We start from the raw sequence: 72089 nt of genomic DNA on the forward strand, positions 1-72089 counted from the left end.
AAAGAAGCTCACTTAGCTTCCTGGCACTGCAGAGAGTTTCCTGGTCCTCCCTCACAGCTTTTCATTGAGGTGGTTTGTTCTGATTGATCTCAACTGCATCATCCTCTCCTCTTGATGCATCTGCTTTACCTTAGTTGAGCTCCTTGGTAACTGAGTTCCCTGTAAGGTAGCCACTGATATATTGATGATCATCTTGTTTTTGGAACATTATGCTGGCACCTGCTATTCATGACTACACTATTGCCTCCAGTTATGAGGTCCCTGTACTTTGTCATCCTCATCTAAATCTAGCAGCCAATCCAGCATCCCGTTTAGCAAGCTATCCCCTTTGGTTACCTGGTGGCTTTTGGATGCTTTCTCAGAAACCATCTGGAGAGTTCAGGATCCAATGTGAATGCCCCTAGTCTAGTCATCTTCTTAGCCATTGCTACTTATCTGGTAACATATTAGATATAGGACCTATAGGACCATGATGAGCAGAATAATTCTCTTAATGCTTTCTGACATTCATGCTACACAGGAATCAGGGCACCAGCCACAAGATTCTTTGATTCTCTGAGATTTGTCTGGATTTTTCTGCTCTACTTACCTCTCTCAGCAAAGTTTTGACTCAAAAAAGGAGCAAGGATACATAGATGGAATCTCCCATTTTCTCCCTTTTTCTATTTTCAGCCCCGAAAAATAATGTATAGCATATGCCAGTTTTCTAAATAGTGTTTTCTCTACTTTCGCAGAGGCAGTAAACCTCCGCCTCATGGCTTACCCTTAATGACGAAAGTCTACTGGGGTAGGATGGTGAAGAAATAACAAGAAGGGAAAAACTGGCCGGCAGATATTTTTTCAATACCGCCACTTCATCGGGGCTTCTTTGTTAATTCCTCTCTCTTCTTGCTTCTCTATGTCTTGTTCACTCTTTTTCCTACATGCTTCTAATACATTATTTTATACTAAAAGTGGATAAGAGTGAAGTCCTCAAGTCAAACAACCTCAGTTCAAAATCTGATCTTGATACTCAGAACTGAATGAAGTTTTTTAGCTCTCTCTGCTTCCATTTCTGCACCTATAAAATAGGTGCAGCCCTTTGGCCCTGGCCGGTTGGCTCAGTGGTAGAGCGTCGGCCTGGCGTGCATAAGTCCCGGGTTCGATTCCCGGCCAGGGCACACAGGAGAGACGCCCATCTGCTTCTCCACCCCCCCTCCTTCCTCTCTGTCTCTCTCTTCCCCTCCCGCAGCCGAGGCTCCATTGGAGCAAAAAGATGGCCCGGGCGCTGGGAATGGCTCCTTGGCCTCTGCCCCAGGCGCTAGAGTGGCTCTGGTCGCGACAGAGCGATGCCCCAGATGGGCAGAGCATCGCCCCCTGGTGGGTGTGCCGGGTGGATCCCGGTCGAGTGCATGGGGGAGTCTGTCTGACTGCCTCCCCGTTTCCAGCTTCAGAAAAATACAAAAAAATAAATAAATAAAAAATAAATAAACATGGAAAAAAAAATAGGTGCAGCCCTGACTCATCATATGTAGTACTTTGAACAGTGCCTGGAATATAATTAAGTTCTCAGTCAACATTAGCTATTAATATTTATACATTATCACTTCTCAGCTAAACTAGTAACATAAATTTCTAATTGAATTCATTACCCATATTTGAATCCCCAGGCTTCTTGTTTTATACTATTATTTAGAGGATCTGAGAATTGGATGGAAAAAAATTACATCTTTATTTTAGCTCATATTTAATTGACATTAAGCATTTCTTTCCATTATGAATATAAGTTTGAAAGCACAAAAGTATTCATAATATCTGTGACTGTCACCAACAGAAATCATAAGCAGTTTATATCAAATTTTGTCTGTTGCAGGTATCTCATTTATGATCATCACTACTTTTACACTATGATAGTTATTGAGCTCACTTCTACATACTGTTATTTGTCAATATTTCAAAACTTTTTGTACTATCAGATTTATTATATCACATATTTAAAATGTTTTTATGATTATAAATTAATGTAATTGGTTTTCTTTGTATTTAAACCATTATTCTGAGAAGGAATATATAGACTTCATCAGACTTCAGAAGGAACTTGACACAAAAATGTTTAGAGAAAATCCTGAGATTCCAAGATGGAGATGGAGTAGGCAGGTGTTCCAACTGCCACCTCCCAGGACCAAATTGGATTACAACTTAAATTAAGAAAAATCATCTTAAAAAAACACCTTTGAACTAAACAGAGGAGTCTATAACCAAGGATCACAGAAAAAGCCAAAATGAGACTGGTAGGCAGGGCAGAAATGTGGAAAGGGCTGCCTGCTTCCAGGAGCAAGCGGGAGTGGAGGGTTGGAGGAACTCTCACTGTGGGGAGGAAGTTCACCCTGAGAGGTGAGGGTCCTAAGCCCCAGGCCGGGTGCCCCAGCCTAGAGCCCCAGAGCCTAGAAGAGGCACCTACACAGCATTTGGCAGTGAAAAGAGCTGAGGTGTTTGTCTGTGAGAGAGACAGGAGCTCTCAGAGACTCAGGCTCCATTATAAAGGGCCAGAGTAGAAAGTCTCATTCAAAGATCTTAGATCAATCATGGATGTTCTCAATGAGAACTTAATGGGGTTCTGGTGGAAGGAGGGCTTAGAAGACTAAAACTGTGTGAGGAGAATGTGAAGTTGGAGGCCCAGGGAGAGACACCGTAGGGGACAGCCACTGGAAGCCCTCTGCTGAGTCATTTTCCAGTACCACAGTTGCCATCTTTCTTGGGTGGAATAGTCCCCTCTGAGCGGCATTAGCCTGGGGAAAAGCAACTTCCCTGCCCTCAGAGTCTCTCTTTCCAAGCTAAGAAGCAGGGAGCACATCAGTGACTCAGTTTTCTGGCATAGAGGCTACAGCGTTCCCCCTGCACTCTCTCTAATCTATGACTGGTGCTTCCGCCTCACAGGAGATTCAACAGAAACTGTCTATACTACGGGCAGACCACACCTCTGGGTCTCAGAGGCCACACTCACTGGAATCCTGGGGCCACCCCCTACTGAAATCTGTGATAAAAGTCTGGACAGACTGACACCTGGGGCCAATCCACAGCCACCACTCTTCCTAATCCCTGAATTGCTGCAGGCTCTAGACCAGCGGTTCGCTGCAACCTGTGGGTTGCGACCCCGGCAGGGGGTCGAACGACCAAAACACAGAAGTCGCCTAAAGCTATCAGAAAATACAAAACACAGGGGTCGCCTAAAGCCATCGTTCGACCCCCCGCCGGGATCGCGACCCACAGGTTGAGAACCGCTGCTCTAGACTCTACCAGAGGTTTTTTCAGTGGCTGAGTTCAACAAGCAGCCAACAGACAGAGGCTGCAGAAGGTGGGTCTCGGGGAACCTTGGCCATTTGTGGACCTTCCCCCGGGCCCAGTGTGGGTAAAAACCAGCCTACGCGTGTGCTTGGTATTTCCATGTGCACCTGGGCCCAGCAGAGGCAGCCACAAACTCTGGATGGCTTTTAGCTCCAAAAAGGTTTCTGAGGGCCAGTCATAGGCAGTTTCCCCACTGGTTTGCACCAGGTTTCCTCCAGGGAGGCCCAGGACCAGCACATCCAGTGGCCAGCTATAGAGAGCATTGGTTCAGAACCTAATGGTGTGTCTTAAGGAAGTGTTCCTCAGACTTGGCTCAGTTGAGGTGAGTTCTGCTTTCTGTAATCAGCACCAGCACAGTAGCTCATGTACATTGGACCAGGTGGAACTTCAGAGACAGCCAGCCCAGGTGCTGGATATCTGGCCCTGCTAGGTTCCACAGGGGGAAGGTAAAGAGAGGCTTGAGCATGCACATTTAAAGTGTAGGTCTCCATGAGCCTATTGTTGAGTCTGGTTGAAGGGCTTAACCACTTCCTGGAGGGGGACACTCAACCCCAGGAGAGGACTCTCTCAGTCTTCCTCCCTGAGACCAGGTTCTCATCAGCTAGAAGGACTTCTGCAGACGAGGCTGTCGGCCACACTCAATCTGAACCTGCACTCACCTGGCTGGGAAAAAATAAAATTTGAGTAGTTGGCAGTGGCTGAGAGATTAGGCTCTGGAGTAGGGGCCACTTTTCCCATACTAAGTTCCTGGAGAACTTAGACCCCTTCAAGAGATCCCTGAAGTAGGGGGTTCCACTAACATTGTATTCCCAACCTCAGCTGCCCTAACCCACTAAGCTTGCAACCTGTAAAGGGGTTGGTTGGGTGAGGCCAGTTTGAGCGCTCAATACAGTCTTTCTACAGAAAATTCTGTGGGAAGACCAGGCAGATGCAGGAGGAGGTGGAGCAGCTGAAAAGTGGAGGCAAGTCTTATGGAGCTTGGGACTTTTACAGAGCTGCTGTCATCTCTAAGCAGGAAGAAGCTGATCCTTATACATAGGTTGACCCCTCCATACTACCCAGGCACAGGAAATGCAGACACAAATAGCAAACAGAGTAGTAGCTCCAGACAGGTAACCCATGGCAGGTTACAAACTATGGCTGACACCATCCCAAGAGGACCTAGAACCAACACAACCAGTAGTAGGTGGCACCAACCCCAGACTGAGCTAACTACACTAGATGCACACCCAAAGGAGGAGTCCAGCAGGCACCAGACACTGTGGACAATAAATACACCTAACAGGAAAGAAACTGCATAGTGTTGAATACACATCATCAAGGTTGACCCTTAGAGCCAGCCAGCCTGAAGGGATAACCACAAGCATGCATGAAAGGACCAACTGCATTTAATATTCACATACAAAAGGAGGGAAATACTACCCTCAAGAAGCATTCCTAGAACAAGGAACTCAGGTGGCTTGGAGGTCAGTACCACCAAGCCCATCTTTCTCATAAAGACACCACAAGAAATTTCAAAGTCAAATAGTGCTACCTAATACATAGACAAAATGGGCAAAGAAATACATCACAAATGAATCAACAAGAGATATCCCCAGAAAAAGAACCAAGTGAAATGGAAGTAACCAAACTAGCAGACACAGAGTTTTAAAAAAATGATTTTTAGGAAGCTGAATGTATGTTCACAATGAGAACTTAAAGAAATAGCAAGCATCATAAAGGACACTGAAAACATAGAAAAAAACCAGTCAGAAATGACAAATACAATATCAGAAATGAAGACTGCACTAGAAGACATCAACAGCATGCTGGATGAAGCAGAGGATCAAATCAGCAATTTAGTTGACAAAATAAATGAAAGCACAGAAGTAGAGCAGCAAAAGAAAAGAAGCTCAAAAAGACTGAGGGGACTGTGACAACATGAAGAGAAACAACAACCCCCATCATAGGGGTTCCTGAAGAAGAAGAGAATGAACAAAGTATAGAGAACTTATTTGAAAAAAATCAGTGGAAAATTTTCCTAAATTGATGAAGAAAAAAGTCACAGAAGTTCAAGAAGCACAACATCCCATTAAAGAGGAACCCAAGGAAGCCTACACCAAGACACATCATAATTAAAATGCCAAAGTTAAGAGACAAAGAAAAAATACAAATAGCTACAAGAGAAAAGCAATTAGTTACCTCAGAGGAACCCTCATAAAGATAACATCTGACTTCTTCATAGGAACACTTGAGGCCAGAAGAGAATGGCAAGAAATATTCAAAATCATGCAAAACAAAAATCTACAAACAACCAAGACTACTTTATCCAGTAAGGCTAACATTTTAAATTGAAAGAGAAATAAAAAGCTTCCCAGACAAAAAGGAAAATACTCAAGGCATTTATTACAACCAAACCAGTACTGTAAGAAATGTTGCATGACCAGGCAGTAGCACAGTAGGTAGAGCATTTGAGATGCAGAGGACCCAGGTTTGAAACCCCAAGGTCGCCAGCTTGAGCATGGGCTCATCGGCTTGAGCACGGGATTGCTGGCTTGAATGTGAGCTCATACACATGACCCCATGGTTGCTGGTTTGAGCCCATAGGTCACTGGCTTGAAGCCCAACATTGTTGGCTTCAGAAAAGGGTCACTCACTCTACTGTAGCTCCCTGGTCAAGGCATATATAAGAAAGTAATCAATGAACAACTAAGGTGCCACACTAAAAATTTGATGCTTCTCATCTCTCTCCCTTCCTGTCTGTCCCTATCTGTCCCTCTCTCTGTCTCTATCTCTGTCACACACACACACACACACACACACACACACACAAAAAAAAAAAACCCACAAAATGTTAAGGGGCCTGCTATAAAAAGAGCAACAACAAAAAAGATATTGAGAGAAAGAGGATTGTAAATTTAAAGAATAAAATGGCAATAAATAAGTACATATCAATACTAACTTTAAATGTAAATGGATTAAATGCTCCAATCAAAAGACATAGGGTAACTGCATGAATAAGAAAACAGGGGCTGCCTGATCAGGAGGTGGCACAGTGGATAGAGCATCAGACTGTGATGCGGAGGACCCAGGTTTGAGACCCCAAGGTCGCCAGCTTGAGCACGGGCTCATCTGGTTTGAGCTAAGCTCACCAGCTTGAACCCAAGGTCACTGGTTTGAGCAAGGGGTTACTTGGTCTGCTGTAGCCCATCGGTCAAGGCACATATGAGAAAGAAATCAATGAACAACTAAGGTGTCACAACAAAAAACTAACGATTGATGCTTCTCATCTCTCCATTCCTGTCTGTCTGTCCCTATCTATCTCTCTCTCTCTGACTCTCTGTCTCTGTAAAAAAAAAGAAAAGGAAAAAAAGAAAACAGGGCCTGTACATATGCTGTTTACAAGAGACCCACCTCAGTATAAAAAATACACATAGACTGAAAGTGAAGGGATGAAAAAAATTATTTTATGCAAATGAAAATGAAAAAAAAACTGGAGTAGTAGCAATATTTATATATGACCAAATAGCTTTTAAAGCAAAAGCAATAGTAAGGGATAAAGCTATAGAAAGGGATAAATGATAAAAGGAGCAACCCAACAGGAGGATATAACCATTGTAAATATTTATGCACCTAATATAGGAGCACCTAAATATATAGAGCAGATTTTGATGACATAAAGGGTGAGATCAATAGCAATACTATAATAGTAGGGGATTATAATACCCTACTAACATTCATGGATAGATCCTCCAGACAGAAAATTAACAAAGAAAATGCAGGCTTAAATGACACAATAGATCATCTGGATTTAATTTATATATCTTCAGAACCTTTCACCCCAAAGCAGCAGAATATACATTCTTTTCAAGTGCTCATGGTACATTCTCTAGGATAGACAACATGTTAGGACACAACATGAATTTTAGTGAATTTAAGAAAATTGAAATCATATCAAGCATCTTCTCTGATCACAATGGCATGAAACTAGAAATCAACTACAATAGAAGAACTGAAAAACATTCAAACACTTGGAGGCTAAATAGCATGTTATTAAATAATGAATGGGTTAACAATGAGATCAAGGAAAAAATAAAAAAAATTTCTTGAAACAAATGAAAGTGAACATATAACCCAAAATCTATAGGATACAGTGGAAGCAGTCCTGAGAAGGAAGTTCATAGCATTACAGGCATGCCTTAAGGCAGTGGTCCCCAACCTTTTTTCGGCCACGGACTGGTTTAATGTCAGAAAATATTTTCATGGACCAGCCTTTAGGGCGGGATGGATAAATGTATCACATGACCAAGATAAGCATCAAGAGTGAGTCTTAGATGGGTGTAACAGAGGGAATCTGGTCATTTTTAAAAAAATAAAACATCGTTCAGACTTAAGTATAAATAAAATGGAAATAATGTAAGTTATTAATTCTTTCTCTGTGGACCGGTACCAAATGGTGCACAAACTGGTACTGGTCCACGGCCCAGGGGTTGGGGACCACTGCCTTAAGGAGCAAGAAAAAACTCAAATAAACAACCTAACCCTGTCCCTAAAAAAACTAGGAAACTAACAACAAATAAAGCCCAGATGAAGTAGAAGGAAGGAATAATAAAGATCAGAGTGGAAATAAATGACATAGAGGCTAAAAAAGCAATACAAAAGATCAATAAAACCAAGAGCTGGTTCTTTGAAAAGGTAAACAAGATTGATGTACCTTTAACCAGACTCATCAGGAAAAAAGAGAGAACCCAAATAAATAAAATTAGAAATGAAAGTGGAGAAGTAACAGCTGACACCATAGAAATACAAAGGAGTGCAAGAAAATACTATGGAGGTCTACATGCCAATAAATTAGACTACCTAGGTGAAATGGATAAATTCCTAGAAACATAGTCTTCCAAAACTCTATCTGGAAGAATCAGAACACCTAAACATACTAATTACAGCAAATGAAATTGAAACAGTTATCAAAAACTCCCACCATTCAAAAGTCCTGGACCAGATGTCTTCACAGGCAAATTTTACCAAACATTCAAAGAACTAACACTTATCCTTCTCAAGCTGTTTCAAAAAATTTAAGAGAAGGGAAGGCTTCCAGGCTCATTTTATGAGGCAAGCATTATCCTCATCCAAAAACCAGGTAAAGACACTACAATGAAAGAAAACTATAGTCCAATATCCCTGATAAATTTAGATGCTAAAATCCTCAACAAAATATTAGCAAACTGGATCCAGCAATATATTTAAAAAATCATAAACCATGATCAAGTGGAATTTATTCTGGGGAGACAAAACTGGTACAATATTCACAAATCAATAAATGTGATTAAAAAGTGAAAAATAAAAACCACATGATTATAGCAATAGATACAAAAAAAACATTTGATAAAATCCAGCTCCCATCTATTATCAAAACTAAGCAAAGTGGGAATACAAGAAACATACCTCAACATAATAAGGGCCATATATGACAAATCAACAGCCAACATCATACTCAATGGGAAAAAATTAAAAGTAATCCTCTTAAGATCAGGAACAAGGCAGGGGTGCCCCCTTTCACCACTCTTATTCAACATAGTTCTAGAAGTCCTAGCCACAGCAATCAGACAAGAAGAAGAAATAAAAGGCATCCAAATAGGAAAAAAAGAAGTAAAATTGTCATTAATTGCTGATGACATGATACTGTACATAGAAAACCTTAAAGTCTCAGTCAAAAAAACTACTAGACATGATAAATAAATTTTTCAAGGTGGCATGATATAAAATAATATTTAGAAATTAGTGGCATTTTTATACACTAGTGGTAGTCAACCTGGTCCTTACCGCCCACTAGTGGGTGTTCCAGCTTTCATGGTGGGTGGTAGCGGAGCAACCAAAGTATAAATAAAAAGATAGATTTAACTATAGTATGTTGTTTTATAAAAATTTATCCTGTCAAACTTGACAAAAATCTGACATTAAGTACTTGCTAAGTAATTATTATTATATGCTTTAACTTGCTGTAACTCTCCTTTACAAATTTTATAAAGTTACTTCCCTACTTTATAAATCACTATTACTGTGAAACCAGTGGGTGGTTAGAAAATTTTACTACTAACAGAGATACAAAAGTGGGCGGTAGGTATAAAAAGGTTGACTACCCCTGTTATACACCAACAATAAACTATCAGAAAGGGAAATTAAGAAAACAATTTTCTTCACTCTTGCAAAAAAAAATAGAGTACCTAATTATATTTTTAACCAAGGAGTTAAAGACTTATACTTGGTAAATTATAAGACATTGAAAAAGGAAATCAAGGAACATACAAACAAGTGCAAGCATATATTGTGTTCATGGATAGGAAGAATAAACATCATTAAAATGTCTATACCACCCAAAGCAATCTATAAATTTAATACAATTACTATTAAAATACTAATGGCATGCTTCAAACACATTGAACAAATATTCTTAATCTTTATATGGAGCAGAAAAAAGAATCTGAATAGCCTCAGCAATCTTGAAAATTATTAATAAAGTAGGTGGTATCACACTTCCTGATATCAAGTTATACTACAGGGCCATTGTAATCAAAACAGCATGGTACTGGCATAAGAACAGGCATACAGATCAATGGAACAGAACAGAGAACCCAGAAAAAACCCACACCTTTATGATCAAATTGATATTTGACAAAGGAGGTAAGAGTATACAATGGAGTAAAGACAGTCTCTTAAATAAATGGTGATGAAAAAATTGGACAGCTACCTGCAAAAAAATGAAACTAGATCAGTAACTTATACCATTCACAAAAATATACTGAAAATGGATAAAAGACTTAAATGTAAGTTGCAAAACCATAAACATCTTGGAAGAAAACATAGGCAGTAAACCCTCCAATATTTCTCATAGCAGTATTTTTGTCAATATAGCTCCACAGGCAAGTGAAGTAAAAGATAAAATAAATAAATGGGGCTATATAAAACTAAAAAGCTTTTGCACAGCAAAGGACACCATTAACAAAATAAAAATACAACCCAAACAATGGGAGAACACATTTGCCAATACGTCCGATAAGGGGTTAATAACCAACAATTTTAAAGAACTTCTAAACCTCAACACCAGGAAAGTAAACAATCTAATTAAAAAATTAGCAAAGGGGCCCTAGCCAGTTGTCTCTGTGGTAGAGTGTCAGCCCAGCATGTGGAAGTCCTGGGTTTGATTCCTGGACAGGGCACACAAGGGAAGCACCCAACTGGTTCTCCACCCTTGTTTCTCTTCTTTCTATCTCTCTCTTCCCTTCCCACAGGCAAGACTCCACTAAAGCAAAGTTGGCCCAGGCACTGAAGATGGCTCCATAGCCTCTGTCTCAAGCACTAGAATGATTCCAGTTGCAACAGAGCAATGCCCCAGATGGGCAGAGCATCGCCCCTGGTAGATATGCCAGGTGGATCTCAGTCGGGCGTATGCAGGAGTCTGTCTCTCTGCCTCCCTGCTTCTCACTTAAGAAAAAAAAAAAATATATATATATATATACACAATATATATATATGAAAAAGAACTGAATAGACAGCTCTCCAACGAGGACATACATATGGCCAATAGGCATATGAAAAAGTGTTCAATGTCACTAATCATCAGAGAAATGCAAATTAAAACCACAATGTGATACCACCTCATACCTGTCAAAATGGCACTCATTAACAAATCAATACACAACAAGTACTGGCAATGGTGCAGAGAAAAGCAACCCTCCTGCACTGCTGATGGGAATGCAGACTTGTGCAGCCACTGTGAAAAACAGTATGGAGATTCCTCAAAAAATTAAAAATGAAACAGCCTTTTGACCCAGCTACCCCACTTTTAGGAACATATCTGAAGAATCCCAAAACACTGATTCAAAAGAAGATACGTACCCCCATGTTTACTGTTGCATTGTTTACAATAGCCAAAATCTGAAAACAGTCCAAGTGCCCATCAGTGAATGAGTGGATAAAAAAGTTGTGGTATATATACACAATGGAATACTATGCATCCATGAAAAAGCAGGAAATCTTAACTTTTGCGATTGCATGGATGGACCTGGAGATCATTATACTAAGTGAAATAAGCCAGGCAGTGAAAAAAAAATATCATATATTTTTTGGGCCACAAAACTTATATATGGAACATAATGAACAAGGTGAACTGAGGAACAAAATAGAGGCAGAGTCAGGGTCGCAGGGAGCAGAGCAACAGCTGTCAGAGGGAAGGGGGATGAGGGGATAAGACCAGAGAAGATACAGATAGGGTCAATAATTTTTCTAAATGTAAATAGACTGAACTCACCAATAAAGAAGGACAGAGTAGCAGATTGGATCAAAAGCAAAACCCAACCGTATGCTCCCTTCAAGAGACACATCTAAGTTGCAAGGACAAAAGTAGATTCAAAGTGAAAGTTTAGAAAACGAATTTCCAAGCAAATAATATCCAAAGAAAAGTAGGTGTAGCCATATTTATATCTGACAATGCTGACTTCAAGACAACAAGGTAACCAGAGACAAAGATGGTATATCATAATGATAAAGGGGGACATTGTATCAGTAAGACTTTTTTATATATATGCACCAAACCAGGAAGCGCCAAAATATATAAGATACCTACTAACTGATCTAAAAATAGAAGCATACAAAAACATAATCATACTTGGAGATTTCAACACACCATTGACAACTTTAGATAGATTATCCAAACAGGAAATCAATAAAGGAATATCAGCCTTAAATGACACTCTGGACCTAATGGACATAATAGAAATTTATAGGACATTTCATCCCAAAAAATCAGATTATACATTCTTCTCCAGTGTGCATGGAACATTCTCAAGGATAGACCATATGTTGGGCCACAAAACTAACAACAATACATTCAGAAAAATTAAAATTATACCAAGCATATTTTCTGACCATATGGCTTGAAATTAGAATTCACCTGTAAAAAGGAAGTAAAGAAACCCATAAAAATGTGGAAATTAAACAACATACTTCTAAAAAATGACTGAGTCAAAGAAGAAATAAAAGCAGAGATCAAAAGATATATACAGACAAATGAAAATGACAACACAACATATCAAAATTTCTGGGATGCAGCTAAAGCAGTAATAAGAGGGAAGTTTATATCACTTCAGGCTTATATCAAGACATAAGAGAGATACCAAGCAAACAGCCTAAGATCACATCTTGAACTAGAAAAAGAAGAACAAAGGCAACCCAAAGTCAGCAGAAGAGAAGAGTAAAGGTTAGAGCAGAACTAAATGAAATAGAGAACAAAAACAACTATAGAAAACATGAATACAACAAAGAGCTGGTTCTTTGAAAAGATCATTAAAATCAATAGATCACTGGCTATACTCACTAAGGAAAATAAGGAAAGATTCATATACACAAAATTCATAATGAAAGAGAGAAATTACTACAAACATTGTAGATATACAAAGAATCATAGTAGAATATTATAAAAAATTATATGCCACCACATTCAACAACCTAGAGAAGATGGATAAATTCCTAGAACTATACAATCTTTCTAGACTGAGTCACAAAAAAGGAGAAAACCTAAATAGACCTATAAGCAGGTAGGAAAAAGAACAACTATCAAAAAGCTCCCAAAAAACAGAAGTTCAGGACCAGATGGCTACACTAGTGAATTCTACCAAACATTCAAAGATTTGCTACCTATCCTTCTCAAAGTCTTTCAAAAAATAGAAGAAGCAATACTCCCTAACACATTTTATGAGGCCAACATAACCCTCATTCAAAAACCTGACAAGGACAACACAAAAAAGAAAACTATAGACCAATATCTCTAATGAGTACAGATGCAAAAATCCTAAACAAAATACTAGCACATTAAATACAATACATCAAAAAAAAAAAATACATCACAATCAAGTGAGATTCATTCCAAGAGCACAAGGGTGGTTCAACATACAAAAATCAATCAATATAATATATCACATCAACAAAACAAAGAACAAAAATCATATGGTCTTATTAATAGATGCAGAAAAAGCATTTGATAAGATATAGAATCACTTTATGTTTAAAACAATAAAGTTAGAATAGAAGGAATTTACCTCAACACAATACAGGCCATTTATAACAAACAAGCAGCAAATATCATGCTAAATGGTGACAAAATGAAGGCTTTTCCTCTAAAATCAGGAACAAGTCAAGACTGCCCACTCTCTCCACTCTTATTCAACATAGGCTTGGAAATTTTAGCCAGAGTGATCAGACAAGAGAAAGAAATAGCCTGACCAGGCAGTGGCACAGTGGATAGAGCATCAGACTGGGACATGGAGGAGCCAGGTTCAAAACTCCGAGGTCACTGGATTGAACACAGACGGCCATTTCATAATGGCTAAGGGGACACTGAATCAAGAAGACATAACAATTCTTAATATATATGCACCAAACCAAGGAGCACCAAAATATATAAGACAGCTACTTATTGACCTTAAAACAAAAACTGACAAAAATACAATCATACTTGGGGACCTCAATACACTGCTGATGGCTCTAGATCGGTCATCCAAACAGAGAATCAACAAAGATATAGTGTCCTTAAACAAAACACTAGAGCACCTGGATATGATAGACATCTACAGGACATTACATCCCAAAGTGACTGAGTATACCTTTTTCTCCAGTGTACATGGATCATTCTCAAGAATTGACCATATGTTGGGCCACAAAAACAACATCAGCAAATTCAGAAAAATAGAAGTTGTACCAAACATATTTTCTGATCATAAAGCCTTGAAACTAGAATTCAACGGCAAAAAAGAGGAAAAAAATCCCACAAAAATGTGGAAACTAAACAATATACTTTTAAAAAATGAATGGGTCAAAGAAGAAATAAGTGCAGAGATCAAAAGATACATACAGACAAATGAAAATGACAATACGACATATCAGAATCTATGGGATGCAGCAAAAGCAGTGATAAGAGGGAAGTTCATATCACTTCAGGCATTTATGAACAAACAAGAGAGAGCCCAAGTGAACCACTTAACTTCACACCTTAAGGAACTAGAAAAAGAAGAACAAAGACAACCCAAAACCAGCCGAAGAAAGGAGATAATAAAAATCAGAGCAGAAATAAATGAAATAGAGAACAGTAAAACTATAGAAAAAATTAATAGAACAAAGAGCTGGTTCTTTGAAAAGATCAACAAAATTGACAAACCCTTGGCAAGACTTACCAAGGAAAAAAGAGAAAGAACTCATATAAACAAAATCCAAAATGAAAGAGGAGAAATCACCACGGACACCGTAGATATACAAAGAATTATTGTAGAATACTATGAAAAACTTTATGCCACTAAATTCAACAACCTAGAAGAAATGGATAAATTCCTAGAACAATACAACCTTCCTAGACTGAGTCAAGAAGAAGCAGAAAGCCTAAACAGACCTATTAGTAGAGAAGAAATAAAAAAACCATTAAAAACCTCCCCAAAAATAAAAGTCCAGGCCCAGACGGCTATACCAGTGAATTTTATCAAACATTCAAAGAAGACTTGGTTCCTATTCTACTCAGTCTTCCAAAAAATTTAAGAGGAAGCAATACTTCCAAACACATTTTATGAGGCCAACATAACCCTCATACCAAAACCAGGCAAAAATGGCACAAAAAAAGAAAACTACAGACCAATATCTCTAATGAATACAGATGCTAAAATACTAAACAAAATACTAGCAAATCGAATACAACAACATATTAAAAAGATAATGCATCATGATCAAGGGGGATTCATCCCAGAATCTCAAGGATGGTTCAACATATGTAAAACGGTTAACGTAATATACCATATCAACAAAACAAAGAACAAAAACCACATGATCTTATCAATAGACGCAGAAAAGGCTTTCGATAAAATACAACACAATTTTATGTTTAAGACTCTCAACAAAATGGGTATAGAAGGAAAATATCTCAACATGATAAAGGCTATATATGATAAACCATCAGCTAACATTATATTAAATGGCACAAAACTGAAGGCTTTCCCCCTTAAATCAGGAACAAGACAGGGTTGTCTACTCTCTCCACTCTTATTTAATGTGGTGCTAGAGGTTCTAGCCAGAGCAATCAGACAAGACAAAGAAATAAAAGGCATCCATATCAGAAAAGAAGTAAAGGTATCACTTTTTGCAGATGATATGATCCTATACATAGAAAACCCCAAAGAATCCACAAAAAGACTATTAGAAACAATAGGCAATACAGTAAGGTCACAGGATACAAAATTAACATACAGAAGTCAATAGCTTTTCTATATGCCAACAATGAAACATTTGAGAGCGAACTCAAAAGAATAATCCCCTTCACGATTGCAACAACAAAAAAAATAAAATACCTAAGAATAAACATAACAAAGAATGTAAAGGACTTATATAATGAAAACTATAAACCATTGTTAAGGGAAATTGAAAAAGATATAATGAGATGGAAGAATATTTCTTGTTCTTGGTTAGGAAGAATAAATATAATCAAGATGGCCATATTACCCAAAGCAATATACAAATTTAATGCAATTTCCACCAAAATTCCAATGACAATTTTTAAAGAAATGGAGCAAAAATCATCAGATTTATATGGAACTATAAAAAACCCCGAATAGCCAAAGCAATCCTAAAGAAAAAGAATGAAGCTGGGGGCATTACAATACCTGACTTCAAACTATATTATAGGGCCACGACAATCAAAACAGCATGGTATTGGCAGAAAAATAGACACTCAGACCAATGGAACAGAATAGAAAACCCAGAAATAAAACCACATATATATGTTCAAATAATTTTTGATAAAGGGGCCAACAACACACAATGGAGACAAGAAAGCCTCTTCAACAAATGGTGCTGGGAAAACTGGAAAGCCACATGCAAAAGAATGAAACTGGACTACAGTTTGTCCCCCTGTACTAAAATTAACTCAAAATGGATCAAAGATCTAAACATAAGACCTGAAACAATAAAATACATAGAAGAAGACATAGGTACTAAACTCATGGACCTGGGTTTTAAAGAGCATTTTATGAATTTGACTCCAAAGGCAAGAGAAGTGAAAGCAAAAATTAATGAATGGGACTACATCAGACTAAGTTTTTGCTCAGCAAGAGAAACTGATAAGAAAATAAACAGACAGCCAACTAAATGGGAAATGTTATTTTCAAACAACAGCTCAGATAAGGGCCTAATATCCAAAATATACAAAGAACTCATAAAACTCAACAACAAACAAACAAACAATCCAATAAAGAAATGGGAAGAGGACATGAACAGACACTTCTCCCAGGAAGAAATACAAATGGCTAACAAATATATGAAAAGATGCTCATCTTCTTTAGTTATTAGAGAAATGCAAATCAAAACTGCAATGAGATACCACCTCACACCTGTTAGATTAGCTATTATTAACAAGACAGGTAATAGCAAATGTTGGAGAGGCTGTGGAGAAAAAGGAACCCTCATTCACTGTTGGTGGGAATGTAAAGTAGTACAACCATTATGGAAGAAAGTATGGTGGTTCCTCAAAAAACTGAAAATAGAACTACCTTATGACTCAGCAATCCCTCTACTGGGTATATACCCCCAAAACTCAGAAACATTGATACGTAAAGACACATGCAGCCCCATGTTCATTGCAGCATTGTTCACAGTGGCCAGGACATGGAAACAACCAAAAATCCCATCAATAGATGACTGGATAAAGAAGATGTGGCACATATACACTATGGAATACTACTCAGCCATAAGAAATGATGACATCGGATCATTTACAGCAAAATGGTGGGATCTTGATAACATTATACAAAGTGAAATAAGTAAATCAGAAAAAAACAGGAACTACATTATTCCATACGTAGGTGTGACATAAAAGTGAGACTAAGAGACATTGATAAGAGTGTGGTGGTTACGGGGGGAGGGGGGAGAGGGAGAGGGAAAGGGGGAGGGGGAGGGGCACAAAGAAAACTAGATAGAAGGTGACAGAGGACAATCTGACTTTGGGTGATGGGTATGCAACATAATTGAATGACAAGATAACCTGGACATGTTATCTTTGAATATATGTATTCTGATTTATTGATGTCACCCCATTAAAAAAATAAAATTATTAAAAAAAAAAAAAGGACACGGGCTATTCTGGTTTGAGCACAGTTCAACAGCTTGAGCAAGGGGTTATTCAGTCTGCGGTAGCCCCTCGGTCAAGGAACATATGAGAAAGCAATTAATGAACAACTAAGGTGCCTCAATGAAGAATTGATGTTTCTCATTTCTCTCCCTTCCTGTCTATGTGTCCTTATCTGTCCCTCTCTCTGTCTTTCTATGTCTCTGTAATAAATAAATAAATAAATAAATGACATCTATATCCGGAAAGAAGAAGTAAAGGTTTCACTTTTTGCAGGTGACATGATCCTGTATATAAAAAACCCCAAATTCTACCAAAAAAGCTATTAGAAACAATAAGCCAATACAGTAAAGTCCCGGGATATAAAATCAATAAACAAAAATGTACTTCTTTTCTATATGCCAACCATAAAACTTTGGAAAATGAACTCAAAAAAACAATTCCTTTTATAATTGCTACCAAACAAAATTAATATACCTAGGAATAAACTTAACAAAGAATGTGAAGGACCTATATACTGATAACTACAAAACATTATTTAAAGAAATAGAAAAAGACACAATGAAATGGAAAAATATTCGATGTTCATGGATTGGAAGAATCAACATAGTTAAAATGGCCATTTTACCCAAAGCAATATACAAATTTAATGCAATCCCCATCAAAATCCCAATGTCATTCTTTAAAGAAATAGAACAAAAAATTACCAGGTTTGTATGAAACCATAAGAATCCCCAAATAGCCAAAGCAATCCTTAGGAAAAAGAAGGGAGCCAGAAGTATCACAGTACCTGACTTCAAATTATACTATAGGGCCACAATAATCAAAACAGCATAGTACTGGCAGAAAAACAGACATACACACCAATGGAACAGAATTGAGAGCCCAGAAATAAAACCACATATATATGGACAAATCATCTTCAACAAAAGAGCCAAAAACACACAATGGAGAAAAGAAAGCCTCTTCAATAAATGGTGCTGGGAAAATTGGAAAGCCACATGCAAAAGAATGAAACTTGACTACAGTTTGTCCCCCTGCATAAAAGTTAATTGAAAATGGATCAAAGACCTAAATATAAGATCTGAAAAAATAAATTACATAGGGGAAAACATAGGTACTAAGGTCATGGACCCTGGCCATAGAGAACAATTTTTGAATTTGACCCCAAAGGAAAGGGAAGTAAAGGCAAAAATAAATGAATAGGACTATATCAAACTAAAAACTTCTGCACAGCAAAAGAAACTGACAACAAAAGAAATAGACAGCCAACTAAATGGGAGATGATACTTGCAAACAACAGCTCTGATAAGGGGTTAATATCCAAAATATGAAAAGAACTCACAAAACTCAGCAACAAATAAGCAAACAATCCAATTAAAAAGTGGGGTAGAGAACCTGAACAGACACTCCTCCCAAGAGGACATACAAGTGGCCAACAGATATATGAAAAGATGCTCATCTTTACTAGCTATTTGAGAAATGTAGATCAAAACTACAATGAGATATCACCTCACACCTGTTTGATTGGCTATTATCAACAAGATAGGTAATAACAAGTGTTGGAGAGGCTGTGGAGAAAAAGGAACCCTCATTCACTGTTGGTGGGAATGCAAATTAGTACAACCATTATGGAAGAAAGTATGGTGGTTCCTCATAAGATTAAGAATAGAACGACTATATGACCCAGCAATCCCTCTACTGGATATCTACACCTAAAACTTGAAAAGATTGGTACATAAAGACACATGCACAGCATGTTCATCGCAGCATTATTCACAGTGGCCAAGAAATGGAAACAACCAAAGTGTCCCTCGATAGAGGATTGAATAAAGATGTGGTACATATATACAATGAAATACTACTCAGCCATAAGAAATGATGACATACTGACATTTACGACAACATGGATGAAACTTGAGAACATTATACTGAGTGAAATAAGTAAATCAGAAAAAGCTAAGAACAGTATGATTTCACACATAGGTGGGATATAAAATTGAGACTCATGGACATAGATAAAAGTGAATTGGTTACCAAGAGGAAGGGGTAGTGGAGGATGGGAATGGGGAGGCATTGGGGGGGGGGAAGAGTATAAAGAGGGACAAACATAAGACGACAGAAAATGAATGACTTTTGGTTATGCATATACAACATAATCAACCGTTCAAATGCTATAGAAATGTTTACCTGATGCCTATGACTTTTATTGATCAGTGTCATCATGTTAAAGTTAATTTTCTAAATAAATTTTAAAAATTAAAAAAAGTTATAGTAAGGTACCATTTTTCACTTTGGCTATAAATAAGAATAATGAGGGTGTTAGAAAATAGGTAATTTCACATTAATTGGTACAACTTCTACAAAGTACCAATTGCTGATATCTATTAAAATAGAAAAATAATCATATTCTTTGTGCAAAGGGCATTTTTCACACACACACACACACACACACACACACACACACACACACACACTGTGGTTCCCTTTCTTCAATTTATGTAGACATTTTATATAAACTGCAGCAGCCATCTTATAATAATAAAGTGAGACAACCTGAGGAGCAAACAAACACAATGAGGATGATAGAATGAGAGGTAGACTCTAAGTCAGGGGTTGGGAAACTTTTTGGCTGAGAGAGCCATGAATGCCACATATTTTAAAATGTAATTCCATGAGAGCCATACAATGACCCCTGTACATTACGCATTATCCAATAAAAATTTGGTGTTGTCCCGGAGGACAGCTGTGTTTGGCTCCAGCCACCCGCAACCATGAACATAAGCGGTAGGAAATGAATGGATTGTACTACATGAGAATGTTTTATATTTTTAATGTTATTATTATTTTTATGAAAGATTTGTCTGCGGGCTAGATGCAGCCATCAAAAGAGCCACATCTGGCTCGCGAGCCATAGGTTCCCGACCCCTGCTCTAAGTCTTCGTTGATACTATTTAGGCGATCAAACTGTACCTGGAGCTGTCTTACATCTGGACTTACATGAGATGATCAATTTCTCTAGTGCTCAGGCTGTATTTGAATTGGGTTTTCTGTTATTTACAGTTGAAAGTATTTTATTTTATTTTATTTTTTTTACAGGGATAGAGAGAAAGTCAGAGAGAGGGATAGAGACAGACAGGAACGGAGAGAGATGAGAAGCATCAATCATCTGTTTTTCATTACCATTGCGACACCTTAGTTGTTCATTGATTGCCTTCTCATATGTGCCTTGACCGCGGGTCTTCAGCAGACCGAGTAACCCCTTGCTTGAGCCAGCGACCTTGGGTCCAAGCTGTGAGCTTTCTACTCAAGCCAGATGAGCCCACACTCAAGCTGATGACCTTGGGGTCTCGAACCTGGCTCCTCTGCGTCCCAGTCCGATGGTCTATCCACTGCGCCACTGCCTGGTCTGGCTGAAAATATATATTTTAAATAAATAAATAGCCTGACCTGTGGTGGCGCAGTGGATAAAGCGTCGACCTGGAAATGCTGAGGTCGCCGGTTCGAAACCCTGGGCTTGCCTGGTCAAGGCACATATGGGAGTTGATGCTTCCAGCTCCTCCCCCTTCTCTCTCTCTGTTTCTCTCTCTCCCTCTCTCTCTCCTCTCTGAAAATGAATAAATTAAAAAAAATTTTTTTAAAATAAATAAATATATGTATAGCAAATGTGTGCATACATATATTATGTATACATCAGCACACACATATATCTTTACATTTGAATATACTATTACTAAAGTTATCAAATCAATTTCCTATTGTTAGAATATGTTATTTTCAATTTTTAGAAATAATAAATAGTATGATTTTAGATAAATGTTTTCTTTGGATAAAATTATAGAAGTAAAAGCATTTATAGAATTGTTAAGTATCTTGTTAAATATTGGAAGGCAAATAGTCAGGGCCTTTCTATTGGCAATGAATAGAGTCTTTCTGATCATCTTTATGAATAACACTAAATATTAATATAAAAATGTAATGCATTCTTAGGTGAAAGGATATCATGTAATTTTAATTTATTATTAATGAGAACACTGATTTATTAAAAGAGTTTATATTCTCAGGAGGTACCTATCATATCAGAATCAGAAAAAAATAAATAGCAAGTATTTATCTTTTTAAGTTCCAGAGTCTGGGGTTCAGTATGAAATATAAAGAATTAGTAAATATATTCTGTCAGTCAGAACCTGTTCTTGTATCTTCTCACATAAAGACTTTATGAGCTAATTATGGGAGTGAATTTGATGGAAAGAGAAAAGCTTGAGACACTGGTCTTTTTTGGTACCCTACCTTATAAGCTGAGCTGGACATAAGGAGGTAGACACATTACAATCCTCCTTTAAGTTTGGGATTTGAAAGTAGAGGAATAGTATGCATTATTTTCTGGGTGAGGTCCACGGAAATAAGCATCATCAGAGCCATTCCACTGACATCATGGTATTATGTTTATAAGGTAGAGATGCTAATATGGCATGAGAGAGCTTCAGGTAAAAAGCTGATGTCAGTTTTGCAACAATGAAAAGTTTTTACATCTGAGCTGATGACTGAAAACTGTACCACTACATTTGTATTTGTATTTCACCCAGCATGTATGCACAGGTCTCAGTCACCTGTTAGACATGAACATCTCTGAACCTCAACTTCCTCATTTTAAAATGAAGATAATGATATCTATATAATATGTTTCTCTTATAAGTAAATACACATGTTTCTTGTCCAAGGTACTGTGATTGGTTTATTTCTTGCCAAATTGAACAGGATATACAAGGGCCTGGCACACTATCAGGTAATATACCCAGTTAATAGATATATTGTATTAATACACTATATGTTATATCAACAAATATACAGCCAAATTCCAACCTGTGGTACAAATTCTGCCCTGCCATGCCATGATGCTCTTTGGCCAGTATTAGGAATCAGTCAAACATCTGGTCAAGCAAGGTGGGGGTTACTGTTCATAATCTACCCACTTCTATCAGAAAAGGAGGGAGCTTTGTGGCACTGCAATTTCAGGGCTCTTTCTCCCAGGAGAGTGCCACTTGGGTGCAATTTGTTTTAGTTACAGGGATGCACCCTGACCTATGAGTAGATGAGAACCTATAAACTTTCTTGGAATTCTATCTGATTGTAGCTATTAGGAACTCAAGTTCACTATACAGGTCCTGGTATATTCTAGACTTTGGGACAATCTTACTGGCTGCAATATAAATAATATTTGCAAGTAGGGAGGACTACCCTTATCTGCTCTTTTTTGCTATAATTTCTATCCCATGGCACCTGGCCTGGTTCCGAGCTCCAGATGACCTGAGGTTCCTCCGTGGAATCCTTTACTTAAGGTGCAGGCAGACACATAACTCATGCCATTACTTGAGTTGCTGAGAAGTATGCAGCTTTTCAGGAAGACATTCTTGGAGTTTGGAGCCAGGCAGTTGCCTCAATGACTGCCTGATTGTTTCCATTTAACAATTTGGATTTTCTCCCACAGTCACTTCAGTGTGCTCAGTTAATTTGTGTTTTATGCTTGATTTTCACTTTCAGAATTCTCTCTCAGCCTGATGAGGATCCGATGTCATGATGTAGGCAAGTGTTCTTGTATTGACATGTTTTGTTTTTGCTTGGTGGAGAGGTAATGCCAGAATTCTGAGTTCTGTGGGAATGGAGCCAAGAGACATTTGACTTCTCAGTCAGAGTTAGTGTCCGTGGGAGCGGATTTGGGAAAGTCTTGTGGAGGATCCATGGCCAAAACCGCATAATCAAATTTTGTTCTGAATAGTGTCCTTCATAAGACATTAGGAAAAGAGAGAACATAACACAGAACAAACATTTTCTTAATAGAATAATCTTGAATGGCTAGAAAAATGAAGAGGTGAGTTAGTAGTTCATCTTTTTTACATTTTTTATTTAAAGTAAACTAAGATTTAATTGAATCAAATTTATCTGTTGGCCCTTCTCAGGAGAGCTTTCCAACTGCTTTCCTTAGAATCAGAATCAGGGAATATGCTTTAGATCTCTATAAGATAATTCTAGTGAATAGTGTTTTGCCTGTAATACATAGGTAAAACAAAAGAATATTTTATTAAAGTCAATTTAAAAAAACATAAATATATTTGCATATCTATTAAGAAACATTACCATTATTATGAAGCAGGAATAATAGCATTATATTATTAAATATTATTCTGTTTTAAGTAATTCAAATCTGGTATAAACTAAAACTAAGTATGTATGTCTTGTTTATTATCAGAATATATATATATTTCTGTATCAGGAATATTTGTATTTATATAATATCAAACCATAGCTAAAATGAAATATTTAAGCTTTAGAATATATTATTAGAGAGTTGTTATTATTACACAGACATTTATGCCTGTTAAGTAAAATTGGCAGCTTCATATGTAAAAGCTTACATTCTTGAGCATCCTGTGGTTTTGACAAGATGTAGTAAAAGATATGTGAATATTCCCTCTATCTTTTGTTTTAAATGGTAACATTTAAACATTGCTATTAACCCTGCATGCTATCTATTAAAAATGTATTTATTTTCCAAAGACTTCTTCTGCAAAAAATTCAATCCAGACATGAATGAACTAAATATAGTGCCATTTTGCATTGCTTGACATCTTACTCAAGGATAACCAAAATTAGTATAGTTTACTTTGATATGTTTTGCAATGTGTACACTGGAACTGAATGACCATGGAAATGAAATTTCAACAGTACATGTCACATACCAGGCAAGTCATGATTTGCATGTCACGTTTTAGCCTATGGTTTAATTTATTAGTTACATTATGGGATAGTATTTGTTTTTTATTAAAAGTGATTATTTGTTATTTTAAATGGACTTTTTACACTATGCTACATTTTTAACAAGTACTGTTGGAATGAGTGATCAAATAAGTGTGACAATGATTTAGATTTCTATGTTTTTAATTGAGGTATAATTGATAGATTCTTATTTCTCATACAGTTAATAAACAAATATAAATGCTATGTTTCCTTAAGCAATGTTATCAATTCTTTTTAGCCTCAATTCCCTCTATGAAATGGGTATAGTAATAACACTTAACTTTCAGTATTATGGAGGTAAAGTTACATCTATGAAAGCACTTAGAAAACTATTTCATTCTTAATTTTTATTTTAATTTTTATTCTTATAACCAGTAAAGGAGTGGTTTTAATCACACACTGCCATTGATTTCCCATTAGATTCTAGTTCTTCAAAAATATCTCCAGGTTGATAGATTTGTTAAAATAGATGTAATTGTTATAATCCTATGCACATTTATTTAGTGTCCAACATTGCTTTTTCCCAGCGAATAATCTATGAGTCAAAGCATTTTTTTTGGTTTTAGTTCTTCTGTATTTTGTCTCTCAGAATCATTCTTCACACTCTGACCAGCATCCATTCTACTCTAGCATTTCTAAGTTTTGTTTCTTGAACCAATCTATGTATGAATTTGGATAGCCTTCTCTTAAGGCTTCAATTCTGTCATATGTAAATTAGCTGATCTTTAATGTCTTTTCCAGCTCTCACACCAGCTCATTCCATTTCTCTGTGTGTATATGTGTGTGTTTGTGTGTGTGTCTGCTTTTTTTTTTTTTTTGTATTTTTTTCTGAAGCTGGAAACGGAGAGAGACAGTCAGACAGACTTCCGCATGCGCCCGACCAGGATCCACCCGGCACGCCCACCAGGGGGCGACGCTCTGCCCACTGGGGGCGACGCTCTGCCCCTCCGGGGCGTCGCTCTGCCGAGACCAGAGCCACTCTAGCGCCTGGGGCAGAGGCCAAGGAGCCATCCCCAGCGCCCGGGCCATCTCTGCTCCAATGGAGCCTTGGGTGCGGGAGGGGAAGAGAGAGACAGAGAGGAAGAGGGGGTGGAGAAGTAAATGGGCACTTCTCCCATGTGCCCTAGCCGGGAATCGAACCCGGGTCCCCCGCATGCCAGGCCGACGCTCTACCGCTGAGCCAACCGGCCAGGGCCTGTGTCTGCTTTTTTAATCACCTGCTCTTTAACTGTCTTCTCAATCATACCAGCTTTATCTCTCTCTCACTAAAATGCAGCCACACAACCTTTTGCAAAACCCAGTGCTGAGTCCAGATAAGGTTAAATTAGAGAATTTAAACATGAAAAAACATAGTTTCACTCTTCCATTAGGGCTTGGTTAAGAGTTGTTTTAACTAGGACAATTAATCATTATTCCTCTTAGTTCAAATCCAGGCCTGGCCACTCAGGCACCTCCTATTGTCTCAGTTCCTCAGAGTTCTCTTCTACAAATTGGGGATACTAATGTATCCCACACTGAGCCTGTTAGAAAAGTTTCTGACACAAATCTGTTACTCAGTAAATATTATCTCATACCCTACTAATTCTGACACCCAAACTTCAGAAACCCTGAGTATTTCTTAATTTTGTTTTTGACACATAAAAAGAACGTGAGTTTGTGATTTGAATTGCTTTTTATTCATTTATCTAGTATAACCTATCACAGAATTGACGGTGGTGATTAAATAGATGATCCATAAGAAGCATAGAATATGCTGGATCTGTGGTGGCTCAGTGCGTAAAGCATCAACCTGGAACATTGAGGTTGCTGGTTTGAAACCTCTGGCTTGCCTGGTCAAGGCACACATGGGAATTGATGCTTCCTGCTTTTCCTTTTCTCTGTCTCCCCCTCTCTCCCTCTCCCCCCTCTCTAAAATGAATTTTAAAAAATTTAAAAGAAGCATAGAATATTTTGGTAAATAAGTTAATACATTCAGTAATTTGCTAGTTTATTTTTTCTATACTCAAATTGTTTAATGACTAAAACTAATTAACTGGAAAACATGTCTTTATAAATATATTTTATTAGTTTATAAATAATAATTTTTATCTTAAGAAGAAAAATTCAGTATCCTTCCCAAAAGTTGTACACTAGATTCTATGATTGAGCTGTAGAAAGGCCCTAAAATATCCCTGATATTATATTAAAAATTGTGAGTTTTATTTTTTTCTGGTGAGAGTATACCACTTAGTCTTCAACAGATTGCAAGAGTCATTGGCATTCTAATGTCTGTGTATCATGGCTTAAAGTGAAATAAGTTAGATTTTGGGAGGGGGGATAAAATACGTGTTTTAATTTAGTTACTAGAAATGTCAAATTATTGCCTTCTTTATTTTATTAGAATGAAGTTTTATACAAAAGTGCCAAAATCAACTTGAGTACAAAAAAGAACTACAAAGTTTGGAAAGGTTTTCTGTTTGTTTTTATTTTTATTATTTTTAACTCATAGATTTGTGGGAAGTAATACAAAACATTCAGAATATTAAACCTATATACTGCATTGAACTTTACATGACGTTTTCTCAAGATCTCAGGGATTAGTATTATGTATTACAAGTGAGTATTCTCAAGGGGCTGAAAGTGAAAATTGTGTGCCCTGAGACAGACTGGCAGAATACCCTTGCCATTTCTAGGACCTAGACAAAACAGAACTGCATAGATCCCATCACAATAAAGATTGGTCCTGATGCTTCCTCTCATGGATGATGGTTTCAAGAGAGGGCTACCATGTGGTGAAGTTAGTGATGTGATTCTGGGGCCCCACAAGAAAGGTGAATATAAAGATTGGGGAGTGAGTCCTTAGAAACCAAGGGTATTCCTTCATCACACTCCCCACCACACAGGTCAAGGTCTCCAAATAACTGTAATGGACTTACTGACCTCTTAGACTTTTGGGTCATGTATATTCATGGTCCTGGAAGAAGTAGTTCCAGTGTGTGCAACGGAGAGCAGCCTCAACCCATCCCCATGGGTGGCTCCTTCCCCCACTGGGGCAACCCTCCTGCAGCTCCAGTCTTGTCAATGTGAAATATGTCAGTATTGAAATTAGAAAAAGTGCCACAGCTTGTATGTGTAGAAATTGCTATAATATCCCTGATGGTTAAAAATTAAATTTATATTAATAATTTATGTATTTAGGAACTATAACACTAAACCGAATTTTAATCACCTCTGACTGCTTTATAGCTAAGTTACAAAACTGATAAGAGTGGAAATGAGAGTTCACTTCAAAAAGATTTGTGGACAGGGTTGCATTAATGGATTTCTAGGCACATTATAACTATTCTTTCAATTCAATTTGAGAATTGGTGCCCATAAATCTCAGATAAATGTGTCAGTATCATTAAGTGCTAGGGGAAAAAATGCAGCTTCCCTGTGTCCCTGTGGCTTCAGTAGAACTTGTAACTCTAGGACCGCACTCCCTTGCCAACTGCAATCATTTGGAAATTGAACCTATGAAAACATATAAATAGTTTTCAGGTCAAGACAAAGAGAAATGAAACAGATAAAACTAGTTCTTGCTTTTCTAAGTGTAAAGCAACTTGCTAGGACCAAATTAACAGGAATTTTACTCATGAGAACTAGAGTAGCAGACCTAAAATTCCCAAACCAAACTTTTGTGCTAAGCTGTTAAACTGATAATAAAGTAAAAATCAGAAATCCAGAATTAATCTTCATAGCATAAAACTGTTGTGTCTTTCAAAAAAGGTGAAAACACTTTAATATAATTTATATTGTTTCTACACATTACATGTAAGAAATAATTTCATTTAATCAAAAAGTACAATGAATTTGGTTAACAAAATCCTAATTTACAAAACAAGTAAATATATGCAAATATATTCATTATTGAATTATAAAATAAAATTAACAGTTCTTGTTAAGATATCAGTTTATTTCATGTATTTCAGATAATAGAGTAAAGTAATTTTGGTATGCTTAATAATATTTAAGTATTAAAATAATGGAACGTTGAGATTTGAATACAATGACAGTAAACCATTGAAATTTTACATTCACATTATACAGCCATCACCAATCCATAAGTGAATGTTAATAATGTAAAAAAATATAAAATGATTGTAATATAACCATCTAACCGTTAGCATATGGTGTTTTAAAACCACTATTTTATCTGCTAATTTGCTCTGAAATATAAACAGTTGCTTTTCTGTCATATAAGACATGTCTTTGTGACTTAATACTTAATTTGAAATGTCCTTACTGTAAAAATATACCAAAGTAAATAAAAAAGGAGACAGTTATTTACAAAAAAATATTGTATACATATTATATAAATGCAATTGTCTCAAAGTCATTTTATACAATATTGATAGAATATGTCATTTTCATTATTTTATCATAAAAATGCAGTGTTGCAAAGGCAGGCTATAATTTTGAAATTTTGATAAAAATGGCTACTTTTTGGATACTTTTTTTAAAAAAGATCAGTTTCTCCAAATATGCTACTAAACTGATTCTTCTTTTATTAAAGAAAATCCATTCCCCATTTAGAGGTGTATGATAGTGCACCCAAAGAAAGGAAGAACTTATTTTACTGAATATTTTTACTTGGTGAATGTAATAACATCAGCCATTCAGCCTATTGTATTAGCACCATTGGTATGGATTATTAATGTACTGTACCAATTATCACAGGAATGGGAACTTGCACATTGTGTACCATTCCTATTTTTGTGGAATTTCATCTTACCAAGTATGCTATTATACAATATAAATTCAAGTGTATAAGGATGATTCAAATGATGGTATATAACAATCCTGCATTTTACCAATACGATATAGAGATTTTTCTGTAGATACTAAATGAAACCCTAAATAAACAGACTTTTAAGCATACTCCTTTAATTCACTAGAACACAAGGAGAATTGCTTTCATTTACCTGCATGTGTTGTAATATATAGAGGAACATAAGTGTAATTTGATCTCCTAGTTCAATAACTCTGTAAATCATAAAGCTTTTTATTGTATGATTTATTTTGATGGTTAAATGCCAACCATTGCATATATTCTCTTTTAGTTCATATATTGTAGATTGTGCTTAAGTGACTGTAGCATACTGTAGGCTTATAGCCTGTGGTACATAATTTCACAGTTTCAGAATTGTTGAGGGGAAGGCCTTCCATGTTTTAGGAAGTTATAAACCAAATATAAATTTCATGAGCACCCACAGCGATCTACTACCATGGCTGGAATTTTTCCATATATTATTTGTTCTTTGCCATTAAAATATAGCATATTAATTGGAGACATCTTTGTGGGAGTACAGCAGGGGCCTGCTGAACCTCTAGGGTTTGCTTGATGTACCAGATGAGTATGAGGATATTTTTGTAAAAATACAAATTCACACTCTCCAGAGCAATAATTGGCCTTATATCTTTTGGGTGCAATAATCCAATCCCATCCAAAAGCTTCAAAATCCACAGTTAGAGGGTAACGACAGCATCGAGATTCTGTTGAGTGCTCATCACAGTCAAGTCCAAAATCTCTTCTAGATCTTTTTGGTGTATCTGTTACCTTGACTTCTAAAAAGGGATTCTATATGAAAAGGAAAGAGCAATCAGTAATATCCATAGATCCTGAAACACTTTCCTATCTCATTGTCATTATTCAAAAACTAATTATTTTTCTCATACCCCATTTATTTTTAAAAAGCACAGCATTTTAATTTAGAAATTTTAATTTACACTAGGATTGATTCTTCTCTTATGGCTCAAAAGTATATAGCAGCAATACACATTTCTCTGTGGCATATAACAGATGCTCTGAAAATATTTATAGAATATTTATGAGAAGAAAGGGAAAGAATGGGGAGAAAAGAAAAGAGAGAGGGAATAAGGTTATTCCCTGCTTCCCCTTTGCAGATCAAATCTGTTGGCAAAATATGTCTGATGACTCCTGGAGAGATAGGTATACTCAGGGAAACTTGAATATTAAAGCCAGAACAAAAGAGTTACTTCCCAGCCCTGTATGGATTGTAGTGGGAAGAAGGAAGGTAGGGTGATGCAGGTTGTCTTATGTATAGAGGGCTGGAAAGAGAAACTCTAAGAGAGGGAGGGATATATTCATAAAAAAGGTGCAATAAATAATTCCTTTATTCTTTTACTGAAACATATTTCTAATCAGATATTTAAACAATTATTTTTTTAATCCTTCACCTACCTCAATCTTTTCATGCATTTGAGACTTTTTTCCTTTTACATAGAAAACTCTGAGGAATAAATGTCACATTAACCACTTGTTTAATAATTAAAACCTATCACATCAAGAACTTTGATTATTAAAAGGCTACCTATAAAAAAGAAGACTTTGTCAGATAACTAATAGTTTTATCCTCTACCAAAATCAAAATAGACCTAGTAGTCATTGTTAAGATTATAAAAACAGTAACATCATTTTGAGAGCAATAACATTTTATGTAGCATATTTAAAGAAAAATAAATCATTTGGAAAATTGTAAAATCTCTTCAAGAATATGTTTTTATTAAAGTAAACTAACTTAATACCACTTACTAACAAAACTAAAAAGATAACACTTATTGCTTACAAGTATAATCTTTTGTTGTAAATTATGTCAACAGATAGAAGCAAAAAATATAGTCATATTAAATAAGTTTTTGAAAACAGATGTAAACACAAGCATAAGTAAGCCAGAAAAAAAATGAGTAACTCTAAATTTTTACTAGGTTTTAAAACTATTTTTATAATATATAAGGTATAATCATCTGCTTAGGCTGGTATTAAATTAGCTGCCCTTACTTAAGTAAACTCTTGAATGTCTATAGTTGAATGGTATGGCAGCTCAGAAATAAAGCCGAGTAGCAAAGTTAACTAGTCTGAACATTAAACTAGTAATGCACAATGTAATCTGCATATACATCAATGCATCTGTAGCCTGCCAAACAATGAACATACTTATCATTCAGTACCTAATAACACAGTATGTTTAATAAAATATAAGCCTAATGATATTGTACTTATTTCATTGCTATAAAATAAAGCATTTTATTTTAATTATAATTTTTAAAGCTTCTTTTTTATGTTCTATTAAGCAAATAATTTCACACATTAAACTCTTCTGAGGGGAGTTTTAAGTTCTTGTATATGTACTAGAATCCACCATGAAGATTTTATGTTTTTATTCATAGAATATTGTAGCATATCCATTTCCAACTCGAAAGAAATACCTAAGAAGTTAAGGACTATGGAATGACTTTTTAAAAATCCTCATGCAAAGTAAAAGTATCAAGAGAGTGTTCATAGAATATGAAATTAGATACCTACTTTTATTGGATACAGGGCTACCATTGAGGTAGGATACCTTTGTTTGGCTTATGAATACAAGAATTTGGTAGCTATTTTCCACTATTATTCATTCACATTATGATGAAAACATAACAAGGTTTTCAGAATGTCATTTTCAGTTATCACTTACCAACCCATCTTCTCCTGGTCCTGGGAAGGTTACAGCAAGATCATGACCATTCTCATCTAAAGCTTTGATTTCAATGCCTAAGTTGGATTCAGGTTGTTTGAGCCAATTTTGCAACACTGTCTTCACATCAATGCTCTGCCAAATACCAGTGCCTGGGTTCATGTCAAGTTTCAGAGATCGGATTCCAGTGTACCTTGTACCGTCTTTCATGGGTTTGATGAGTCTCAGGATTTGCACAAACACTGTTGTAGGAGTCTTGACGGGCCTCAGATATATCCACAGTTGGGCCTTTACTACTTTGTTAAATTGTATTTTAGAGCTAAATTTAAAGAAACAACATTTGGGTTTTCCTTCCACTTGCATTAGAAGATCAGCTATAAATGAATCAGAAAAGAGTTATTGAAATTATTTCTCATAAGAAATGAGCAAATCTTTTCATAATAACTGGTGTTGTTTCCCTTGGATTAGTGAATGTATATTTAGTCTTTTAAAATGAAAAACTAGAATTGCATTCACAACTCAGAAAAATATCAAAGAAAATAATTACTCTAGCTTTTCAGGATTTTTTAGATATATGGGGGGTTTTTAAAGCTGATTCTGAGGAATCTACTCCCTTTGCAGAAAACTGTGCACTAAGGAAAATTCTATAAAGGAATGAACAGTAGATGAAAATTGAAAATGATGATGATTAGAGAGAACAAGAGACACCGTGGAGGAACATCCACTTAGAATTCTTTGGGAATCTGAGTAGTTACACTTACTGAGCAGCTGTACCAATCAGTCTGGAAGAAGGAACCCTTCCCCCAGGCCTGAATTACCTGGGGACAAGACACACTGAGCAGCTAACTGAGTCTGGGGAATTAGTAGAAAATATAGTACATCTGCTATGATTTGGCTCTGGAATAGCCTTTTAAAGGGTCAAAACTGAGCAGGTAATTAGCACCAAAAGTTAAATGTTAAGTTCAGGCTATTTCAAAAGTTAGAAAATATGTCTTTAGTGCCAGGCTGTCATTGGAAGCAGAAGCACTTAGAGATTTCTTTCCTCCTGGTTTTTGCAAGATTTTTATAAATAAGGCAAATCTGTTCCAGGATTATCTGATAGCAGAGTCTTAAAGGAAAATTATTTGTTGCATTATAATCAGATTACTTAATGATCAAAACAATATTTTAAACTGTTTTGAGTCCAGTTTAAAGTGTATAAAGCACTGTAAAAAGCAAGATCACAGACACATGGCACAAAATCTTTCTTGTCATACTTTCTCTGTTAAGGTGCCTGTCTCCTTTCCTTTGACCATAGTTTTGAACTGACTGCAGAAGGAATTGTATTCAATATATTATCTTTCAGATGCAGCATAAATACTACAGGTAATAGTCCTCTCTCCCATGTAGAACTGAATAATATTTTAGAAGGTTCTTAAACAATGTGTCTGCCTGGAAATATGAAGAGTGGGTACTCACAACAGTAGTACCATGGTCAAGGTTTAAGTAGAACTTTGACCTAACTTACTTGATTAAAATGTTTATTTTTAGGCATTTTTTGATAATTAGGTCATGATAATTATTATGCTATGTTTGCTTCATCATTGCTCTTATTAATATATTAAATTTTTAAAAATATTTTCCCATACTCTCCAATGCAATAGCTTTCAAAATTAATTATTTTAATTTGTGAAGAACATAAAAACACTATGAGGATTAGTTTGAATAACAGAAGTCATTCCAGGTATACAGCAAATGCTCAAATAAGCTTACACATCTACAGATTTCTTCCTTTCTCTATTCTTAGTGAAAAACCTTGTAACTATATATGAATATTTTAAGCATCCAAATGCAACTTTTGAATTTATGTAAGGTTTTTTTTTAACATTGCTTATAGTATGTTTTACTACTTGCCTTGGTGGTATTAAGCTGTGAAAGCATAAGCATGTTATATTTGTCACATTAACTAAATAACAATAATGTTTTGCAAGCACTTTTAAGATATTAGTCTCATTAGTATATTTCTCATAAAATCTTGAAAAAAAATAACCTCTTTTCCCTCCTACTTACATAAAATCCAACAGCTTGTTAAAAGAGCCTGAAAATAGATCTGTTTCTCATAAACACTAGAACAACAGTCAGCAGAATTGTTGATATACACTAATAAGACTACTTACAATCTGTAGGCATGGTAATGATCGTTTCTGTCGTAGCGTGATAATCATCATCTTCCAAGGAACCATCACTGCTGTCATCTCTCTGGACATCATACTGATCAATCAATTCCCGGAGTGGAGGAGCTTTGGGCAAAAGTTGTCTTATAGCATCTTTGCTGATATTAGGAGCTGTTTCCAGACGAAGTTTACTGAGGATTTGAATTTTTATGGCTTCTATTCTTGAAGATTTAGTGTTTTGTCTCCAAGTACATGCATTGCACAGCCCCTCTTTCTCCACATTTTCTTTTTGCTCGGTGTTCTCATTTAGATCCACTGGACCAGCAACACTCAGCATAAACAGGTAAATATAAACATAGATTTGCAGTTTTTGCATGATTTTAAAATCAATACAATCTTTTTCCTTGTTTTTATTTCTTCTTTTTCTTTTCTTTTGCTTTTGAATAATGCCAAGCAAAATTTTAATGCCTGTACAGTTAGAGAGACAACTTGCCACACCAGTGAATCTTTTATACTGTATTCCAAGTGGCTTTTTATATTCCAACTTTGATGAGACAAGTGTCGTCAGGATCTATGATTGGCTCTTGCTCCACAATGAATCTCACTGTCAGAGGTTAAAACCCTGTCTGTCACAAGTCACCAAACAGTATTTTGTTACAGTCAAGGGTGAGCTGATTCATTTGAGTACTTCATAAAAGAAATAAATCTACAAATAATGAAAGATATATATGACATTTGAAAAATTAAAATCTATGTAAACAATAATATAAACTACACTTCAATCTTATTAATCTTCTTATGTGAAACTCTAAAGTGTTGATTTAAATAAGTAAATCTTAATTTACACTTCATACTTAAAAGTTGAAATGTTATTTCCTCAAGAAGTAAAATGATTTTATCCTATTTAAGCAAGCATTTGAAATAAAAGAAAAAAAAGTATTTGTTGAATTACATTAATTTTAGTCCTGTATAATTAGGAAAATATAAATTTAACTTAGGAAGACCTGAATGAAAAATCAAGATTGTAATACTAGTGAAGGATTTTCAGCTATAATTTAGGAAACTTGTTTTCCTGACTAACTTTGTAGCACATGTTGAAAATCATACTTATCCTGTTATAGTACACATAGAATTATTTTTAAATAATCTAATATCTTTTATTCTTTCACTTTTAAAAATAGCTTTTATTAATATGGTCAACATTAAAAATGTGGTCAATTTTTGACTAATTATTATTGTTATTTCCTATTCTAAAATTGCAGATGAATATTACTCAGAAGATGTATTTCTTCATTATTTATTACCAAAAGGATGATGTCAGCCAGTAGAAAATTCTCTGAACTTGGAATAAGAAGATAAAGGATTTTATAACTGGCAGTGCAGCATTTATTATATTTGCCTCAAATTTCCAGTGGTAAAAAGAGAAAAAAATATCTGTTCTTTATAAATTATATCAGAATATTATGCACAAATCAAAGGGCAGAGCACCATAATAAAAAGGTGCCCACTTTTTTGTTTCTCAATACTGTGATAGGTTTGCACCCCTTTGCCAGTTTCTTAGTTTGACCAGAGGGCAGACACCTGGCAAGGATTTGGGGTAAGGTCTGGGAGAAGAGAATAGAGCTTTTTGTTCTCTACATTTCAGTGGCCTCTGCAGGGATCAAACTTTCAACCTTAGCTTTGGGAGCCACAAAATCTAATCAAATGGACTATTAAAGAGCTAAACAAACATAGCCAGCAAGAACAGAAGCTGTTTCCAGGCCACAGGAGATTCCTTCTTCCTACCCCATTTTGAGCAGCTAAGGACTCCTAAGAGAGTTAATCCATTATTTTTTTTTTTTTTTAAGAAAATTCAGTGGCTCAGATCAAATATTTACTTTCTAGGTCACTACCACTTTTGCACATTGGACACTAATTTACTGCCTTAGTGCACTAAAATGCAACTCAGTAGCCTGAAAAGTTAATGCATTTTCATCAAATTCTTAAGAGGTATCTACATCTCTTGAGAAAAAAAAATGGCCTTACATAATGCATTAGATTTGCCCATCATTAAAGATTAAGGAAACCAGACACAAACCAGATGCCCTGAAGGGTTTCAGAGACTCTTTGTTATAGACAGTATTAGATCAGGCTTATAAAGTTTTGTTTGGTAATTTTTTTTCAATGTATAAATCTTTGTAATGTTATAATAATTATAACATGAGAAGTCAAACATTTTTTAAAAAACATTTATTAGAATTGCATAGTCAGGCTCTGGAGTCAGACCTGAGTTCAAATCTCAACTGCCAATTCTAATTATGTGATAATGGATGAGATACATAAATGAGCTAACCTTCAGTGTCCTCATAAAGTTTTGGGGGAATGTAATTTAATAATGCATGTAAATTGCTGAATATAGCGCCTGTCATATAGTAAGTGATTAATAACTGGTACTTGAGTGCTTGGTTTTTGTTTCATGCAGAGGGGTTTGAGATTATGCTTAAATTTATCCTCCACATGAACTAGAACTGCTTCAGGTTGAGCTGCCAATTATCATTTTATTTAGGCTACTTCTCTAGGCTTCTGAGGTAAATACAGTTTTCTAAGGTAGCCCTATTACAAGGCATATTTCAAGTTTTTATTCTTCTCAGAATAAACAAAGGTTGTCATTTCCACATATGGTCAATGCTCATTTATTCATGGATTCCATAACTGCAAGTTTTCCTACTTGCTAAAACTTATTCTTAACTCCCAAATCAATATTCATGGTGCTTTGTGGTTATTCATGCACATGCGCAGAATGGCAAAATTTTTGAGGCTTGTGACACACAGGTTCCCAGAGGAGTTCAAACAAGGCAATTCTCTGCTTTGTTTTGGCTCTCATACTGTAAACCAGTGCTCTTTTTGCAGTCTATTTAATACCATGTTTTCACATTTTTGTGTCCTTTTGGGAGGTGATTCTGCTGTTTAAAATGGCTCCCGAGCACAGTGCTGAAGTGCCAGGCTCCTAAACACAAGAGGAAGGTGATGGAAAGTGGAATGAATGGTGGTTGCCAGGGGCTGGTAAGAGGCGTGCGGGTGGGGAAGCTATATTGAATTGACACAGTTTCAGTTGGGGAGGATCAAAAAGTTCTGGAGATCGATGTTAATGATGATCGCACGACAATGTAAATGTACTCAATGCCACTGAACAGTACACTTAAAAATGGTTAAATGATCCTATGGATTGTATTTATTTTAAAACCTGTTTATAATGAAATGTCTGCCAAAAACAACAGAAGAAAAAGGGTTTAATGGTCAAATTTATGTTATGTATATTTTAATACAATATTTTTAAAAAGAAGGTTGTGATATGATTTAGGAAGAGAATTTCTTACAAAAAAAGTACACCCTGGCCATTTGGCTCAATGGTGGAGCATTGGCCTGGCATGTGGATGTCTGGGTTTAATTCCCAGTCAGGGCCAGGGCACATAGGAGAAATGACCATCTGCTTCTCCACCCCTCCCTCTCTTGCTTCTCTCTCGCTCTCTCTCTCTCTCTCTCTTCCCCCCTTGCAGCCACGACTCAATTGGAACAAGTTGGCCAGGGCTCTGAGAATGGCTCCATGGCCTCTGCCTCAGGCACTGAGAAGAGCTCAGTTTCTGGAGCAACAGAACAATGCCTCAGATGGGCAAAGCATCACCCCCCTAGTAGGCTTGCTGGGTGTATCCTGGTTGGGGCATTGGCAGGAGACTGTCTCTGCCTCCCCTCCTTTCACTGAATTTAAAAAAAGGAAAAAATACATGTAATGTTAATGAATAAACAATATATATTAAATAAGATATCTTTAAACAGAAACTCATATAAAACAAGATTGTATATTGATTAGTTGATGAGAATGTTATGATTAGGGGCTCACAGGAACTTAACCTTGTATTTCCCCTGGGAACAGTGATTCAATAATTGCTTACTCAATATTGGCAGTGACTTCACAGAACATAACTACCATGAATAATAAGAATTAACTATACCTAATCAGCTCCTTTAGAGGTCAGTATTGAAAGAGTTTATGAAATACTGAAGAAATTTTGAACAGACATTCCTTTTCCAGGGGCAGTGATTGCAACTGTCCCAAGGCCCCAGAGCCAGTGATGGGATTCAGCTGGTTCGCACTGGTTCAGCAGAACCGATACCTAATTTTTTGTTGAGTTCAGTGAACTGGATGTTAAAATGGCACTTGTAATCAGGGTTCTCTCTAAGGTGAGCATCTGGGCAACCACTCAATCTGGAAATCAGAAATTTACATTCCTTACTCTTTTTTAATGTTCATCTGTGCAACAGTGTATTCTAAGCACCAGCAGTAATGTTCATTCCGTCCATAGGTGAAAAAGTTTGAGAGAACTATAGTATACTTGTAATATTTATTTATTTCATAAAACTCATTACACCTTTGATGAAATACTGCATTTTAATTCCCTTGCATTTGTTACATCAGTAAACAAACATATAATGTAAAGAGAAAAAGTGCCAAACAACCAGGGGGTGACAAGCTGTCCTTGGAAATATCTTAAATAACAGTTTTATTGTTTTTTGTCAGGTATTATTTAATATTTTTTCATTAATATTTTAAAACTCTTTTTTATAACAATCTAGTTTTGTGTACCTCTTTTACTGTTCTTAAGTATTAAATGCATGAAATAATAAACTGCCTTTTGGTATATCGTTTTTTATACTTAAAACAGTCATTAGGACAGAGAACCTGTTGTTAATTATTTGAATCCTGCCACTGCCCAGAGCAGGCAGATTTACCACCTGTAGTAACTTTCACTATGGTATGACTGCAGGGGCCTAACTTTGGCTGCTTCCAGAAAGGAGACAGTGTGTCGTTGTGATACATGAGCAGAGAATTCCTTTAGTTGACTGAAAGAGCTTGGTTGGCCATCCTGTTGACTTCATCTGAGGTGGGCCATCTTATTTATTTATTTTTTTTGTATTTTTATGAAGCTGGAAATGGGGAGGCAGTCAGACAGACTCCCGCATGCGCCCGACCAGGATCCACCCGGCGCGCCCACCAGGGGGCGATGCTCAGTCCATCTGGGGCGTCACTCTGTTGTGACCAGAGCCACTCTAGCGCCTGAGGCAGAGGCCACGGAGACATCCCCAGCGCCCAAGCCATCTTTGCTCCAATGGAGCCTCGGCTGCGGGAGGGGAAGAGAGAGACAGAGAGGAAGGAGAGGGGGAGAGGTGGAAAAGCAGATGGGCACTTCTCCTGTGTGCCCTGGCGGGGAATCGAACCTGGGACTTCTGCACGCCAGGCCGACGCTCTACCACTGAGCCAACCGGCCAGGGCTTTTTTTTTTTTTTTCAAATGGGTTACCTAGCCAGGGCCAGGCATGTACAGTTTTTTTTAAAATTATTTTTATTTATTTATTCATTTTAGAGAAGAGAGACAGAGAGAGAGAGAGAGAGAGAGAGAGAGAGAGAGAGAGAGAGAAGGGGGGAGGAGCAAGAAGCATCAACTCCCATATGTGCCTTGACCAGGCAAGCCCAGGGTTTTGAATCGGTGACCTCAGCATTCCAGGTCGATGCTTGATCCTCTGCGCCACCACAGGTTAGGCCAAGGTGGGCCATCTTTTAAAGCAGTTTCTCATAGGAGTTAGGATTTAAGTGTCCAATGCAGCTCTTCACAAGACTTATTTGTCTTTTCCCGGTTCTTCTTTGTAGTGAGTGGGCCTTAACATTTCTGTAACTATTAGTAAGGTAGCAAGCAAATTTCTCTTACCTCTGTTACAAATAACAGGGGGTGTTTCAAAACAACTTTGAGAATATAAAGTATATTTTAAAAGAAAAGTTTATTGTTTACTGCTTGGAAACTACTGGGTACGCTAATGTAAATAAAGGCTTGTTAGTTTAATGCTGTGGCCAACAAAAGGGGAAGAGTCCTGGGAATTACAATAAGAATGGATCGCAAAAAACCCAGACATTTATATTTTATCTGATAACTCTTGCCATTTTCTTGCACTTTGGTATTTTTCTGTGCCGATTATACTTACAGCTAGGAAAAAACTGTATAGTGTTCAACTCACATAACAGCATGAGAATGTAGTCATCTCACATTGATGATATCTGATTATCATGCTCTTAACAGATTATAGAACAAAAATTAACAAAAACAAAAGTATTCTTGAGCTAGGGAGCAACAGTATAAGAATAGAAGACCTGGAATATAGTCTAGTTTTGCACCTGACATTTTATGTGATTATGTGACCTTTAATAAATCAGTTAGCAAAGACTTCATTTATAAGTATATGTACATATTAATCCATTTACTATTTTATAAAATATTCTAATTTCTATTATGTGCCTGACACTGTACTAGATTCTGAAGAGAAAACAATGAGCCAGACAGAAACAGTCACTGTGTTCATTAAACCTACAGTCTCGTTTATTTGTGTAAAATATGAGAAAATTTGAGGTTTACCCCTAAGGCAATAATTCTCAAACCTTTTGACTCAAGATTTCTTTACACTCTGAAAAATTATTTAGGATCTTCAAAAGCTTTATTTATGTGGGTCATATCTATCAATATTTAGGATATAAGTTAAAGTGAGAAATTTTATAGTATAGGCAATATAAAAGTGTATATTCTGTCTGCTGACAGTGATGATGATGTCACCTATTGTGGAGCCTCTAGAAAACCCACTGTATGCATAAGAAAGAATTTAAGTAGCAAAAAAAGATTTTGTGTTGTTTTGACATAGCTTTTGTTCCACAGAGTTTCTGAAAGGATCTTTACTCCGGGAATTCTCCAGACTACACTTTGAGAACCATGCCCCAAAGTATTAATTTTTATACCACTTTAACTGTATAGTTTTTCCTCAAATTTAAAATGTCTCTCTTTATATTCCCTATAGCTTTGCTTTTAATGTGACATTAAATACAGTACTTTTGAAACATTGTATATTTATTTACTGAGTTGTAATTATTGGAGCAGAGATATAAATAGTATTGTATTATAATCACCAACTACCAACTCGTAGGTTATTCGGAGAACATTTGTACATTTGTCAGTTCTAGGGTATAGACTGAGATATGTGGTATTGAGGAATTTCTTATAGTTGGTCTTCAAGTCAGTCTTGAGATGATAACCTGCATATTATCACAATGCCTCAAAATAATGCCCCAGTTAATAAAGTTAGAGGTAGAATTCACTCAGGAGAGCTTCAAAATGCTATTTCTCCCCTCCTTCCTTTCCAAAGGGGAATTCTTGCTGATTTATTATACATATGAAATACAAATAAGTTATAATTTGGTTCCCTCATTTTTCCATTGAAAAAGGATACTAGACTCAAAGATTTAGTGTTAAAATTGTATAGATTGTATCTTCTATTATTATAATTTTCAAATGTTTGTTTTTGTTTCCTTACTTGTCCTTCCATCCCTCAAATAGACTATGAGCTCTTTAAAAGTAGGGGATTATTTTGTGCTTTTTGTCTCTTCAGCTCTTGGTCCAATACCTGCCACATTATTAGGTTGGCAAAAGGGTATTTACTGAATAGTTGATCCAGTAAGTGAATACATTTTTCCTTAAATACAATAAAATTCAACTTTCTAATTTTCAAAATGTATAGTTAGTATATTTACAGACTTTCTAAGTGACCAGTGTGTTTTTAGTTTGGTTTGACTGGGGTTCATAGCATTTCTATTGGTCCTCTTACTCAAACTAGTAGAGGGGACTGATGATCCTTGGCACTTCTATAGTTCTCTGCTAGAGATTAGGTACATTTAACATTTCAGTGGAGCTTTTGTATTTAATGATCTATGACTATCCAAAGACACTGTGTGACTCTTAACAGGAACCTTGCTAGAGAGCGACCCTGCTGGCTGTGACACCACTATTTAAGACTACAGGAGCCCTTATCCAACACAGCTCAATTTGTTTAAGAAGCATCAAAGGTAACCAGAAACTCTGTGTGTGTGTGTATGTGCATGCACGTGCGTGCACACATTTAAGCAAGGCAAAGACAGAACAATATGCCTTGACACAATGGGGAGGACTGTGAACTGGTTATATTGGTTATGGTCTTTTCTTTACTTTGTATTCTTTTTTGTGAAGTACTGTGTTTTTCCATGATCCTTCACTCCCTGCTTTCTCCTCATACCAGCAGTAAGGAGCTTTCCCTGAAACTGAGATAGAGTTTTTCTTCTCAGTTTAACCCAAGAAGGCATAGTAGCTATGTGAGTTGCCAGCTGAGGTAGTCAGAAGTCAACCTGTTTTTCAGAATGCTCTCTCAAACTGTTTCTTACCTTGGGGACATCTGTGAATTCCAGAAATAACTTCATAAAACTAAGTTCTTTATTTCTATTCAGAATCATCCAGATGACCACCTTACATCTGAGTACTACTTCAGTGTCTTCCTATTTTACAGTGTCTACAAACTGTTTTGAGGTGAGTTTTTTACTATTATCAAGTTGGCATCAACAGCCACCTAAAGTGATAGGAGTTGACTTTTATTTATGGGAGTTCTCAAAAAAAACACAACAGTTTTCCTTTGAAAGAAATATTTACATTATTAAATATTAAGAACCTGGTTTAAATAACGTGTTTATTTTATCAATAGCAAAGAACATCGCAACTTAAATCCTTCACCCAATGGCAGTGCCTCGTGTTTTGAAAAAGTCTGTGATTCACTTATTTAGTTCTTTTTACTGGACTTAAATTTTCTTTTTGTTTATTTGAATGTACATGTTGTAAGATAGCTTGTACAAATATTTCAAATTGCCTGATATAAGTTATACACGTCTTCAGTTAGCCTTTCAAATTTGGTACAGTCACACTCTCGCTATGGTCTAAACTTCCACACCATCATCCACCTCCCTGGATGAAGAAGGCACAAGCTTCTGCCTGAAGCAATACATTTTCTATCCCAAATTAAATGAGGTCAAGCATTTTACACTTACTAATGTGAAACTGAATATAAGTTCATTTTCATTAGTTTTGATGACTGATTTCCTTCATGATGTTTGGTTACTTTTGAACAAGCAGTTGGTTTCCAGAGCAGAGGACAATATAGATTGAATTGGCAGGCATAGCGCTAGTTTTAAAACCTTTACCCTTATGAAGGTAAGCTTTCTGGTAAACAACCACCCCGACAAGAGAAAATCTTTAAATTTCCAGGTTTTTATTTTGGGGGAACTTTGAAAACTATAGACTCAATACCAAGAATATTTCTACAAATAAGAAACAATTCTTTTTTAAGATTTAGATTTAAAATTTTTAAATTTCAAATCCTGCCATTTTTATTTTTTAAATTTAACTCCTTTTTACTCAGTGGCTTTGGAAGTAGTGATAAACTTGGAAGAGTTCAGTTTCTTCCAAAAGCATTCAGAAAACATTTTCTATTTTCTTGGAATTGCCGAAAGAATTATCTTTTATGATTCATGATTGGCTTTCAGAGGAATTCTGTTTCCAAATTCTTTTATAAATTTTCAGAAAAAAAATTTAAATGTATTTATTTGTTCATTTATTCATTTATTTGTTGTTTAAACTCTTACTGAGCTCCTGGCTTATAACACATACTATGCAAAGAATTGGAGACCAGGATAAAAATTAAGCTTTTTGCCTAAGGAAAAAAAAATCAAATTTTGGGAACATAAGAAATTTAAGATTATTATTTTTTATCTACTCATGAAGAGATGGAGAAACTGAGGCCCAGAGAAAAGTTACATGATTTAAATTAGAATTAAATTAAAAACAGTGTATTTGGTTTACAAAGGCCGTTTGCATGGAAACACTTTTGATGCACTAAGTAGTTCTTTCATATTGAGTTAAGATTTTTTTAAAATGTTCTAAAATTAACAAATAAGGTCAGTGCTCAATTTCCTGGGTCAATGCCACAGTGGTGTCCTTTGTTCCTGGACTCAATCCATGGTATGGCTTGGCAACTGGAAGACCCACTGACCTGTGTTGGCAATTAATATAAGAGTTTTAGTATCTACTGAATAAATGTACCTTGGATGCCCATTTGCTCAGATATTAGGGCTCAAACTTTTACTATAGAACACTATTTCTGTTCAACTAATTTTTAAAATATTTTGAATTATATATTTACATTCCTGATATTTAAAATTAATGTCAGTTGTTTCTAGTAATTTTAACTATAAAAACTCCTATTTGACTTAATTATTGGTTTGAAAATAGATAGAACCTTGAATTATAGTAAAAACATTTTTATTTAATTAGATTTAATATGAACATTCTGTCCCCTGCTGGGAACTCTTAAGAACTACATCATTGTACTACCAATTTTTCTAAGGTTGAGGACTTCAGTTTAAACTGTGAATTCAATTTGATGTATCTTCTCTCTTTTTTGTAACATATAGAAGTTTATTTAATAAAATCTATAAGTAAATCATTAGTATTATTAAGATTCATAATCTGTGTTAAATATTGGACATTTTTACAAGATGCAATAAATTTAAAACTACTGTAATTTAATCAAATTTCCTACCTTAATTTTACATTTTGAAGAAACCTGTTTCATCTACACTGAAACTCAGAGGAGAAATATAGTAAGAGAACAAGTGAAATTTAAATGCTTAGCAAAGTGTGGTAAAGACTCTACTTAGAATTTCATTTCATCAAATATTTATTTAATACCCACTGTTTGGTTGGTTATAGATAATCATTGAGTATATTTATATAAAACATTGACTTACCCCCAGACAGTAGTGAGTAATAGTTATAAAACAGCTCTCCAGTAAGTTAAAAGGAATGGAGTATGCACTATGGGACAACCCAACAGTTTCTTGAGTGTGGCTGGGATAATTTATGTATATGGAGATTTAGAAGTAGGGGGTGGGGGACAAACTGGAGATTGAAAGCAAGATTATGAAAGCTTCCCTGTCCAAAACCTATGAATAAATAAACAGTTTTGCCCAGATCGTGTCTTGGAGATCTCTGACGTTGGGTAAATTAGAAAATCTCCACTTTTCTTCTTTGTGAAATAGTCATATTGGGTAAAGTTGTGAGAACTAAATAAGATAATAAGGGATTAGCCAAAATTATATATGCATGACACATATATACAGACAACAGGATAGCAATAGTGAGAAGGAAAAGGGGTGGAGTTCAGGGGAAGGGGGCAGTAGGGAAGCTATGAGGGTGGAAAGAGACTTCACGTGGGGTATCAGGGCATGATGAAGTATGTAAAGGGTGTTATATTGAGTGGGACATTGGAGAACATGTCAACACAATAAATTAAAAATTAAATTAAAAATATATAATGCAGACTGGGAAAATAATAATGGAGTAGGCAGACGTTACAACTCCTACCTCCCAGAACCAAAGTGGATTACAACTTAACTTAGGAACAATCATCTTGAAAAATCAACTTTGGACTGAACTAAGAGGAATCTATAACCAAGCACCACCAAAGAAGCCACACTGAGACTGGTAGGAAGGGTGAAGACATGGAAAGGGCAGCCCTGCTCCCAGGGATGAGAGGTGGCCTGGAGGGTCTCTCACAGTGGGATGGGTTGCCCAGAGAGTTGTAGGTCCTCAACCCCAGGACGGACCTGAACCCCAACCTGGAGTCCCAGAGACTAGAGAAGGCATATGGATAGTATTAAGCTGAAAGAAGAGCTGGGTTACTGTTTGCAAGAGGGAGACAGAACTCTCAGACCTAGGCTCTTTCTTAAAGGGACTATGCAGAAAATCTCTTCACAGCCATTTACCCGGGGCTCCAGGAGCAGGGAGTGCTGAGAGGACTGAAGTTACAAGAAGAGAGTGTAGTCTCAAGGCCACAGGGAGAGACTGTAGGGGACAGCCACCCTGACTCCTCCTGTACGGGGTCACTCCCCAAACCTAAAGTTGGCATTTTTCCTGGTAGAACCAAGCCAGCAAAGTGAAGCAATGACCCACCTACCACAGGCTCTCCTGCTCTAGTCAGTGCAAAGAGATGCTTAGAAGCATGGTGCACATCAGGGACACAGGTTTTGAGTGCTGAGGTCTGGCATACACCCCCCCCCAACTGCTGAGTACCCTCGAAGTGCAGGAGGGCCCGGCTGCAGTGATGGCTGCTGCAGTGCTCCACCCATGCAGCATCAAGGGACGGAGCCCAGCAGGACAGCCCATGTGTCAGCAGCAGGGGACAGAGTAAGGAGAGGAGTCTTTTCCACCCCGTGGGGAGTGGAGCCTGGCAGCCCACACAGCAATGGCAAACAGAGGAGCCCAGAGAGACAACCCACATGACGGTGGAGGGCAGGACCTGGCAAGACCAGGAGTTCCCTGCACCTGCAGGGAAGCCATGCGGGGTAGCCCAAGCTTCAACTCATGAGCCCGTGAGCCCTTGCGCTCAGCATTGTCCAGTGCCCGACTACCTGAGAGGGCTGTGGCAGCAGGGGGCTGGTGGAAATAACACACTTCGGGAATAGAGAGGCTACACACACTGGCCAAGAGGAGATAAAAGCCAGCCTACAAGTGCAGCTGATATTTACAACAGCATCAGAACCAGTAGAGTCAGCCACAAATTCGAGATTGCCTTTGCTCCAAGAAGGTTGGTAAGGACCAGTCATAAGCAGTGACCCCCACTAGTCTGCACCATGTTTCAGCCAGGGAGGTCTAAAGCTGGTACATCCAGTGGCCAGATACAGAGAGCATCAGCTCAGGACCTAACAACCCTAGTTAGAGATGTATCTTAAGGAAAGGGTTCTCATACCTGACCCAGCTAAGACATAGAAAACACTGACACAAATAGCAAAAAGAGCAGTAGCAGCAGGCAGGTAGCCCACAGCAGATTACAAATAATAGCTGAGGCCAACCCAAGAAGATCTAGAAACAACAAAAATGAAAGCTGGAGGCAGACAATACCAACCCTAAACTCAGATAGCTACACAAACAACACATCCAAAGGAGCAGTCTACACAGAGACAAAATAGGAAGACAGAGAAATGCAATTCAAATGAATCAACAAGAGAAATCCCCAGAAAAAGTACTGAATGAGATGGAAATAGCCAAGATACTGGATGCAGAGTTTAGAATAATAATTGTTAGAATACTCAAGGATTTTAGAGCAACAACAGATGGACTTAATGAGCACCTAAACAAAGAGATAGTAAGCATCAACAAGGACATTGAAATCATAAAAAAGAATCAGAGAGAAATGACAAACACAATATCAGAAATGAAGACTACACTAGAAGGAATTAAAAGCAGGCTGGATGAAGCAGAGGATTGAATCAGTGATTTAGGGGACAAAATAAGCAAAAACACGGAAGCAGAACAACAAAAAGAAAAGAGGATCAAAAAGTCTGAGGAAACTCTAAGAGAGCTCTGTGACAACATGAAGAGAAACAACATCCATATCATTGGGTTCCTGAAGAAGAAGAAAAAGAACAAATGATAGAGAACTTGATTGAAGAAATCATAGCTGAAAACTTCCCTAAATTGATGAAGGAAAAAGTCACACAAGTTCAAGAAGCATAGAGAATCATATACAGACAACAGTATAGCAATAGTGAGATAAAAAAGGGGTTGGAGTCAGGGGACGGGAGCTTAGGTAGAATATGGACATATGCAAAGACACATCATAATTAAAATACCAGAGCTAAGAGATAAAGAATACTAAAAGCTGCAAGAGAAAAGCAGTCAATCAACTACAAAGGAGCCCCCATGAGGATGACATTCGACTTTTCAACAGATACTTGAGGCCAGAAGAGAATGGCAAGAAATATTCAAAGTAATGCAGAACAAGAGCCTACAACAAAGACTTCTTTATCCAGCAAAGTTATCATTTAAAATTGAAGGAGAAATAAAAAGCTTCCCAGACAAAAAAAATACTCAAGGAATTCATTACAACTAAACCAATGCTGCAATAAATGTTAAGGGGCCTGTTGTAAACAGAAAAAGGGGAAATAAAAGAATAAAATGGCAATGAACAACTACATATCAATAATAACCTTAAATGTAAATGGATTAAATGCTCCAATCAAAAGACATAGAGTAGCTGCATGGATAAAACAACAGGACCCGTACATATGCTGTCTACAAGAGATCCATCTCAAAACAAAAGATACACACTGACTGAAAGTAAAGGGATGGAAAAAAATATTGCATGCAAATGGAAATTAAAAAAAAAAACTGGGGTAGCAATACTTATATCTGACAAAATAGACTTTAAAACAAAGGCTATAGTAAGGGCTAAAGAAGGTCATTATAAAATGATAAAGGGAGCAATCCAACAGGAAGATATAACCACTATAAATATCTATGCACCTAATATAAGAGCACCTAAATATATAAAGCAGACTTTGATGGACATAAAGGGCAAGATCAACAGCAACACTATAATAGTAGGGAATTTCAATACCCCACTAACATCAATGGATATATCCTCAAGAAAGAAAATTAACAAAGAAAGAGCAGACTTAAAGGACACACTTGATCAACTGGATTTAATTGATATCTTTAGAACCTTTCACCCTAAGACAGCAGAATATACATTATTTTCAAGTGCTCATGGTACATTCTCTAGAATAGACCACATATTAGGACACAAAACGAGTCTTAATAAATTTAAAAAGATTGAAATCATATCAAATATCTTCTCTGATCACAATGGCAGAAAACTAGAAATCAACTACAATAGAAAATCTGAAAAATATTCAAACACTTGGAAACTAAATAGCATGTTATTAAATAACAAATGGGTTAACAATGAGATCAAGGAAGAAATCATAAATTTTCTTGAAACAAATTAAAATGAACAGACAATAATTCAAAATTTATGAGACAGAGCAAAAGCAGTCCTGAGAGGGGAGTTCATAGCACTACAGAAATACCTTAAGAAGAAAGAAAAAGCTCAAATAAATGACATCACCTGCATCTAAAAGAACTAGAAAAAAAACAGCAAGTAAAGCCCAGAGGAAATAGAAGAAAGAAAATAATAAAGATCAGAGTGAAAATAAATGACATAGAGGCTAAAAAAAAAATACAGAGGATCAATGAAACCAAGAGCTGGTTCTTTGAAAAGGTAAACAAGATTGATGAACCTTTAACCATACTCACCAAGTAAAAAAGAGAGTGGACTCAAATAAATAAAATTAGAAATGAGAGTGAAGAAGTAACAACTGACAGAGCAGAAATAAAAAGAATTGTAAGAAAATACTATGAAGAATTGTATGCCAAAAAATTAGACAACCTAGGTGAAATGGGAAAATTCCTTGAAATATATAATCTTTCAAAAATTAGTCTGGAAGAAACAGAAAACCTAAACAGACCAACTACAACAAATGAGATCGAAATAGTTATCAAAACACTCCCAACAAATAAAAGCCCTGGGCCAAATGGCTTCACAGGCAAATTCTACCAAATATTCAAAGAAGAACTAACTCTTACCCTTCTCAAGCTATTTCAAAAAATTCAAGAGGAGGGAAGACTTCCAAGCTTCTTTTATGAGGTGAGCATAATCCTTATTCCAACACCAGGCAAAGACAATACAAAGAAAGAAAACTATAGGCCAATATTCCTGATAAATTTAGATGCTAAAATTCTCAACAAAATATTAGCAAACCAGATCCAGCAATACATGAAAAAAATCATACATCATGATCAACTGGGATTTATTCTAGGGAGGCAAGGCTGGTACAATATTCACAAATCCATCAACGTGATTCATCACATAAACAAAAGAAAGGGGAAAAATTACATGATAATATCAATAGATGCAGAAAAAACATTTGATAAAATCCAGCACCCCTGTATGATTAAAACTCTCAGCAAAGTGGGAATACAGGGAACATACCTCAACATGATAAAGGCCATCTCTGACAAACCCACAGCCAACATCATACTCAATGGGCAAAAATTAAAAACGATCCCTTTAAGATCAGGAACAAGGCAGGGGTGCCCCCTTTCACCACTCTTATTCAACATAGTTCTGGAAGTCCGAGCCACAGCAATCAGACAAGAAGAAGAAATAAGAGGCATCCAAATTGTAAAAGAAGAATTAAAACTATCATTATTTGCTGATGATATGATACTGGATGTAGAAAACCCTCAAGTCTCAGTCAAAAAACTACTGGACCTGATAAATGAATTCAGCAAGATGGCAGGATAGAAAATTAATATGTAGAAATCAGAGGCATCTTTATACACCAACAATGAAAGGTCAGAAAGAGAAATTAAGGAAACAATCCCCTTCACTATTGCAACAAAAAAAGATAAAGTACCTAGGAGTAAATTTAACCAAGGAAGTTAAAGATTTGTACTCAGAAAATTATAAAACATTGATATAAAAAATTAAGGAAGATACAAAAAAGTGGAAGCATATACCCTGTTTATGGATAGGAAAAATAAACATCATTAAAATGTCTGTATTATAAAAAAATAAAAAAAATAAAAAATAAAATGTCTGTATTACCCAAAACAATCTATAAATTCAATGCAATTCCTATTAAAATACTAATGACATAATTCAAAGATATAGAACAAATATTCCAAAAATTTATATGAAACCAAAAAAGAACACAAATAGCCTCAGCAATCTTGGAAAAGAAGAATAAAGTGGGTGGTATCACACTTCCTGATATCAAGGTATACTACAAGGCCATTGTACTCAAAACAGCTTGGTACTGGCATTAGAACAGGCATATAGATCAATGGAACAGAACAGAGAACCCATAAATAAACCCACACCTTTATGGACAATAGATATTTGACAAAGAGGTAAGAGCAAATAACAAAATAAAGACGGTTTCTTTAACAAATGGTGTTAGGAAAATTAGACAGGTACATACAAGAAAACAAAACTAGACCACCAACTTACACCATACTAAAAAATAAACTCAAAATGGATAAAAGACTTAAATGTAAGTTGTGAATCCATAATCATCTTGGAAGAAAACATAGGCAGTAAGCTCTCTGACATCTCTCGCAGCAATATATTTGCTGATTTATCTCCACGGGCAAGTGAAATAAAGGACAGGATGAACAAATGGGACTATATCAAGCTAAAAAGCTTTTGCACAGCTAAAGACAATATGAACAAAATAAAAATACAAACCATACAATGGGAGAACATATTTGATAATATGTCTGATAAGGGGATAGTAACCAAAATTTATAAAGAACTTGTAAAACTCAACACCAGGAAAGTAAACAACCCAATCAAAAAATGGGCCAAAGAACTGAATAGACATTTCTCCAAAGAGGACATACAGATGGCCAATAGGCAGATGAAAAAATGTTCAACATCACTAATCATTAGAGAAATGCAAATGAAAACCACAATGAGATATCATCTCACACTAGTCAGAAGGGCGCTCATTAACAAAACAACACATAATAAGTGCTGGCAAGGATGTGGAGAAAAGGGAACCCTCCTACACTGCTGGTGAAAATGAAGACTGATGCAGCCACTGTGGAAAACAGTATGGAGATTCCTCAAAAAATTAAAAATGGAACTGCCCTTGACCCAGCCATCTTACTTTTAGGAATATATCCTAAAAATCCAAATCACTGATTCAAAAGAAGAAATGCACCCTCATGTTTATTGCAGCATTGTTTGTGGACAAGTCTTGCCGGGGTTGAGGACAACAGAGACACAAAGACCAGACTCTGGGGAGCAGGTTCAGTGATGCAGATCCACTTTATTCAAGAAGTAAGCTAGCTTATATACACAGGTTATAGGGTGTCACAGCATGTTCCTCAAAGCCAATGGCTGACAAGATCAGGGAGCTGTGTGGTTGGTGCTGAGTCACTTCCTTATAGTGGGCCAGCTCCCTTCCTGGGTATGCCCAGGAGGGTTCTGGGAGCTGGAGCATTCTCACAGCATTGCATCAGCCACAGCTGCTAGGAATGCGCTCTGCGCTCCACCCACATCTCCCCCTTCTCTTTTAATTAAGGCCAATTGGACTTGATGAATGACAGCTTGCTAATGTTGTAGCTTCTGAATGCTACACATTACGCAACAGAACCCTAGTAGAAATAAAACAACTATAATGCCTATTATACTATATGTTAATAGATTAGCTGGATTAAACAACGAGGCAAGCTTCTGTAATGTTTGACTAGTTAGGAAATAGAACGGGAGTCTTAAACAGGGGATTCCTCCTAGGAGTCGGGATGTCATTTCTCTCCCATTGTGTTACAGAAACCTTCTAGGTGCCGTTAAACACAGTTTCATTTTGATTGTAAAAAATGGATGTAGGTCCATGCATGCTCCCTTCCCACAAAGGTCCCAGCATCCAAACACAGAACAGATGGCTTGCTGTGGGCTGCATACTGCATATGGTTGCAAGGCATATTACACAAATTACAACAACATGACAAATCATACAATTTCAACAATTACAAAGGTACATTTCACCAGTCTCTGCACTTTGCCAAAAGTACAAAATGTCCTCGGCCTTCTTTCTAGCCATGGGAAAAGCTTCCTGGGCAGGGGAAGGGCCTCCAGCAAAGCCACCCCCCACCCCCATCAGGGTATTTCACATTATCCAAAATCCATAAGTCCATCCAACAAAGGATCCAATGCTCACTCGGTCGTAGTCCAGGAAATCAGTCCATGCACATGAGGCATCAGCCACCCCCCTCATCCCTGCCATTCTGGCAGGTCTTACACTGTCCCAAAGAGGAGCACATGGCAATGGCAGTCAGCATTTCCATCTCTGCTCTGGAGAGCATGATGGCGTCCACCCCTATTTCCCAAAATGTCAGCAAACCCACCAGCAGCTTTGCATGTACTCCCTGCCATTCCAGCCGCCACTCAGCCATGCAAGCCTGGCTTTTAGTCATCCTCCTGCCACAGCTGCTGCCGTTTACCTTCTTGAGTCAGGGAATCGCAACTCCGGCCCAATTCTCCTCATTCTTCAAAGATAAACGAAAAACACCAGCTTGTTCTGCAGGCTTGTGCCCCAGGCTGCCACCTTCTGCATGTGGGAGTCAGCGGTTACTATAGCACACATAAGCAAGAACAGAGCACCAGGGCCTGGGGGCCCGTCAGGGGCCATTCTCTGGGCCTGCCCTGCCAAAGCCTCCACATCCCCCCAGGTGATGGCACACGCATGCTGGCTGCGGGGTCTTCTTCTGGAGCACTGAGGACCTCCTCCCCTCAGGTGTAGTTGGTGTGGAGAAGGCCAGGGCTGTGGCTTTGGATGAATAAAGACTGAACCACTTAGTGGGTGCCCAAGAAACCCTGTCAAGCAGGTTGGGGGGTTCCTGGGATCCAAATTGGATGAAAAACACAAGCATAACCTCTCCCTTGCTTTAGAAGAGGGTGTGATCCCCGCCACTGTGCCGTGGCTGGGTCCTTCCAGCATCATTTCAGAGAGAGGGGTGGGGGAGAGAGAGAGCGAGAGATACAGAAAAATAGACAAGACAGAAAGAAAGAAAAAAGACACATGAGGGCATATAGGCTGCCCATGGGTCTGCAGCAGGAACACGTGTTGGAGTTAAAGCTGGGGTAGAAAATGGCGTCTGAGAGGCTGGGTTGGGGCATGAGCCCCGGCAGGGAATGCGGAAGTAGCAACTTCCGCTTTTTCCAGCGGCAGAGCTGATGGCGCAGTTAGCAATTTGATTGGTTTCGTTTCTGCATGCTCAGCCATGATTTTGTCAAACTCGGAGGCTAAACTACTTTCCTCCTCAGTGGAGGGGGACAAATAGGAAGGTAGGGGCTCACCAGAGAGAGAGGGGTAGCCTGTAATATCTTTGGCACTGGCGGAGGGTCCCCAGAAGGAGCACTGGTCAGGCAGGCATGTATCACTAGCAGGGCAGGAATGAGGCTGAGAGGGAAGGTTTGCCCTTCATGTACCTCGGCTGAATAAACACGTTGGAGAGCTCAGGCCCAAATATCCAGGTCTCAGAGGGGCACATCCTCAATCCAGGGATTGAGACCAGAGAGAATCTTCCAGTAAGTACAGAGATCCTTTTCACAAACTTTAACTTGCCTACTCTGCAATAGGGCATGCAGGGCTCGAGCCTGAGGGGCTCAAGAGTGAGGGAGAAGGTTTCCCATTGCAGAGGGTCACTCACCCATCCCTTGGATGCTGGTTAGGAACCTGCCCCATGTTGGGCACCAGTTGTGGACAAGTCATGCCAGAGGTGAGGACGATGGAGACGCAAAGACCCGACTCCGGGGAGCAGGTTCAGTGACGCAGATCCACTTTATTTAGGAAGTAAGTTAGCTTATATACATGGGTTCAGTCTATAGGGTGTTATAGCATGTTCCTCAAAGCCAATGGCTGAAAAGATCAGGGAGCTGTGTGGTTGGTGCTGAATCACTTCCTTATAGCGGGTGAGCTCCCTTCCTGGGTGTGCCCAGGAGGCTTCTGGGAGCTGGAGTATTCTCACAGCATTGCATCAGCCACGGCTGCTAGGAATGAGCTCTGTGCTCCACCCACAATTTTTTACAATAGCCAAGATCTGGAAACAGCCCAAGTGTCTGTCAGTGGACGAGTGGATTAAAAAGCAATGGTACATATACACAATGGAATACTATGCGTCCCTGAAAAAGAAGGAAAACTTTTTTTTTTAATTCATTTTTAGAGAGGAGAGGGAGAGACAGAGAGGAGAGACAGAGAGAGAGAAGGGGGGAGAAGCTCGAAGCATCAGCTCCCATATATGCCTTGACCAGGCAAGCCCAGGGTTTTGAACTGGTGACCTCAGCATTTCCAAGTTGACGCTTTATCCACTACGCCACCACAGGTCAGGCAAGAGAAGGAAATCTTACCTTTGCAACAACATGGATGGACCTGGAAACTATTATGCTAAATGAAATAAGCCAGGCAGAGAAAGAAAAATATCGTATGACTTCATTCACATGAGGAATCCAATGAACAATGTGAACTGAGGAACAGAACAGAGACAGAGGCAAGATCAAAGGTACCAGAGGGAAAGGGGACAGAGGGAAAGGGGATGAGAGGATGTGATCAGAGAAGGGAAAGAGTTTGGTGAATTTATATGTACATAACACAGCATTATAGAGAGCAGGAAAGAAAATTCTGGAGGGAAGGGGGGAGGGGGAGAAGAGGGAGGTTCAGGGGAACATGGAGGAGGTGGGGATATACTCAGTGGGACACTTGAATCTATGTAAACACAATAAATTAAAATAAATAAATTAATTAAAAATATATAATGCAAAGTTTCAGTGTCTGGTACTAGGTAAGTGATTAATAAATATCTAATATTACTATCATTGTCATCATCTGATAACGATACTACCAGTAGTACCAAACAACATTTTGTATCATTAATATTAATTAGTATTAGAAATCTTTGAAAAATTACAGATTTATAAATTAAATTTCTGAAAGTGAGTGATTGGCAGATATGATTGTACACAAAAGAATCATTTAAAGCAATGACTAAAAAACTAGAAAGAAAAATGTAGGAAGAGATATACCAGACAAATGCTAACAAAAATAAAGCTGAGGTCATGATATTAGTCACAGACAAAATTAAATTTTAGGCAGAAAGTGTAAAACAAGATGAAGAAATTTTATGACATTAAAAGATATAGAGAAGATATGACTTTTATAAATCTTAAAGCACTGAATAATAAAATAATAAAAATACATAAAGAAAAACTGCAGAACTACAAGGAAAAATAATCAGAAACAAAATAGTAGAAGCTTGTTTTAATTTACTTAGTGGGTCAAGCAGTCAAAAGTTAATAAGGATATATTGGAATAATGAACTCAATGAAGTTGATGAAAAAGATTTGATTGATGGAATAGATAAAATATCTGTTAACTGAAAATCAATATTATTTTTAAAAGGTAAAAAAGAAAAAAATATTTACCAAATTGACTATATAATGTCCCACCAGAAAAGATCTCTCAATAAATTACAAATATTAGAAGTAATCTGAACTACATTCTCTGATAGCAGTCCAATGAAATAAAAATGAATAACCAAAATAAAAATCAACATCTTCACTACCTATAAATATAAATTTTAAATAATTTTTATTGAAATAATTTCAATAGGGAATAAAATTGATATTATAGAATGTGTACAAAATAATACTTAAAACATTACAGACCAAAACCTCTTGGCTAAAACTACTGCTGTGATTAACCAATATTCATAGCTTCAAACATGTATTATTAAACAAGAAAGAATGAAAATAATTTATGATTTAACTAAAAAAGTAGAAAATGAACTACAAAATAGATTAAAATTTAAACCTTAAAAGGCAGAAGAAAAATAAAAAGATAAAATCAGAAATTGAATCTGAAACAGCAAACCAGTAGAATTGATCATATAAACCTACGGCCTGTTACCCAAGGAGAAAGAAGAACACAATATACTACCTAAGCTAATCAATCAAAAGATGGCACAAATCTTCTAAATTAGAAGGAAGTAAGAGACCAGGTGGTGGCGCAGTGGATAGAGCCTTGCGCTGGGATGTGGAGGACCCAGGTTCAAAACCCCAAGGTCGTTGGCTTGAGCACAGGCTCATCTGGTTTGAGCAAAATCACCAACATGAGTCCAAAGGTCACTGGCTTGAGCAAGGGGTCACTCAATCTGCTATAACCCCCCAATCAAGGCACATATGAGAAAGCAGTCAATGAACAACTAAGGTGCCACAATGAAGAATTGATGCTTCTCATCTCTTTCCCTTTCTGTCTGTCCCTATCTGTCTCTCTCTCTTTCTCTACCACAAAAAAAGGGAGAAAGAGACATGATCTACAGAAAGTATGAGTAAAAGAATTTTAAAAATTTGTACATTACAAAAAGTATTATTATAAAAATAAATTTGAAGACCTGTGTGAAATTAAAATGACACATATTTCCTAGGAATAGCTAACCAAGGAAGAGAAGAGAAGAGAAGAGAACAATTACCAGAGAGCAACTCTCTGAAAGAGCCAGTTTATAGATGATTCCTCCAAATCCTCGAAGGACAGGTAGTATTTTTCAAAATAGCGTTTTGAGCATTTTTACTGAAATGGAATAGTATGAACTGCATACTCACAATATAGGGCAAATATTATGTGAAAATTTGCTTCAGTGTATATATTCATACCAGGTCTCCTTTTAAAGCCACATTTCTAGCTCTGGGTCACAAAGTACTCTGAAAGCTGCTATTCATAAATTTTAATAAAATTAAAGTACAAAAATAAATGAATACAGAAAGCTTTAAAATATTTTTAGACTGCCATAATACTGATGTTAACATCTGGCAATGAAAGCAAGAAATGAATATTGATCTCGAGTTTTAAACTTAATATTAGCAAGTAGAATTCTGCAGTACTTTGAAAGAACAATATATAGTGTAACAAAGTCCAGTCATTCCATCAATGCAAACACAGTTCAGTATCTGAAATTTATTAATGTCTTTAAGCATATTAATAGATAAAAGGAGAAGGGGAAAACATGACCGTTTTAATAAGTTTCTGTAAAGTGCTTAGACAGAATTTAAATCAGAATCCTTTAATTAGAACCATCTCTTCTTTAAAATCTTCAGTAAAATATGAGTAGATGGATATTTTTTGAAGTGATAAAACTGTTATGTTTAATGGTGAAACACTATACATATTCTCATTAAACTGAGATATATTAAAATACCCTTAATCATAACTTTACTTGTGAATTTTATGGAATTATTAACCAACACAAATAAACAAGATAGTGGAATAAGAAGCACAAACACAGGACAAGAAAAGGCATAGTTGTCATTATTTATTCAGGTGGTATAATTTAACACCTGAAAAAAAAACCTAAAGAATCAACTAAAAAATGTATATGAAACAAACTAAGGTGGCATGCTATAAAATTAATACACTCTGAAATTATAGATTCTATATGCAAAAAATAATCTACTAGAAAATGCAGTGAATAAAATAGATGCCATTCAAAATAACAACCCAAACTAACCCCCCCAAAAACACATTAAGTAGAAGTATGGAGGCTCTACATTAGTAATTCTTAATTAACCCTGACTGAGGTTAAGCTCTTAATAAATACACAATACCTGTGCTCCACACCAAACCAATTAAGCTTTTGGTGATGGGACCTAGACATCGGTATTTTTAAACAATCCAAGTGATGGTAATGTACAACAAATAATAAATAGAAAGACATATCCTATTCTAAAGTGAGAAGACAAGGTTGTATAAATGCCATTTACTTTAGTTTGTAAATGCAGTAACATTTACAATTAAAACATCAATTGATTTTTAAACATAGCAAATATTTCAGAAGAGCTATGTAAACTTTGATAAGGAAAGGAAAGGAGAGGGGACTAATATTAATGGATATGAAACAGTTTAAGAACTGTTATTTTAAAATTGCATGGGATTAATAGAAGAATAGAAACAAAAGTAAAACAAAAAAGAGTGAAAAATAGACATCATGTATGCAAACTACATAACTGAAAACTACAAAAGTGTCCTTTTAAATCAGGCCATTAAATGGATGGTTTGTGTGTTGGTTTTGGGACAGATATAGCCATGTGGACCTCTGGCCACTAAGCTGTAAACTGCATGAAGTCAAGAACAATTTCACATTCATTAACATTTTAAATCTCAAAAATGAAGCCAGTGAGTATGAGAATGGTTTTTATATACTATGATGTAAATTTTAGAGTGGATATCATGCAGTCTAAGCATGAATTTGTTTGAGGTTCTCTTTGCCATGATAAAATTTAAAATTATACATATTTATCGGTCTTTTCTACAGTAGCTTGATTAAATATACCTAGATAAAAATATCAGCATAGCAAAAGAAGACCTCAGTCATGCACAATACAAAATATTTTCTAGTTCTTTTCTTGTAATTATTTGTTTCATCTACTGGTTATATACAAGTATGTTGTTTAATTTTCAAATATTTGGAGACTTTTTTAGGTATATTTATGTTACTGATTTCTAGTTTAATTCTGTTGTAATCATAGAACATAACCTTGTTTTACTTCAATGTATTTACATTTATTAAAGCTATTTTTATGGCCTATCTGGATGAATGTTTCATAAGCACTTGAAAAAGAATGTGTATCCTGTTGTATATATGAGTCAGTAAGTGTCCATTAGGTCAAGTAAGGTTGTTTAGATTTTATACGTTCTTATTTATGATCTATCTATTTGTTCTATGAATTACTAAGGAGTGTTGAGGCCTCCAGCTGTAGTAATGAATTTGACTATTTTTCTTTTCTGTTCTGTCAGTTTTTGCTTCATGTGTTTTGAAGCTTTGTAACTGGATGCATACATATTTATAATTAGATGAATCGACTTTCTTGTCATTATGAAATATTCCTTTTTATTTCTGGTAATATACCCTGTTCTGAAATCTGCTTTGTCAGATATTAATATAGCGACTTCAACTTTCTTTTCTTTTTTTTAATTAAGATTATATTTGTTGATTTTACAAAGAAAGGAACAGAGAGGTACAAGAAGTAGCAACTCATAGTTGCTTCACTTTCATTGTTCATTGCTTGCTTGTTGCTTGTTGCACATGCCTTGACCGGAAAAACCCAGGGTTTCAACCCAGTGACCTCAGCATTCCAGGTTGAAGCTCTATCCACTGCGCCACCACAGGCCAGGCCTACAACAGCTTTTCTTAGGATTAGTGTTTGCATGGTGTATCCTTTTCCATCCATTTACTTTCAACATATCTGTGTCTGTTTTAAATAAGATAACTTGGGCTTTATATCAATCTTCTTGCAGACCACATAGAATTGAGTATTGCTTTTTTCATTGTCTTGAATCCTCTGTCTTTTAAAAAAAAAATTTTGTGTATGTGTGTGTGATAGAGAGAGACAGAGAGAGGGGAGAGAGGGACAGATAGGGACAGACAGACAGGAAGGGAGAGAGACTAGAAGCATCAACTCTTCATTGTGGCACCCTAGTTGTTCATCAATTGCTTTCTCATATGTGCCTTGATCGGGGGGGCTACAGCAGACTGAGTGACCCCTTGTTCAAGCCAGAGACCTTGGGTTCAAGCTGATGAGCCATGCTCAACCAGATGAGCCCGTGCTCAAGCCGGAGACCTTGGAGTTTTGAACCTGGGTCTTCTGCGTCCCAGTCCAATGCTCTTTCCACTGCGCCACAGCCTGGCCAGGCTTTTTGGCCTTTTTTTAAAATTGATTTTTAGAGAGAGAAGAAGAGAGAGGGAGAAATAGAGAGAGAAAAACATATATTTGTTGTTCCTCTTTTTTATGCATCCATTGGTTGATTCTTGTATGTGCCTTGACCAGGGATTGAACCCACAATCTTGGCATTTAGGGATGATGCTCTAACCAGCTGAGCTACCTGGTCAGTGTTTTCCTCTGCTTTCTAATTAGAGTGTTTAGATGATTGATATTTAATGCAGTTATCAATATGACTGTCTTGGCTTAAGTCTAGCATGTTGCTTCTTGTTTTCTATTTTTTCCACCTGTCCTTTGTTCTCTTTTTCTTCTTTTTCTATCTTTTATCAAATTCAGTGTGTTTTAGCATTCCATTTTATCTCTGCTATTTATTTATTCACTATGCCTGATGGATTTTATTATATAGTGGTTGCTCTAGAGTTTATAATATGCATCTTTAATTTATCACAATCTGCCTTTAAGTAATATTTTATTGCTTCATGTGTAATGTAAGAACCTTACAACAAAATACTTCCAAAATCCTCTTCTCTCCTTTGTGTGGCTGTTGTCATACATTTTACCTCGACCTATGTTATAAGTTCCCTAATGCAGAGTTATTATTTTTGCTTTAAACGGCCAAGGTTTTATAAAATATTTTATATTTATGGATATATTTATAATTTCCAGTGCTCTTTAGTCTCTTGAGTGACCAAGATCTCTCAATCTCAGCTCTATTGACACTTTGGGCTCAATAATTCTTTGTTGTAGGAAACTATCTGATGCTCCCACTGTAGAATGTTTAACAGCATCACTGTCTTTACTTATTAGATGCCAATAACAACTCTCTCCCAAGCTGTGCCAACCACAAATGTCTCCAGACATTGCCAAATGTTCCCTGAAGGACAAAACTGTCACCAGTTGAGAACACTGGCATAGGTTGAAGTTTCTATATGACATCATTTTCCTTAAGCCTAAAATGTACTTGAACATTAGTTTTACTTCTGGACTGTTGGGAACAAATTCTCTCAGCTTTTGTCTAAAAAGGCAGTATTATTTCACTTTTATTTTTGAGGGATGTTTTCACTGACTGTATAAATCTCTATTACCAATATTTTCCTTCAAGCATTTTAAATGTCATTTCATTGTCCTCTACATTTTATTGTTTCTATCAAAATATTAATGGTAATTCTTATCATTGTTCTTATATTAGTGTTTCTTGATTGGTTTTCTTAGAGTTAATTCTGCTTGAGGTTCATTGGCTTTTCTGGTTATTTATGTTTATAGTTGTCATCAAATTTTGGGGCCCTGGCCGGTTGGCTCAGTGGTAGAGTGTCAGCCTGGCGTTCAGGAGTCCCGGGTTCGATTCCCAGCCAGGGTACATAGGAGAAGCACCCATCTGCTTCTCCACCCCTCCCCCTCTCCTTCCTTTCTGTATCTCTCTTCCCCTCCTGCAGCCAAGGCTCCATTGGAGCAAAGTGGCCCAGGCGCTGAGGATGGCTCTGTGGCCTCTGCCTCAGGCGCTAGAATGGCTCTGGTTGCAATAGAGCAACGCCCCAGATGGGCAGAGCATCGCCCCCTGGAGGGCGTGCCAGGTGGATCCCAGTCCGGAGCATGCGGGAGTCTGTCTGACTGCCTCCCCATTTCCAACTTCAGAAAAATACAAAAAAAAAAAAATTGGGGGGGGGGGAAATTAGTCATTTACTTAAATATTTTTCTTTTCATCCCTTTCTGGGACTGTAACTGCACATATATGCTGCTCACAGAAATTAAGGGATATTTCAAAATGAATATGAAGCAATAAAATATTCCCTAATTTTTGTGAGCAGTGTATTAATTAGACAACTTGCTATTGTCCCAGAGATCACAGAGGCTCTATTAATATTATTTTTCACTCTCTGTGCTTCAGTTTTGATAGCTTCCATTGCAATTTCTTCTGGTTCATTTGTTTTCTTCCTGCAGTATCTAATGATCTATTAATCTCATCAAGTGAAATTTTTATATCAAATATATTTCATCTCATTTTGTTCTTTTTTTAGATCTTACATTTTTTATTGTGTTTATGTTTTCCTTTAAAATGTTGAGCATATATATGACTGTTTTCAAGTTCTTGTCTGAAAATTGTATTATCTATATCTTTTTGGGGGGGTATCTTTCTATTGACTTTTTTCTCCTGGTTATTAGACACATTTTATTGTATATTTGTATTTCTCATAATTTTTTATTGAATGTAGGGAATTGTAAATGTTGTGTCAGAGCATTGAAGTTGGTTTAGACAAGCAGTTAAGTTACTTGATGATCAGCGTGATGTTTTTGAGGTTCTTTTAAGCTTTGCTAGGGTGAGTCTACAGTAGTATTAACCCCAGGACTAGTTTGGTTCATTAATGAATATATGATCTTTCCAAGGTCTTAATGCCCTGGGTACTCAACAAGCCTTTTATTGTGGCTGAACAGAACTTGAAGCCCTTTGTGACTTTGAAGAAGTATTCAATTTATAGTTGTCCACTGTTCTTTGCCTGGCCCATGAAGTTTCTCTCTGTTCATACACAGCCTACTTCAGACTGAAGGAAGCCCCTGTGTGGACTTCTGGAGTATATGTTTTTGCACATAGCTACCTCCTCTCTGGCATTCTAGCCCACAATAGCCAGTGTCGTCAGCCTCCCCAATTTCTGAACTGTGTTCTTAATTTAGAAAGATTACTATATTCTGCTTGGCTTTCCTTTCTCTGCACTCTGATCCAATATGTGCCTCCAGGGAAATTCTATGGATTACATCATTTATTTCCCTACTCTTAAGGATCACAGTCTTATTCTGCCTGTGTCCAATTTGTGAAAATTGTTTTGTATACTTTACCTATTTTTGAATTGTTTACAGCAGGAAGTCAAGTACAGCACCAGGTAATTAAATGAGACCTGAGGTATAAGCCCCCTTAGAAGACAAACATAACAAATAGGGGGAAATAAAACCTTTGTGACAGGAAAAAGGTTAAGTATCTTCTTACCTTAAATCCAGAACGCTTAAGAATAAAAAATAAAAGTTAACAATCTAAGAGAAAAATGGCCAAAAGAAATACAAATTTCCAATAAACCAATGAAAAATGTTCAGCCTCACTCATAAAAATAAGAATAAAGTTAAAATATCAGTGAAATATCACTTCTCATTTAAGTGTTATCATAAACTGGGGGAAATAGCCCCTTTCTTCTCCCTTGATGGGAATTTAAATTTTAATATTATTTATTTTTGCATGGCCTTTTAGCGCTCTCTTTCAAAATTTTAAATACACCCTTTGCAACAACTTTGTTAAGATTTTATATTCAGATCAACTTGCACAACTTCTCAAAAGTATTTGTAGTGTTTACAAGTGTTGAAAGTTGGAAACATCTGCACATCAACAATTAGAAATAAATTATTGTATCTCCAGGCAAATATATATGTATGTGCTGACATAGAAATATTAATATAATATACTAAGCAGAAATAAACCTTAGAACAGAATAGATTTTATAACTATGGAGAAAAGAAGTTACATTTATTATATGTTTGCTTTCTTCATAGATATTTAATCAATTTCATAACCTCTAATATTTTTTTTTCACAAGGAGAGAGACAGGAAGGAAGAGAGATGAGAAGCATCAATTCGTAGTTGCAGCACTTTAGTTGGTCATTGATTTCTTCTCCTATGTGCCATAACTGGGGTTGGGGTGCAGGGGCTTAAGCAGAGCCAGTAACCCCTTGCTCTAGCCAGTGACCTTGGGCTCAAGCCAGTGACTGTGGGATCATGTCTATGATCCTACACTCAAGCCGGCAACCCCGCTCTCAAGCAGGTGCCTTTGGGGTTTTGAACCTGGACCTCAGCATCCCTGGTCAATGCTCTATCCACTGAGCCACCATTGGTCATGCATCATGACCTGTAATATTAAATATTTGTTGATATTTGCTCCAGACTAATTTTCAACAGTCTACTTTACATCCCTTTTCTTCCCCCCATTGATTTGAGGGAGGCGGGTAGAGGAAAGGAGAGAAAGAGAGAGAGAGAAAAGCACCCACTCGTGTTGCACCTAGTTGCTCCATTTATTTGTGAATCAGTGTTGGCTTCTCGTGCATACCCTGATTGGGGATCGAACCCACAACCTCGGTACACCAGGAGGACTCTTCATCCACTGATGCATTCGGTCAGAGCCCCCTTATGGATTGTTATTAAGAATTGGAAAATAAATTGGAAAATTTAACTTGGTCAGAGCAGAACACTTGAGTTATCAATCTTCTCTTTTCTCCCAGACTTCTATATTTCACCGTTCAACCACTTGCTCATGTCAAACACCTAGACCTCGAGAAATCTTTCTCACTAAGCTTTCCACTCCACACTGTTAAGTGTGAATAAAGGAGTCAGAAATCTGGAAGGTTAATAGAGTATTACCTGGTTGTGGAAAAATAAAATAGCTACCTTTTTTTTTTTTAGCTGACAATAGATTAGTCACTGTATTGGCCACTTCATATACTTTCTTATTTAATCCCCATAAAATCTCTAAGGCAAGTATTATTTATCCATGTTACAATAGAGTCTAAGATTTCAGATCATAATGCTTCAGTGAAAAATGAGCTGTGTGTGTGTGTGTGTGTGTGTGTGTGTGTGTGTAAATCTCATGTTTCCCCTTTTTTTGTTTCAGCCCATAGGTCCTGCCAGAAGATAGTTGCCATGTGATATAGACATCCTGAGAGCAGCAGTTTGGTCCCAAGGTAGGTGCTAGTAGAAACATATTAAGTACTTTCTGAGAGGTATTGATTCTCACAGCTGGTATGTGCAGATAGGCCTTATAGGCCACTTTTTCACTAGTTCAAATTCTAAGATATAGAAGTCATTTTTTGTTGTTATGTAAAATTGTCCTTTTCAGTTATATGAAAATATTAGCTGGCTTTATGTATAAAAGGATATAGTTTGTTTATTTTTTTAAAAACAAATGCATTTAGTATGGCATTATTTAGTCAGCAGAATTGCAAGGAGTGTTTTAAAAATTAACTTCATCATGCTGGGCTAAGTCTCAAAAAAAGTTGATAAAGTCACGATGCCTCTGATGACTTCACACTGCAGTGGGATAGACAGACTTGTAAACAGATATGTTAAAGTAGAAGGTGGTAAGTGCTCTTCTGAAGATTGAGCAGAGAGCTGGCAGTGCAATGGCACAGAGGACTCTGCCTGAGGGAGCCAAGAAGTTTTAACAGAATAGGTGACATTTGAGCTAGTTCTGAAAGGATGGGCAAGAGTTTGCCAGGTGAATGGGATGATCTGTATATAAAGTGCCTAGTACAGGGCCAGGCACTCAGTAAGACCCAGTAAATGTTAGCATCTAGTTCTAGTCGGGAAGTGTTCCAGGCAGAGGACACAGGTCAGTTCAATTCAAGGAACACTTATTGAGTACCTTGTATATGTCAGGCACTGTTCCAGGTCCTTTAGTCTATGTGCCAAGTACATCCTGTGAAGACAGATAATTCCACAAGGGTCTGGTGTGAGCTATGGCCAGAACAACTATTTATAGATTTTGCTCTCAAGATGGAGCAGAGATGTTTGTTTTAACACTGCTGACACATTCCAACTTGATTACAACCCCCTACACCAGCATTGACAGCACTGAGATGTAAGCAGCTAGTGCCTGTTCTAGGCTGAATTTCATGAAAGCTGTGAGGACAGTCTAGTTTGGGTCACTTTGATCTGTGCTCAAGTCAACTGCAGGGAACAGCTTTCCTTCATAATATGAATGGAAGAGTCCACACGCCTGCATTCCTCTTCCAGGTCATTGACCTGCAGGTTCCATTTGCCCTCTCTTCAATAAGCCCCCTTACTGTACTCAACCACCTAATTCTGATGCTTTATTTTGTGGTAGACTAGGGAATGGTATAGAATAAATAGAATTTGTACTGTTATCTAAATTTATTATACTAAACAGAGAACCTATACATTTCTTTTTTTTTTTTTTTTTTTTTTTTTTTTTGGTATTTTTCTGAAGTTGGAAACAGGGAGTCAGTTAAACTCCCGCATGCACCCGACCGGGATCCACGCGACATGCCCACCAGGGGGCGATGCTCTGCCCATCTGGGGCATCGCTCTGTTGCAACCAGAGCCATTCTAGCGCCTGAGGCAGAGGCCATAAAGCCATTCTCAGCGCCCGGGCCAACTTTGCTCCAATGGAGCCTTGGCTGCAGGAGGGGAAGAGAGAGGCAGAGAGGAAGGAGAGGGGGAGGGGTGGAGAAGCAGATGGACGCTTCTCCTGTGTACCCTGGCCGGCAATCGAACCTGGGACTCCTGCACACCAGGCTCATGCTCTACCACTGAGCCAACTGGCCAGGGCCAGAACTTATACATTTCTATATCTAAAATAGAACATTTATAAATGTAAGGGACATTCTATGACTGTTTTCATATCTGGGTTACAAAAAAATAGAAGAAATGTGACAGGTATTTTACAAATATTTTATTTAAATCTCACAGCTATTCTATAAGATAGAAATTATTATAATTCATATACAAATTAGGAAACTAAGGCACAGAATATTTAACTTATCTAAGGCTAAAAATGGTAGCACAGGGTTTGAAATCAGGTGTATCCATCTCTGACCTCACTTACTTCCTACTATAGCAGTGTCCAATTTTAATGCTACTGTTTATTGTGTTTCTGCCATGTGCCAAACACAATGTGAAATGTTCAAATACATTCTTTCTAATCCTCGTGAGTTTTCTTTAATACAACATTTAAAGCAATAACTGCTAGAAGTCACACAGCCAGCTTATTAGAGATTTCAATTCAAGCCTAGTTCTGAGACTTAGAAGCCTGTTTTCTTTTTATTATACCACACCAGTGATTTTCAATCCTGGGCATGTACTTGAATCAAATGGGTAACTTTTTTTTTTTTTTTTTGGTGACAGAGAGAGGGACGGATAGGGACAGACAGGAAGAGAGAGAGATGAGAAGCATCAATTCTTCATTGTGACACCTTTGTTGTTTGTAGATTGCTTTCTCATATGTGCCTTAACCGGGGGGCTCCAGCAGACCGAGTGACTCCTTGCTCAAGCCAGCGACCTTGGGCTCAAGCTGGTGAGCCTTGCTCAAACCAGATGAGCCCATGCTCACACTGACAACCTCGGGGTTTTGAACCTGGGTCCTCTGCGTCCCAGTCCGATGTTCTATCCACTGCACCACTGCCTGGTCAGGCAAATGGGTAACTTTTTTTTAAAAGCCCTACCCTCAAAGAGTCTAATAAATTGGAGTAGAAACCAGGTGATTTTAATATGCTGTTTGGTTTGAGACCATAGCTCTCAAAAGATAAAGCGACTAAGAAGCTTCAGATAAGCCACAATTTCTCTTTTTATGATGAACTGGTGGAAAATGCCACTTGCAGACTATGTTAACAGTGATTGTATTTTCCTGGAAAGTACTGAAGGACACAGAGGAAGGAGTATGGGCTTTGAAGTAAGACAGACCTAACTCTGAACCTTAACTCTGACTCTCTTACTGAGTGGCCCTTGGCAAGTTACTCAGCATTTTGTCATGTATTGATTGTGAAACAAGTAAAAGGTATCCTAGAGAAGAGGATTCTATCTCGAAATGAATGGAATGAATAGTGCCTCTGGTGGCCTTCTATTGAGAGTAAGTCTACACATGGTGCATTGAAAAGGCTCTGGGAAAACTCTTCAGTTTCCCTAGTCAACCTGACCATAAATGCATCCCACTGCCAAACATTTCCCAGCAACTAGAGGCCCTTCTTTCTCATTATAGCTACTCAGGGGTGATTCCTTTATTGTCAGACCATGTGGTATTGTTGAGAGATGACCAGGAGAGGAGGATTCCCTTTTAGGCAGAAATGCCAGGGTAGAGTATGTATGCTTAGGTGGGAGGGAAAGGAAGAGGATGTTTTAATATCTGATATTAGGCTTGAAATGTACAGTAGAAACAATGTTTGGATGTTAGTTTTTTGTTATTCAATTAAAGCCTATTCATAATTTTTCCAGAAATGTACTATATTTTATTTACAAATATAACTGTATTTCAATAACCTTTTGGACCCAATAGACACTGAGCAATTAGTGTAGAAGCATTACCATCATTATAACATTGTTTCTATGAGAAATCTGGGGTCCTTACTTGGAACTCCAAGAAATAGCTTCTCTCCTCTCTAGCTCAGCTTAACAAATATAGTGTCTCTGCTCATCTGTGAAGAGGGAATGAGGCAATTCAAAGAATGCTGTTTTCTCTCTGGAGTTTAGCAGGACTCTTAACTCCTGATTATAGATCACAGCATACTTGAGGTCAGTGGCCATTTCTTTCCTTCATTTGTGTTCCCCTTCCTCCCAAGCAGCCTGCCCTATAATATTAGCATATAGTAGACATTATCATATACATAGATTAGATTTTAAATCATTAATTTCCTCATTAATGGAAAACAGGACATGGGTAGTCCATACCATGCAGTGACAAAACATTCCTGAAATAATTATCTATTGTTTCCTGGAATCAAGTACATTTCAATGACTAGATTTTAAGAGACTTAATGGGCTGTTACAGTAAAATATCATGGTAGAAATTTTGATTATAAGGGCTGTGGTGTTGTTTCTGATTACACCGCAAAGCTTGTAGAAAAAAAAAAATTACAAACTCAGGGATTTACATTTTTAGCCTAAGGCGCTGTTAGAGAATCAAATCGTCCTTGACTACCTAAAACAAAGTCTTTTCTTGTACTAATGGGGCTGAGGTACCCAAAAAAATAAACCCAAGTCTGATTCTGTAGCTTTATGCCTCACAATACAGAATTTCTAAGCATTGGTTAGGAAAGTGGGATCCTGAGAATCACATACTTGGATAGGTTCTAACGAATCCAGCTACCTTCAGTCCTCAATTCCAGTAAGTCTCAGTTGTCATCAAAAGCAATCCTTCCTCTTCAGTCTGATAATCTTAGTCTCTCTGTCTGATACTTATTTTAATATTACCTGAAGTAGTTGATTTGACTATGATGAATCTCCTCAAGGTCAATTCCCACTACTCATTGCTTCCAGAACCAGGCCTGTTTCATAATTGGATTCAAATCCTGAAAGACTTCAGGAAAGAAGGGAAGGAGAAAAACTGGAAGATATACATGATGAATACATTCCTCACTTCTACAGTTTATGGACCGTAGTATTTGCAACGTCCTTCTTCCACTGCTTTTCCCCTGTTCCCTATGTCCTCAGCTAACACTCTAGGTCAGGGGCCCCCAAACTACGGCCCGCGGGCCACATGCGGCCCCCTGAGGCCATTTATCCGGCCCCTGCCGCACTTCCGGAAGGGGCACCTCTTTCATTGGTGGTCAGTGAGAGGAGCATAGTTCCCATTGAAATACTGGTCAGTTGGTTGATTTAAATTTACTTGTTCTTTATTTTAAATATTGTATTTGTTCCCGTTTTTTTTTTTTTTACTTTAAAATAAGATATGTGCAGTGTGCATAGGGATTTGTTCATAGTTTTTTTTATAGTCTGGCCCTCCAATGGTCTGAGGGACAGTGAACTGGCCCCCTGTGTAAAAAGTTTGGGGACCCCTGCTCTAGGTAGTTGTGATTATTTAGCAGTCAGGGTAACCTCAACTTTCATTCCTGAATGATCTTGGCTTGGGTTGTCCTAATCTTTCAGTAGCTTTTACCATGGACATAGGAATAGTATGAAAAGTTGCCCAGAGAATCCCTGAGCTTCCAGACACAGTCCTCTCTTCCTTTGCTGTGTAGAACCAACTCCTTTTCTACTTTATATACAATTGGGGTCATTTGCCCCCTTGCGAATACAGTAATACTCCCCTTTCCTTGTGGTTCAGAAGCTGATGTGGCAGCCTCGGCTTCCATTCAGTGGAACCCTTCTGGTGTTTTTAGAGAACGTAGTCCTCCCTTGGAAACTAAGAGCATAACATTCTGTGAATGAAAACAAAAGTTGTATGAGTAGATCATTAGGAGTTACAGTGAAGGATCTATCATTATTTCTACATTTTGGTTCATGGATGTACGTATTCTGGCTATGGAAGAAATGACATTATATATTGGTTGCTGGTTTGAGAATATATCTAATATAACCCTTTTTAAAATGACAGAACTGAACTGTGGCAGGATAAAGTGGCTTTGCTAAAGTTTCCATAACTGCCTAAGAATATAAGCAGGAACAAGGATTTGGCCTTCTCAGCCAGTGACTGGAGAATAAATGCAGCAACCCCAGGGTCAGGAGGCGCCCAGGGAGCTCTGACTTATGGGGCGGGAGAGCAGAGGTATTGCCGATGAGAGAAAGATGAAGACGCAAAGAGCACGCAGGAGTGGGCGAGAGTGAGTCAGGCTTTCCAGAAAACCCTAGTATAATAACCATTGCCATCTGTGTTATTTCTCTTTTTATTCTTCTTCTTAGTGCAATATCAAAAGTTTTTTAGAGGTAGAGAAAGGGGAAAGGCATGAAAACCATACTGAACACCAAAGAATACTTCAAAAGGATGGAAATAGCAGAGATGGGGAACATAGGTAACCTAGAAAAGACACAATTTAACGTTCCAGAATATAAATTCAAGTCCAATATGAAGTTGTACAAACTCCTAATGGCCAAAAAAATGTCATGTTAGTATCAATTAGAAGATTAAAACTTTCTCTTTTCAGCAAAATTGAAGCTAAGTTAACCAAGCATGTGAATGGTTTATTTTAAAATCAGTGTAAGTTCCTGAGACTTGGCCTGGCCTCATTGTTTTGTGTGTCATAGATACTTTCATTTGTTATGACAGAAAACTGCACCTGTATAAACAGGTCCAAGAACTGGGCAGATGTCTTTATTTCCTGGTAATCCTAGGTCTGTGACCTAACGCAAGTCATTTAACCTCTCTAGGCCAAAGGCCTGTTTCATCAATTATGAAATAAAGAGATAATGCTAAATGTTCTCTAAGCCTTCTTCTAACTTTTAAACTTATTATTCTATGAAAATTGTAATTATCCTTACACAAGCCTTGATTTAGGCTGTTTTAAATTTTTTTTTTAAAGATTCCAGCAGGGGTCACTGTAGTCACATTGAGCCCTAAATCTGATATTCTTTGATGCTGTAGTTGACTGTATATATCACATCCGTCCTTCGTCTTGATGTTCTGTTTGAGTCTCCATAGACCCTTTCAGTACCCAGATATTATCTGAATTAATCTTCAAATGTACTCAGGAAATTCATTGCAAATGTTTTTTTATTCTTTTTTTTCCTTTATTTTATTTATTTTTCCTGTCATTGGGAAGTCATTTATTTTCATTGACTTTCTAAGGTCCTTCCAGATAATTTTTTATTTTATTAGCTATGTTAGATTTTTCACATATATATAAAAAATAGTGTACACCTTTTAAATATATGAAATTATACAAATATATAAATATATGAAAACAAAACACACAATATTCAATCCTATCCTGAAGGATTCTTTTTAAGTCTGAACACCTAAAAAAAAAATGTACTCACTTCTTTTAGAATCTATGCATCCCTGATACTTTGAGAATTCAATTAATTGCTTCTATTCCTCATAGTTATTTTTCTGTGCACAAGAAACCATAGAAGAACTAGTTCATATATCCAAGAGTAGGTAAGGATTTCAATGACAGTTCTAATTTCAAATAACTGGTCTATTGTCAAATTATATCACATGTTTGTGCTCTGAAAACACAGTGACTGTACATGTAATGTAGAGAGTTGGGAATCACTGTGTCTGTGGTGCTGAAAGGTTGGCATCCAACAGAATCAGTGTGACTCCCAAAAAGTCATACAGTTCCGCAGAGTCCTAAGTTTCAGAATAAATCCTTAGTCTTAAATTCTAAATTTTAGGATTTTAGAATTTCAAAGGAGTTCAGTATCCCATAAAGTCTCTCTTCAAACTTCATACATTTATACAAAGCCTGGCAACAGTTCTGTTGTACCAGGAACCAGAGAAACTTAACTTCTTGTACCATGAAAAGCAATGTTTCTGGTCTTTTTGATCTGATGTATATGGCACCACTGTCCTGACTCTACTTAGCCCACAGTAGTTCTTAGCAGGTATACAAAGGACACATTTTATTCCCCCGCCCTTTTTTTTCCTTATACATACCTGCCTGCCTCTTTGAGAGAGGTTAATATTGCCCCTTTCAATGGAGCACTAGCTACTGCTGCTGC

At 37.0% G+C, this 72089-nt stretch overlaps 1 protein-coding gene across 1 annotated transcript; it reads right to left on the reverse strand.

Moving 5' to 3' along the window:
- Positions 1-28188: 28188 nt before the first annotated feature.
- Positions 28189-34389, reverse strand: MSTN (myostatin). The gene is made up of 3 exons (XM_066345189.1): positions 33906-34389; positions 31750-32123; positions 28189-29852 (listed from the first exon to the last, which is right to left on the reverse strand). Exons 1-3 carry the CDS (start codon positions 34276-34278, stop codon positions 29472-29474), a joined length of 1128 nt encoding a protein of 375 aa, XP_066201286.1. The 5' UTR covers positions 34279-34389; the 3' UTR covers positions 28189-29471.
- Positions 34390-72089: the final 37700 nt, after the last annotated feature.

Source organism: Saccopteryx leptura, chromosome 7, assembly GCF_036850995.1.
Source record: "Saccopteryx leptura isolate mSacLep1 chromosome 7, mSacLep1_pri_phased_curated, whole genome shotgun sequence".
Lineage (NCBI taxonomy): Eukaryota > Metazoa > Chordata > Mammalia > Chiroptera > Emballonuridae > Saccopteryx > Saccopteryx leptura.

What these genes read in the sequence shown, in the direction of transcription:
- MSTN (XM_066345189.1), bottom strand. Translation starts at nt 34,278, where the DNA reads ATGCAAAAACTGCAAATCTATGTTTATATTTACCTGTTTATGCTGAGT. An exon ending in CATTACCATGCCTACAGATT is followed by an intron (nt 32,124 to 33,905) that starts GTAAGTAGTCTT and finishes ATTCATTTATAG; the next exon opens with CTGATCTTCTAATGCAAGTG. An exon ending in GACCAGGAGAAGATGGGTTG is followed by an intron (nt 29,853 to 31,749) that starts GTAAGTGATAAC and finishes CTTTTCATATAG; the next exon opens with AATCCCTTTTTAGAAGTCAA.